Source organism: Symsagittifera roscoffensis, chromosome 6 (assembly GCF_963678635.1).
Source record: "Symsagittifera roscoffensis chromosome 6, txSymRosc1.1, whole genome shotgun sequence".
In the NCBI taxonomy this organism is placed as follows: domain Eukaryota; kingdom Metazoa; phylum Xenacoelomorpha; order Acoela; family Convolutidae; genus Symsagittifera; species Symsagittifera roscoffensis.
This window is the reverse complement of record NC_087067.1, coordinates 17,978,473-18,050,561: the sequence shown is the minus strand read 5'-3', so window position 1 is coordinate 18,050,561 and position 72,089 is coordinate 17,978,473. Positions and strand designations below refer to the sequence as shown.

Genomic DNA, 72,089 nt, shown 5'->3' with positions numbered 1-72,089 from the left:
TTCAATCGAAGTCCAGATGTGGCAGCCGCTGAGGCGGTGGACTCGAAGTCTAGAGGTCAGTCGGTTGAAACCCGTAGTCGGAATCCATGAAAGAAAACTTTTTTTTTGCTGTTTGTTTGTCCGAAATTTTTCAAAGCTTCCTTTTTGTGTGTTTTGCGCTGGTTTATGCGTAGTTAAACTTGTCTCAGTGAATAAACTTGTTCATAGGTAGATCAAATTTCACAAATGGTAAAAGATCTTTCTTGAAAGTTCAATCCTAATTTGAATGATTGCAATGCATGGTTTCAGTATAAATTGGGTATCTAATCTGTCAGACATTAGTACAAAAACTAGCCAATTGATCTAAAACGGCGAATTTTAAGGTGGTTAGAAGTGTTCATAAATTCTATCATCATCTATTAAGGTCCGACCATTGAAATTTGTAAAAACTTCGTGTTCGGGTGTGTTTCAGTGTTTTTTATAATAATCGAAAGAAGTGATATATCGCGAGAGATAGTAAAGCCTTTTGAGTGATATTGGAGCCATTCTAGTAATATTGAAGCCCTTTCAGTCGTGATTCGAACGACATTAAAAAATTTTGAAAATTTTTGTTCAGTTTCGAGTTAAACTAGTTTGAAGTTTTTGATATTTGGTCGAAGTTCGAGCTAATAAAGCGAGCGAGCAGGCTCATTTATGCTTATTTAAGGCCGTCTACATCAGCTGATGTGTGCCTTTTTTACTGAATAAAAGTTGTTTGTTTTTTCAAGCTTTAAACATACAGCAATGTTTTTTAGTTTTTCTACAAAAAATGTTATGCAATTTGCAAATTTTACTATGAAGGTGGGATATACCGTAGTTGTACTTTCTCGTTCAGATCCAGAAAAAACGAGATTAATTTGAATTTTTTCTGTTATGGTCGGAACATTCTGTGCTACTTGGCACAGTGACCGGCTAGCCCTGTTTCAGTTCGGCTTCTTTTCTATTTACATTAGCAACGTTACGGTTACCCTAAACCTATCATCGAATTTAATTAAGTTTAAAATATTGAAGTGTAAAATCCTCTTACAGCTACACACTTGCATTCATACATATTAATGGATTTATATTTGCCTTTTGTGTTATATGGACTTCTCGTGTTCAATTCAAATTCATCTGCTAAAAATTAGTGTAAATTGCGCTTTTCAATTGCGAAAGCTGCAATGGCGCGAGATAACATAACGACTTCTATTTTCGAGAGTGTATTTCATTTTTTAGATGTCTCGGTGGAATAAAAAAAATCAAGATTTGTTAGTTTTCTCAGAAAAAAACTGTCCTTGGAAGTTCCAAAAGCTTAAACCTGATGTATTTTCTCAAAATTTGAAAGTTTAAAATCGTACAATAGTTTTTTCGGTTTCCTTGTTCTCTTATACGATTTTCAAGCCTTTTCTGTGTTTTCACTTGCGAGAAGTATAGATAAAAGCCCCTCAAAAGCCCTGATTGGTTCAAAAACATCACCACCATATTAGGGAGCTAACAAATATTTATCCTGTACTGTAGAACAGGATTGTAATTCAAATAGCAGAAAACAGAACGTTTTGGACGAACTGAAAAAACACTGGGATTACTAAAATTTTTTCCTTAACTACAAGATACAACCTTTGCAATACCACCGAGATAATAGTAACATTATAAGAGCCTTTGCTAGACCTGCATCGGTTTTTGAAAGCAGTACCTAACATGAGCACTGCCGTTTACGAAATTTCATGTCCTTGAACTGTTTTAGACTACTTCAGTGCATAATTCGGTTGCCTTGAAAACCGCTTCTTCTGCATCACCAGTAGGGAAGACCACAATCATGCAACAACTGCAGTCCATGCAACTGTCGGACTCCTCCGATGAAGATGGTTTGACTAGTGGGGGTGCTAATATGTCCATGTACTCTACCAGCAATAGTGTATATGGGAATAAATTGAAGCTGGATTGGGAACCGGTGCTGACTGATCCTCAGAATGCATGGAGATGGAAGATAGTAGTTGCGGTGATGAAGGCAAGTTTATTTGTTTCATGAAGTTAAATTAAACTCACCTTTTGTATGATCCACATCAATTTGAGAGTTTTCAGCGAGGAAAGAAGAACAAATATCTAAGGTCTCTTTACTTAGGACCAAAATCGGCTTTACTTTGCTATTATTTGTTTTCAACCAACAAAGTGCAAACTTTTCCATTTTTGTTCTCTTGATTCTTTGAGAATGAATAATTGGGACCTTGTAAGAAAAACGAAACTTATATCTATAATTTCTGAATTCTACAAACTAAATCTAGAAACTAAATTTGTTGCATGTTTAGTGTTTAACTTTAATTTTGGCTTGCAGGGTTGGATGGTGCGTCGTCTGATGCGTACTGAGAAGATCCAGGCACTAGTCACCACAATCCGAGACGCTAGAGACTTCCTGGCCGATCTGCGCTACACTCAGGAGGAATATCCAGGCATGACAGACGAAAAAGATAACGAGTTGCAGCATCGGATCATATCTCAACTAAGAGCGGCCATTTTTGAACTGCATCGAGTTTTCTTTGATACACCTTTAAGAGCTAAATTGGATCTCATCTCGCATTCCAGAAGACATTACTTGAACAAAAGGTTGCAAGGGAATCCATCGGCCTTTCACGCATCCCGAGACTCGCATTCCAGCCTGTCAGCGGCGACTCTGAAGGCACGCGAAAGGAGGCTTCATCCCTCGGGTTCTGTGGACAACGACACTTCGCGATCATCAACGAGAGAGAAAAGAGCCCCTAAGAGGGTAGACTGTGGACTGAGGGGAGGCTTTTTGCCCAAAAAGGAGCCCCAGCCTCCTGTGAAACTTGACCCGAGAAAGTTCTACAGTAAACATGGTATGTAACTGTTTTTGATTCATGTGCAATTCTGACAATTCATTGCAATCAATTGTACAATTGATGTCTTCAAAGTATTCAATAATATATCAAGTCGTATAATTTGAAGGGATGCTAACTGCTACAATGACTTAAAATTTATTTTTCAAGCTGATTTTTTGTTTCAGGTAGGAGTAGAACTAGAAGCACAGAGCGGAGCTAAGCAACCCGAGCATCCGGAAGCCTCGTGATGCAAGTTGTTTGTAAAAATCAGGATTTTGTATTGAAAATTACGTTGTTCACTGTTCGATTTGTCAAATGAGCTCCGAAAAACAGAAGACGATCTGGAATTAGGTGCAATGAACTGAATTTCTATTCAATTCGGCCGTGTGATTTTTTTCCGACTAACCACACTGAAAAGAATTGCAGTAAGTATGTTAAAAAATGATCGTTTTTTCGCCCGGCTTTAGTCAAAGAAAGAGATCTAAGAAAGATAGGTGGTCAATTTTGATATGATGTTAATTCGAAAGTAAAATGGTGAAATAACGAGATTCACTTAATTGACCGAGCTACCGAGCTAAGTTCTGTCTAAGTCGGAATAAAAGAAAGTAGCTCTGAATCGAAGGCTCCTTATCATATTCTTATTATTGCTGCAATTAGCCAGGGTTTTGAACTCGGCCACTAGACTTTTTGCCTCTTGATACTTGTTCATATAATTAATGAGTAAAAATAATACACGTGTTTTAAGTGGCTGTACAATAAATTCCATCTCTACGATTAGTTCGGGTACTATGGGTCGCTGTCTTGCTGCTAATTTTTCATTGAATTAATTTTTACAGATTTGTCTTAAGGTTAGCGATTTGAACAGTATGGGTCCCATTTCCAAAGTGTCTAATGGTCTGGGTAATTGAGTTTTTTTTATACATCTTGAATTTTTTTCCTCCCAAGGAAAACAGCTTTGTTTATAAGAGGAGCTTTTACAGAAGCTCAGTTATTGCCAGCAAAGTTCGCTATCTATCTGTTTCACAACTGTTTGCGAAAGCTCACAAACGAACGCGTAGGATCGAGTTGAAAGTATTGTTTCAAATAGGTTTTTATTTGAAAGTTTTGTTGATTCTATAAGCTGGTTTGAAATCTGATTTAAAATTGTGCCTGCGGACAAATACCAAGTTATCAGTCTGGTTTTCACCTGAAATTGAAAAACTTAGATTTTGTGTTTTAATTGCTCAATTCATATCAATTTTATGGAGGCTCCGGGAGTTTTTGTCTTGCGATTGACACTTTTCGAAATATTTGTCAAAAACAAATTGCTTTGCGAGTATCGGCAATTTGTTGTGAGTATGGTTTAAATTGCAACGGTACGCCTTACTGGGTAATTACAATAGTTGTTAACTAATTTTGATGTGAATTTTTCCCAAACAATTTTGCCTAAACATTTAGGAAAATAATGAAATGTCTTGGATTTTCTTGCGTATGCTCATGCTGCCAGGCGTTTTTTTTTCGATTTTTACTTTAAAAATATTATATGCAGGGTTTGGGCATCTCCCAAATGTATGTTTCATCTAGTTACATTAATTAAAAATAAATATTTCTGTTCTGATTTTCAATTCAAGTTTTTTTTGTTGCCGATTTGTGATTGATTTTGCAAAACTTTCTGACAAGGGGTGGAGGCTTATCTTGAATTGTAATTTTCTGTTTAACTTTGGTCGGTAGCGCCTGGAACAAAAGGACCCGCAGGGGCGAATCTAGGATTTTCACCAGAGGGGGGTCGAATTTTTTTCTTGAAAAGTACATGATTTTTATAAAACATCAACTAATTGAATTGTTTTGCCTAGCTATCCTTTTATAATTCTCCTAGTATATTGTGTTTGAATACGTTGATGGACTACCGTGTTTTTAAGCAGATTTTTGAAGGCTTTTGAGAATCATATTTTTTTCCATTGTTTTCCTATGGTTTTACAAAAGTATTCAATAATTAACGAAGAAAAGAAAAAAATTGAATGTTTTTGCTAGATTTTGAGTAATTGCAGATTATTACGTATATCTTTCTGAACTGAAATTCACTTCTAAAATATAAGGGAAAACAGAAGAATATACAGTTATCTGGTTCAGAAGGTTCCTAGCGCTTAGTGAACGTTCGTTGAACTGATACTGTTTTCCATCTAAAATTCATTTGAGTAAAATCTCATTCAAATTAGATTAGAAAACCCTCAAATTGGGAAATGGTAAACCTAAAAGAAACCAAAAAAGAATAATTTTGAAGTTTACAGGAAAAAAATGTTGAGGTTTTTTTGAATTGTGTGAATTTTGAGAAAATTGTGCTCGAATTTAGGTGTTGAATAGCAGCCTAAAAAACTTCAGAACCAAAGTTTGGTAACCAAAAGTTTTTAGGCGGGTCTTTTAATTCTATCTTTCGGTGATTTAAAATACTGATTTCTTTTAAACGTACTTTAGAGAAAAAAATTATTGTTTAATTGATAGTTTTACCACCAAATTTTATTTTCAGTGTTAAGTTTCATGCAAAAACAGTACTGTTGGTGGAATGTCGATGTATCAGTAATCAAGAATCTGCATTCAAATCTATTATATATTTAAATGCGAGCTTCACTATCTCGCCATGTTTAAGCTTTTTCAACGTATTATTTTTGCATGTTTAAGCTATATCGTATATTGAAATGAAGATTTTTTTTTGATTTTCCAATTTGATTTTAGTGGTTATTTTACCGAGTTTAAATTAAGCAGCTCAATGTCGGATTAGGTGTTGCGAATTCGGTCTCCAATTCTGAATGCCCTAATCATTTTAGCTGACGAAATAAGACGATTTTTGAGATTTTTTTCAGAAATTTCAAATAACAAAATAATTTTAAAAACCTTAAGTTGCCAACCCTGTAGTTGGGTACTGTCAGAACACTGTCAAAGATTGCGAATCTTGCCTCCAAATATGACTACTCAAATCCTTGTAGTTTTCGAGATATGACGTTTTTTTGTGATTTTTTCGAAATCTTTTTGTGATTTTTTCGAAATCTTTCAGAAAACCTAACTCATGATTATTTTTTATAAAAATCTGAAATTCCCAAACCTGTAGTTGGGTACTGTGAGAGTATTATCAACGATTGCAAATCTTGCCTCCAAAAATATGACTGCTCAAAACCTTCTAGTTTTCGAGATACGACGTTTTTTAATTTTTTCAAAATTTTCAGAAAGTTCAAATTAATTATTTAAATTTGAAATTCTCAACGCTATAGTTCGGTGTTGTCAGGGTACTCTGGAGAGTTGCACATTTTGTCATATGCGACTGGTCAATTGCTTTTAGTTTCCGAGATGTGACGTTTTTTAATTTTTCAAAATTTCTCAAAGAACTTATCTACATACTTAGATACAACCTTACTTTCAGCGTACACCTAGGCGTCTCTTATCTTGCCTCTTAATATGAATGCTCAAATCTTTTTAGTTTAAGAGATAAGACGTTTTTTCCATTTTTTTTCAGGAAACAGATTTGAAAAATTCATTAAATTTTGAATTCCTAACCCTATAGCAGGATGCTTTCAGGGACTCTCAGTGGTTGCAAATCTGGCCTCCAAATTTCTCCAGAAGCCCATTAAGTTTTCGAGATGACGTTTTTTAAATGGGAATTTGAAAAAATCAAAGAAGTTCGAAATTACCAAACCTGTAATTGGGTGCAATCAGTACACTAAAAGTTTGCAGATGTTGTTTCAAATATATTTGATTTTTCATGAGTTGTCGAAAAATTTCGAAGCATCGAAGGTGCGTTAAACGCTAGTTATATTTGCTTGAATTGTCAAAGAAAAACTTCTATTAAGCTCTGCTGCAGAAATAACAAAGCTCATTGAGGACTAGAACAGATGAATATGAAGAACAACTTCAGATTAGTAGAAGTGCGAAAAAACTGATACAGTTTTTGCAATTTGATATTGAAATTTCTTCCAAATCTGTTTCATATACGAACCTAAGATGATAATTGTGGTAAGAACTTGGTTTGAATGTGTTTATGGTAAATAAGCAGAAAATTGAACATTTCTCAGAAATCTGCTTAATTAATATGGAATTATATATAAGGATTTTATTTTTGACTCTTTCAATTGAAGTTTGGTTAACCGTTATTGAAAATCCAATTTAGAACCGAATTTTGAAAATTTTCACAGAAATTTCAAAATCAATTCTTGAACTGGTGATCACAACATAGATATCACGTGGAATCATCTGGTACTGTTTTAAAAAAAGTGTGGCCTTCTAATGGAATAGTTAATAGGTCAAATTAAATCAAATCTTATCATGTTTTAGAAATTTCAGGGCGTGTTACCTAATTGAAAAACATCAGTGATAGTTACGTGTAGATTTTGCAATGAAGGTCTTGTGATTAATTTTTTGGTTCATGCAAAGTCAATGGTAAGAGTTTTTGCGCAAAAATTTAGGTTTTTCTCAAAAAAATTGGACATTACCACACAAAATCCAAAAAACAGTTTTTCTTACCATTCTCTGAAACCTTACGAATTCAACTACCTATCTTAATACATTGTGAAACCTATTCCCTATCCTAATACATAGCCTGCTGACCGGATGTTCTTTACCTTATCTTAAAACACAGGGGTCAGCAGCCCCCTCCCCCTCCCCCACTTCATCTCCAACATCTACTACTCTTGCGTCAAATATCACTGGGAAGTATGTGCTGGGGGCACCTGATTTGTACCAGGATTGTGTACATGTATTGTGTTGTCGTCATTGACTGAAGTGAAGTTTACCTATTGACTTAAGCGTAGCTGTTGGTCAGGATTGTTGGATGTCATTCGTTGAAGAGCGCTGGGAAGAGGGTGCTGGTCTTCCCAACAGAGCTGATCGAGGAACTTTTCGAGGGCGCCTGTCCCACAAGCCGGCATTGCTACGACGAATCTGATCGGCTGGAGGTACTTCACTAACGACTACACCAGAGGCCCTTAGTAGAGGGTTTTTGTTCACAACAGCTTTCCGTTCTGTAACGACTACGCCAGAGGGCCTTAGTAAAATCACTTTGTTCACAGCATTTTTCCGTTCTGCGGAACGTTTCTTTAAATCTTGTATTACTTTAGAGGGTACATAGGTCTAATCAGGAACAAACTGGCAGGAGGCTGGGTTTTTGTCGCTAATGAAACGCAGATAACCTGTATTTGTGTCAGAAGCCGTTTTAACTAACGAAAGTGTTGATCTTCAGCATTGTCCATTCGTATGCGCTGTGAAAATGATAGTTTGACTTGTGTAAGCATCCTGGGAGATTCAATTTCCTGTCGAAAGGGTAGCTGCTGTTTTGTTGTGTTGCAATATTGCGTCGATGCTTGCAAGAATTTTGCAGAAATGAGCTGAATCTCGTCGAATTTGAGTCCAATCATATGAAGGCTCTAGAGAAAGGCAACTTTGTGTAGTCTTCTGTACAATTTATCAAGACTCATTGCTACCAAGGTTCCGTATGGTTTGGAATCAACAGGTAGAGCAAAAGAATCATCGATATATGCACCTCCTAAAAATTCGCCCAATAACCAGATAGGTGACAAGCATTTTAAAATCACGACAAGCTGTATACAAGGTGGCGTGGGAAGCCTACTGTTGTTTTTCCAGAATCAGGAAACAGCTCTTAAAAAACTATTCTATTCCTTGAAGGGACTGGTGCTCGTGTATCTGTCTTCAATAAAAACAGTTTTTTCATTTTAGGGACTGGTGATTGTGTATATGTCAATAATAAAAACAGTACCCCTTTGCTGTTTTCTGCTCCTCTGTATAGTCCTCAATGTGATTAAAAGGCGTCTAGGAAACCAGTTCATCTATTGACGCTTTAGCGATTTCGGCAACTATATTCCGAGCTGTGGCTCAACGTTCTCCAAGGAGTCTCGGCAGCATAATAATCGGCTGGCTCTTTGTGTCCTTTCACCCTGATTTGTGTATAAACAGTGAGGATGGGAGATAGCTTGTATGTCTGCTTGCAACATCTGAAAGTTTTCGAAGCTGGCGTTGAGGTTTCTGTAATGGGAGAGGTGGGATCCAGAAACAAGCATCCCAAGTGCTGTAATATAGCGTTTCGGTCAACGCAAGATATCCAGTAAGTGAATCCAGAAGAGCTGCAGCACGTTATGCTTAGAGGGAAAGACAACTGAACCAATTGAGCTTAGTAATGTTAGATCCCCTAATGAGAAGAAAGTTGAAGGAAGCTGGTTGCATGTGCCGGCGGAACGTCGGGGAAAACCAACCGCGGCTTCCGATTTGTTCTTCACTACATATCGCTAGCGACGAAATTTGACTTGCCGGAGGCACAAACTTGCTGTCAGATTATTTTTTACTTTTTGCTACGACAGCCGAGACTGTGCTACTCTGGTAATTGTTGCTACACAATTGGTCACTTCTTTCAATGACGTAACATTTCGGTTTCGAAATTGGTTGGAGAAAAGATTTGTTCTGTTTAGAATTTGGTGGTAGAAAATTACGTTGATTGGTTCTTGTCATAGATAGACGAGATCGGAGTTGCTTTTTAACATTGAGCCTCATGAGTCGTTAAAGGGACAGCGTGTATTCAAAAAAGAAAAAAAAATTGATTAACCTTTGAATTTCTCTACAATCCAGTCCCTTGACTGAAACACACTGAAACACAATATTTTATTGTTTTCAGCAAGACAACCTGTTTTTGTTACGGACAACAGTCCCTTACTGGAAGGATAAGATTACTGTGTCGGCGGACGTGTAATCTTGATATGGAGAAAGAAGGTGAAATAAATTTTGATAGAGAAAGTCCGTCATTTTGGTCGATTGATAGGTCCTTGTTTCATCTTGAATTGAATGCATCTACATTGGCCTAGATGTTTCACAAGCCACTCGCCTCATTCTTGATGGTTTCTTCACGGTGCACTAGGAGAAGTCAAAAGAAGTATGGACGTATGGCAGCTCGAGGATGTTCCAAAGGGATTTACTGGCAGCCGCAAGTCGAAGATCACAGCGTCTTTCCCGGCAGCGAGACGAGCTCCCGAAATCTTGACATTCGCACTTTTTTTAACGACAACACGATCTTATATTTGCTTACCCGAGAAGCAGTAGCACGCTCCTATACTCCTGCGGCATATTCAGCCAGGTATGCCGCTGACATAAATGTGTCACAAAGCAGGCAAGTCATGTTTCCTCTGACCATTGCAAAAATTTTGACATTATTAGGAAAAAGAATTGGCCGTAGTCAGCATCGTAATTGATTGAGCCAGCAGAGGCTTCATTTATTGATCGAAACACATTCTGATGAACTGTGCAAATTTCGGCTGAGTCAAGTTTCTTCACCAAATGCCAAGCTTCCTCTGATTGCGGGCGGGCATTCTTAGGAACGAATTTCCTCGGCGCGTCGCTGCACTTTAATACGACACAGACTCACCTGAGGCTGCAAGCTTCTTGTAACATCGGAAATTAATTGATGCACAATTGTGTGTTAAGTAATTGGCAAGCTTCAGTTAAGAGAACCATAAATATTTGTGATTGGCGATAACTGAGTGGCAACTGTTGGGGTCATGAGGAAGTCCTGTCGAGGAACCGCATATCTTTCTTTTGATGTCAATTGAATGGTCGCGCTCCTCTCTGCAATGGTTTTATTGGTTCTTGTTGCTACACAATTTGTAACTCCTTCCATTAACTTAAGATTTTTTCTGTTTCGAAATTGGTCGGAGAAAAGATTTGTTCGGAATTGGTTGGAGAAAAGATTTCTTCTGTTTCGGAATTGGTTAGAGAAAAGGAAGTTTGATTGGTTCTTGTCGTGGATAGACGAGATCGTAGTTGCTTTTTAACATTTAGCCTCATGAGTCGTGAAAAGGACAGGGTGTATTCAAGAAAGTAATTGTAAAAACAGTGAGGATGGGAGATAGTTTGTATGTCTGCTTGCAACATCTGACAGTTTTCGAAGCTAGCGTTAACGTTTCTGTAATGGGAGAGTTGGGATCGAGAAACAACCATCCCAAGTTTTGTAATATAGCAATTCGGTCAACTCAAGATATCCAGTTAGTGACCCAGAAGAGCTGCAGCACGTTATGCTGAAAGGGAAAAACAACTGAACAAATTGAGCTTAGTAATGTAAGATCCCCTAACGAGAAGAAAGATGAAGGAAGCGTGTTGCATGTGCCGGCGGAACTTCGGGGAAAATCAACCACAGCTTCCGATTTGTTCTTGACTACATATCGCTTGCGACGAAATTTGACTTGCCGAAGGCACAGACTTGCTGTCAGACTATTTTCAACTTTGTGCTACGACAGCCGAGATTGTGCTACTTTGGTAATTGTTGCTAGACAATCGGTCACTCCTTTCATTAACATAAGATCTGTTCTTCTGTTTCGAAATTGGTTGGAGAAAAGATTTGTTTCGGAATTGGTTGGAGAAAAGATTTCTGTTTCGGAATTGGTTGGGGAAATGAAGTTTGATTGGTTCTTGTCATGGTTAGACGAGTTCGGAGTTGCTTTTTAAAATTTAGCCTCATGAGTAGTTAAAGGGACAGGGTGTATTCAAAAAAGTAATTTTTCGAATTTTCCAGTCCCTTGATTGAAACACACTGAAACAATATTTCCTGTTTTTGTTACGGACAACAATCTATTACTGTAAGGAAAGGATTGCTGTGTCGGAGGACGTGTTGTTTTGATATGCAGGAAGAAGCTGAAGTAAGTTTCGATAGAGAAAGTCCACGTTCTTTCGGGCAGCTGCTCACCAAAAAGATTTTCCGTAAACTTCTAATCGAATGATAGGTCGTTGTTTTATCTTGATGAATTGAATGCATCTACTTTGGCCTAGATGTTTCAGAAGCCACTCGCCTCATTCTTCATGGTTCCACAGCGGTGCTCATAGAGAAGTCAAAAGAAGTGTGGATGTGTGGCAGCTCGAGGATATTCCAAAGGCATTCACTGGCAGCCGCAAGTCGAAGACCACAGCGTCTTTCCCGGCAGCGAGACGAGCTCCCGAAATCTTGACATTCTCACTTTTTTAACGAAAACAGGACCGTGTACTTGCTTGCACCCTTTACAGAAACAGTAGCACGCTCCCACACTCCTGCGGCATATTCAGCCAGGTATGCCGTGTAACATTCGCCCGGAAGATACATATCGACGGAGAACAAAACTAAGTCCTAAGACGACTGGCTAACGTCTAAACAGAGCTTTGCATGCTTTTCACCGTCTCTACCAAGCCAGTACTTTCGGTGGTCTTTCTAACATCGGGTCGACAAAAACGTTACTGCTTTCGGCTTCGGTCAAAACACTCAAATTAACTTAATTACATGCAGAAATAGTGAGCTCATGGCTGGGTCTCAGTATCCCCAGACCACGAGGTTACTCCTAAAAACAGGGCTACTACTACTTATTAAACTATTATTGTTTTTGTTCAGTAGATAAAAATCATCATCTCCATCGAAGATGGATCAACCCTTTCCCCCCACTCCTAGCTTCTCATTTTAGCAAAATGAATTCAGATGTTAGTTAAATTCAAATCAGGACATGACAGGGAAGCTAAAAGTTCATATAAGATGATAAAAGTTTCAGTCCCGAAACCCCTCTTGATTCTTGAATCCACTGAATCAAGCACGTTAAGCTTGATTTCTCTGTAACCCGGAAGGCTGGTTTCCACCCCTCACGGTTGTTAGCAACTGCCTTGCAACTTCTGCTTTTCTCTGATTCTGATTCTCAATTTTCTCGTTGTTGTCGTCGTCGCAACTATCGTTGTTGTCCTTCTTCGACTTTTCTGCCAAAATGGCCGTTTCTGACGTTTCTCAGAAATATGACGTCATAATTCGAATTTTTAAAATTCTAAAATACCAGAATATTCTAGCCCTCACCGTTTGGCCAATCGTTCCAATAACGCTCTTATTCCCTCAAAATCGCCAATTCGGAAGGTTCACTGCTAAAATTTCGAATATGCTGAATCTGCGTTTTGATCCATTCTGGTCGAATGTCACATACTCCCGGACAGTCCGGTCAATGTCCTCATTGAATCTCGCAATGTTGGTAAAATAGGTACAGTGTCATCGAACAGAATTTACAAAATGCACGAAATTACTATTATCCACGTCACATCGACTCACTGCAGAATATAAATGGCATCATACTACATCACTATAGCCTTCAAATTCTTTCATTAATCTGCACGTTGAGGATATGACCTAAGATAAAAACATATTTTCCGACTTCCAATGTCAACGTTATGATTAAAACTTTTTCTCCTAGATTAAAAAGATGTTGGTTTGCAGGACAGTCCTGCCAACCAACAAGCTAAAATTATCCTACTATGCTTCTTCCCTTCGGAAATCTCGCTTGTTATTGTCCTGAATATCAAAACTAAGAAACTCTGTGGTTAGAAAGAACAATGAAACAATCTCCCTCTTCGAGAGATTACCCAAGCCTTTCATGTCACCACAAAGTGATCAGTTCTCCTAGCTGGTTAAAAACAATCATGCAGGCTGGAGTATTTAAATATACTCTTTCACTCAAGCCTTTCTAAATAAATAGTAAGTACGTGTCTCTAAAGCCACTTAACTAAAATCAAAATGCAAATTTATAAATGCAACAACTTCAAAACTCAACTAAATGTTTCAGTTTTCAATTACAACTTGGTTGCTTAGTTTCTCACTTGAGTTTTTTCACACACATAAAACAATTCTGAATTTTAACTTTTTCTTCATCACTCCTTGGTTTTCTTCTTTTTTCGTCGTTTAGAAGTTCTAAAACTTCTAAATTCTTCTAATTTCGTCTCTTTTTGCATCTCGTTTTTCGGCCATTCGTCAATGTTCCATTTCCTCCTCCTGTGACACTGACTCTGCACTCTCAGTTTCTGTATCCTGCAACACGTCATTAGCTATCCTGACGCTGTTGGAAGCCGTCCTCCAACACTTCTGCTCTTCTACCCTCTGTTTGCAACTAGGTAGGGGATGCACCTTAGATTCTCTGTTCCTGCAGAAGCTGTTGTGGAGACACAACGTCACATTTCTCTCCAAATCTTCCTTCAACATCTCCGTCTTCTCCTTCCCACTACGTTCACTTGTCCTGGAAATTCTTTTCACAGCGGTGGTCACTGCATTCCGATGAGTCACGAGAGCTCGCTTGAAAGCTCCTGCTCCAATGTCCAGCTGATATTCACTGTACACTCTGCCGTGCTTCGACATATGCTTTTTAGCATATTCGTACAACCATGCAGTCATGTTAGCTCTGAACCATGGCATCAATCGTTTTCTTGCCCATATCTTCTTCACTTCCATCGGAATGTTTAGAATTTTGCACATTGTCTCAAAAAGATCTAAATCTTTTAGACAATCTAATTTCCGCAACTGTCTCTCGTCGGCGCTTCCTGTCTATTGTTCTCTCTTACGTGAGCTTCCAGCCATCGTATCACCATCATAACTCCCACTATCACTATTGTTATGGGCTGTGATGAGTCTGGTAAACCCATGGAGAGCAGCTCTCCAGAGTCCCAGAGCAACACCAGATTACTACGCTTGGGATACCACCAGGTCTGCAGCAAGCAGTGGCAGGGAAACTCGTCATGTGTCAACATGATGCTCCTCCAATTACGTTTTCCCGAAGCTTCCAGTAATGGTTCCACTTCCATCATCACTCGGTGGACTTCATCACTCTCGTCTACTGTATTGTAATCTGTGACATTGATCCTCTCTGTTTCTGTCTCTCACTGAAGTTCCCGCTCACGTATCCCATGAACTTCTTTCCTAGTATTGATTCCAACTCTTCCTTGGGTCTCTCTGGAACTGCTGAGAACATCTTACATAGCAACTCGTAAGATTTCTCGGACATTCTCGCCAGTCTCACACACTTCGGCACTGAGAAGGCTTGATCCACGATCGTTCTCGTACTCTTTACATCCACGGCTACGAAGTGTACCGGGTATCTGCTCTTGCACATTGGAGCCAATGTCGAATCCACCAAATATCGTGCTCCTGACGGTCTACAATAAGTCTCACTGTATCTGATGTTCATTTCCGTCTCGATCGCTTCCCTCCATTTTCCTATGTACTTCTGTTCAGTCTGCAGAACTCCTGGGAATACTTCTACACTGATGGCTGTGACCATCTCATGTCTCTGTTCTAGATTCAATAGTGACTCTAGAGAACCAAACATGCTGTAGAATCCTAGTGCAGTCACTAGATTCACCTCGGTTCCTCCATGGCAATCTGCTATCAGTTCCGTTTCTGTGCTTGTTTTCATCACGACGTTCCCAAACAATACCGTCAATTGCTTGTGTTGTTTCTCTAGGGTCTTCACACAGTCCAGACCTCCACAAACGTGACCATCCAGTCCACAGACTTCCGCCAGACAGCTACCAGGTTTGACCCAGTCTTCTGGTCCCCAGCCAGGCAACTCCACTTTATCTTCTCCGTTGCTCCTAGAGGCCGTTATCATCACATTATATATGATGTTAAGGTCACGCAGGTTACAGTCTGCATTCAGTTCCCTCTGCACGTCTTGTGTCGCCCGTAATATCGAGTCAGCGTTGGGACTAGGACACCATGATGGCCTCATCAATTCCCACACTGCCATCAAGCTCGTTCTCGGTAATTCATCTGAGAATCCCAACCCAAACTCCACTCTTTTGTCGGATTTTGGTACGGAAGGTGCAGTCACCTCTTCTTCCAAGACCAATCCCAATTTGGCCTGTGGATTGTTAACGCTCTTAATCGTTACAATTCGACGTCCAGAATCTTAGTAACACTGCCTGCTCGTAATCGAAGAAGCAATCGCGTATGTCTTCACTCAGGAAAGGGTTGTACGCTATCCCTATGATTCCGGATACGTAGCTATACGATTTCTTCTTGATCGGTCCACAGTATTCACTGGATTTCGGCAGTGCCCCCATAGATTCTTTAGTGAGTCTCAGCTCCTTGTTTGAGAATCTCCTGATTTCGTCTATCTTTCTCATGGGTTCTAACTCCTCGGGTTCTTTCATGTTCACCCTCATCGGTTTGCTTTGCTGCATATCTAGCAGTGCTAGCAAAAGTAAGGCTTTCGCTCGCTCATCGCCTTCCCTCAGCATCTTAACACAAGTGTTCAATGTAGGTACTGAAATCTGCTCTATCATGAATCGAATGAAACAGAGAGCGTCTCTCCGCTTCGCACACGCTACTGCTGCTCCCTCTTGGACTATCAGATCCCTCAGGTTCGTCATAAGGAAAACCTTCTCTTCTTTTGACCTCTTCCTTTCTTCTGAATCATACTCTTCGCGAGTTAGTCGCATCATGCACCAGGCAAACCTCAGTTGTAACTCTGTTCTTATGTAAGGTACTGCCACGAGAGCGTGTATTCTTGGCGTAGTCCTCATCTCTTCTTACCTTAATACCACTGCTTTCCATGGAAGGCTCACCAACTGCTCCATCGTTTCTACCTGTATCTCAGACGATGCTAAAGTCCCGTACGCCTTCTGCTTGAGGGTCCTTGCTTATCATTGTCGGTTCCTTCCGGAAACTTCGGTATTATCAATATACCGGCCGATCCATCTTCCTTCTCCATGGACCACTTTGATTTCCTCGCAGCCGAAGGGTGCTAGGAAGGTTCTCGCCTGCAGTGTTTCTCCCACTTTCAACTCCGGTTTCACACTAGTCAGGATCAAGGAGGCTTCAGGCAGTTCGTTCCTGCCTCTCATCTTCATCGGAGGTAAGCCTAATCCCGTCCATTCCTCGTCGAATCTTCCAGGCTTGGGAGTCGCGGCGTTGCTTATTCGCCTTCTCGTCGCTTGATCCGTATATGCAAATCGTGTGTATTGTAACACGGCGGCATTTCTCCCTACAAAGTATGGATCCATCGTTCCCACGAAATTCCCTACTCTCCTTTCATTGGTTTCGAATGCTCTCAACCTAGGAGTTTGTACCACGGAGAGTGATCCGAGCAACATCCTTCTTATCAGAGGGAATTCAGGGATTGCCTCCGGCAGCTTCTCGTAATCACCCCAGTCCTTCGTCTCTTCTCTCACTTTATGATATGCTGCAGTGAGACGAGGCACTCTGGTTATTTCACCATTCGTTTTATCATAGGGTCTCAGATTCCAAAGCTTCGGAAACACTTCGATGTGTCCTCTTTCTACTTCTCCCATGCGATCACGGAAGTGATCGTCAAAATTGATGACTGTCATCTCTGGCTCCGATATTTTCGTAAATAACAGATCTTCACTCATGATCTCCCGCAATGTGTGCTGTTCACACCAGTTTAGTGTATTACCGTCCACTGTTGATATGAGGTTCAGGTGCAGCACCGGCCTCCTATATGCCTCCACCTTAACGTCAGGGAACGCAAACGTAACTGCTGGTCCATAGATCACTGTCACAAACTCCGTGACTCCTCTGATCAGCGCTAAGGGATCGGTTCTCATAGCCAAGCTCAGATCGGTTAACAGGGGCATGCCTCCAACATGTCGTCTAACATCTTCCTCTCTTTCAATAGTCTCGTCTTCTCCCGTTCCAAAGCGATTTTGTTGTAAGAGATATTGAATAAGAGTGTCTCAGGTCTCTTATCTTATTCCACGAGTCCGTGGATTTCTTCATGTCTAAGTTCCTCATTCTCTCTCTCATCTGCTCTGGACAACGTGTCAATTTCATTAGTCCTCCCAAGTTTCCGTGGGTAATCGCAATCAATGTCAAGAAGTCCATCTAACCGCATGTTCTGGATTCCTTCGGTGAGCAGCATCGCCGGTCCTTTCACGAAACTCTCTGCTCCAAATGTCACGAACAAGGCTATTAGTTCCACTATTGACACTTCCACTACTGCTTGGAGGAATTCTTTTATCAAGTAATGCGAGACTTTCGGGTAGACTTTTGCCAAGAAGGACGCGGTCCATCCGGCTCCCAACCCTTCCAGCATGCTGTCTGTCCGTTCAAAGCCCTCATGTCCCTTCACTTCCTGGGTCCAGAAGGTTTCCAGAGTAATCAGACCCATTCTGTTCATAAATTCAGCGGTCTTTTCTCCGGCATTTTCCGACAGGTTCACCTCCTTCAACAAGTAGGCATGGATCTTTGTGATCATCACAGGGCCTTGCTCAAAAGCATCTGCACCCAATGCCGCTACTCTAGGATTCAAGTGTAGCCACTGGTTGAGCTCTCGTCTCTAGTGAATTTTTCTTCGTGTTTTCACCTGTCACTTCCATTGCTCGGAACCATAAGTCGTTGGACATCGCCGCGATCACTCGATGGTCGTCGTCTATTCCCGGTTTCAGTTTGAGCTGTCGACTGAAATTGGACAGTTCCAACCCCAGCACCTCGTCCAACACTAACATGTGTAGCGCATGGTCCTTGAATCCTCTCATCGCGTTTGAGATATCTGACCACACAGCAGGTAGTTCAGCCTTGAGTGGCCTCAGGTTCTCCATCTCTATCATGCGATTCGGGGCTGATATGATCACATCATATTTCTTTCCGAAAGCAAGGTCACAATCGCATACACAAATTTCAGTCCATCCGGGAGATGTGCATACCCTGGAGACAACGCAAATACTATTCTCGGTGTCACTTTGGTGAACGACCCCTCCTTCGTCGCATCCACCACTTCACCCATCGACTCAAGGATATCTTTTATCGCTGGCCACACAGCGTTCTCTGCCGTTGTAGGATCTCTGAGTCTGCTCAGAAAACCTCTACTGTGTAGATGGTCATTGATGCCAGCAAACACGATCGTAATTGGGTTCATGTCCGTCTGCCTTTGTACCCCTATAGCCAGAGATATCGATTGCAGTAGGTCCAGGTCGACCGCTGCCAACATTATGACGTCCGGCCAAAACAGAGACTTGGAGGTGTACACGAATTCTGAAATGGCTACTATCATAATCTTGGCCTTCCTCATTTCTGCTTTGTCATAGGCGGCGAAGATGGTCTCATCTTTCTTTATCGCTTTCAATCCGCCGTATCTTTGGACATCACCATCTTGATTCACTAGTTTTGGGTATATTCTCTCCTTCACATGACCAGGGGGTGAGCTTACTTGCCTGAACATCTTAACATGTTGTCCGATCGGCGCCCTTGTCACTAGAAATCTTCCAGGTCTCTCTTCTCGATTCCCTTCATCATGATTCAATCTCACGTCTTGCAATGGTCTCGCGTTCACTGGTCCCATTGTGTTGTTAGAGGGCAGTCCCTCTAGGTCAGCGAATCTCAAGGCCGTCGTGGAGCTGAAATTTATGCTAGCGGCGATCAACCAGTCTACGCCGGTTATCGAGTACAATCTGCTGACGGATAGCGTCGCTCCATTCAGCATCCTCCGTGCATCTTCGATGAAGCTTACCCTCTGGAGATCCAGCTTCATTAGCTCGTCTTTGTATACATGCCAGGGAGACGGTATGGGTCTTGACCACATCAACGAGCCTCTGCCCGGGCGTCTCTCCTCTCGACTGGTACTTGTCGTCTCCGATCTTGTGTCCGATCTAGACGTGCCGGCTGTCTCTTCGATTGGGTCGACAGGTCCTATTCTTCTAGGATGGATGGTCCGCCTCATCGGCGCTTCTCCCAATCGATCCTGTACGTCTGTCCTTTGACCTGGTTCGCTGGAGCTTTGTTGTCTGTAGTTCGTGACGGCCGGAACCGTCCCCAAGCGTGTTTCCAGGCTAGGAGGCACAAAGGTAGTAATCACCGCGTCACTCGCTGTTCCTTCTTCCTTCAGCACTCCTGTGTCAAAGAGTTCCGCCTCTAGTTCGTCCAACCGCTCTTGGAAGACTCCATTCAACCAAGCTTGTCCTTCGATACTGTCGAAGTGGATGCCGTCCGTGGTCAGTCTGGCGTGATCCATAGCTCTCAACTCATGTTCGATGTCCATGAGGATCATTCTTCCGGCGTTCCGACTTGCGAGGTTCCTCAAGATGTTATTCCACCTTACGACTCCCTCGTTGTGCCTTCTTCCTGCTGCTGTCAAGCTTCTCGTGCTCATTGGCACAGTGCAAACGGTCAGTACCGCGCAATTGAATTTCTGCCAGAGGGTAGTAAACAAACACCATCATTGACTCCCGTAGTGCTTCCTGCTCATCTGAACCTCTCGAGATGTCATTCCTCCCAACCAGGATCATCACATTGGGGATCCTCCCTGGATTCATCAGTTCCACCATTCGATATAACTGGGCTATCGTCGCGCCTCCAAAGGCCATCACCGTGGTGACCCACGAGGTCCTCAAATTCGATAGTACTCTGACCAAGCTGTCTCCCAGTATCAGATGCGATGTCCCCAGTGGTGGTTGCTGCAGGTTTACTGCAGGGCTCCAAGTCGCTCGATTGAAGCAAGCTCTCGGATCTGTCTCCGGAACTCCCGTGAAATTATATTTCAATTGATTGTTCTCTTGTACGTCTATTATGCGAGACACTTTCTTCGCTGGCATCTTCTGTATTCTTCTCTCTGGGGCCTTCGAGCTCGCCATGAGTGGCGTCACGTCACTTATCCCCTGTCTGATCACGGTCTGGGAGAGTCGTACTCTGCCCGCGTCGTCGATCGTTCCATAGGGTGCAGTCACCCCGGAACCTGGTGCATTCTTGTTGGCGACCAGTCGTCCAGCTGTTTATCAGCTTCCTCACCGTTTGTTCCACGACGGGGTCACCCAAGGTGTCACTAGGGTCCGGGATCGTTACTCGATTTGTCTCTGTCGGGAGCCGTGTCTCCGTTGTCTGACTCATTTCTCGAGGCGTCAAGAGCTCCATCGGGGACTGCCCACGAAGAATATTCCTTGCAGGTATCACTTTCTCCACGGACGTTGTCAACGCCATCTGTTCCGATCTCGCTTTGTAGTCCTGCCTCAAGCACTCAATTTCTTGACCATGCTTTTTGTTGCAGTCTTCGAGCAATTTTCTCCACATGTCTCGATCGTCCTCCATCTTGAGCATGCTTTTGGTCATCTCGTCCAGCTCCTTCGTACTTTCCAGTTCATCCTTCATCTCATCCAGATCTTGCATGGTTTGGTTCGTCTGAACCTTCTGTCCTACTTTCGCCCTCTTTGGTGGCACAGGTGCTCTCAGTGGTGAACCAGACGAGGCAGCCTCACTGTTCCTCTCCTGATGCATTCTCGTCAGCCCGGGTTTGGGCTTGGAGGGCATAGGCATCTCGCCTGGTTGGTAAGTCCTAGAACTTCCCAATCCAGGCTCATTCGCCAAGTCACTCCCTGAGAGAGCCCCGTTTCTCCACCTCATCAGTCTCATGTTCGGTCGGTCTAGTACTCCCCTCTCTCCATATGCTGCCATCAACAGGACTTCCGTGGGGCGGTCCCCACGGTTGTCATGCCCCAAGATGTTGATCAGGGCGGTCAGCAACATGACTACCTCTGGGTCCTCCAGAGCGAAGTCTCGATCGATCAGCCGAAGATAGATCGCATCTATCATCGGTCCTACATATGCCTCTGCCAGGTCCATCAATTCATCCAAGTTGAAATTGTCCATACTGTTCTTCAGATTTGATTTGATTCGATTCGATTCCAAGGTTTTGACTCAAGTGAGTAATTAAATGATCAATCAGGATCTAGAAAAGAGGTCACAAATATCGCACTTGTCAGTCTCACCTTAACATATATTGTTAAAATTTGCTTAAAAAACAGTTCAGATAAAAAGGTATTTATCCTAAAATTTATTAAAATCAATCGGTCTCTAAAATTTTGGAATTCGACCCAAGATTGGACAGTCCAAACTTTGGATCTATTCCTAAGATCGTCATTCAGTTGTTCATGGTCACTAACCCCTTCTTACCGACGATCTTAATAACATAACACAGAACATAACATAGCACACATATCACACATTACACAAAACTTAGTCTTTAGCCTAACACCCTCTCGCTCGTCACTCAGCCTATACTTAAGTAATATTTCTTATGTAAATATACTTGTATACTAGTATCAGAGAAAATCACGTGTACAAGCGCGTACAATTCCCGAGGATGCAGTCGTCCTCTGTTTCGATCGTACACTGGAAGCGAGAGTTCCTTCACGTCCATTTCCACGAGGAAGTCCCTCAGCCTCGTCAAGGACAAGTCTAGGTTCTCTGGGTCCACGTGCTGCTTCTCCGTCGCCCTCGTTACCAAGAAGCATAGGTATTTTCCCGTTATCTGCGACGCCGCCGGAGGTAAGGCCGATACGCCCCCTATCCCTGGTCTTTGCTTCCAAAGGAATTCCACGTTTTTGTATTCTCTCTTAAAATCTGCCGCTAACGCTGTCCTAAAACTCATGTCTGCTGTGATTGCTATTGCACATGATCTATTTGTGAGTATGAAATCCCCGTCTGTTAGTATCCCCGTCTGTTATGTTACTTGAATATTCATTTGGTAAGTTAAAATATGACTCAACTACCCTACCTATGTCAGGTTTCTTAGGTTCTTCGGAAGGATCATCTCGTTCGGTCTTGATGTATTTCATGCTTTCACGACCTACGTCTTGAATCGTGACGCTGGTCCGCTCTGGGTCCGAGGTCATTTCGTTCAGCCACTCTAGGACACGCAGGTTCGTCAAGTCTTGTTCATATGACTGCTGTTGCTCGTCGTCGAATTCCACCTCGGATTTCGACCGCTCGTCGACCCACTCATTGTGATCATCGACTATGTCAATGTCTTGTGACACAGTTATTTCTTCTAGACCCACTACTTCCTCCACTATCTTCTTCAGATCTATCCTATCCACTACAAAGTCGTCACCGTAAGGATTGTGTTTCTTTCTGGGTCTTGTCCCGTCCTTCTGACGAGTCTGTATCGTGAACGGAAGATCCGGTTCCAAGTTCTTGGGCACCTCTATCTGTTCGGGATCCTGCCAATCCTCCTCAAGGTAGGGTAAGGTTTCATCGTCCGCTTCGATCACCTCGTTTGGATCCAGGTCCAGCGGTGTGTCCGTTCCTTCCTCCACGACTTCGTTTCCATCGTTCTTCTCCCTGGTGGCCTTCTCGTTGACCTCACAAGCAGGATCCATCATTAGATAATCCCCTTCTTCCATATCTGCAGGTATACACCAGTCTTCTGTCGATGGATTGTGTGGCTTGATGTTCTTGTAGTGGGCGGCTCGGCCAGTACTCAGTCTATAAAAGCATCCCTCCTGGTGCACCTCTGTAATCATGAAGGGTCCCCTCCACTTTTTTAGGAGCTTTTTCGTCCCTTTCGGTGGTATAACGTTCTGAAATACCCATACGTAGTCTCCCACCGAGTAAGCTTTTGCACCAGCTGCTTTCTTGTCGAATCTTTTCCTCTGCCTTGCCTGTGCTTGCTGAGTATTTCGTTTACACAAATCGTTCAACTCCTGTTGGCGTCTGATCACATCCCTCACGTAGACCTGTGGAGACGTTTTCTTTCCCTCATACTCTGGGTAGAAGAAGGTTAAGGGTAAAGACTTCTCGTGTCCAGTTAGCATCATGTGTGGATTGACTCCGGTGGTGGAGTGTTGCGTGCTGTTATATGCTCCCATCACCTGTGGAAGGTATCTGTCCCAATCGGTCATGTACCTGGAACAATATACTCTCAGCATCGACACTAACGTCCTATTCTGTCTTTCCACTAAGCCATTCGTCTGAGGGTGGTATGTCGTGGAGTGAGCCTGAGCGACCTGTGAGCGTCTCATAAGCTCTTTCGTAAGCTCTCCTACAAAAGCTGTTCCATTATCCGATTGAAACGTCATCGGACAGCCATGTCTCGCTATCCACGTATTGATCAGGTGGTCGCATGTCTCTTCCGCCGAGGCAGTTATGCAGGGCACGGCCTCAGCATACTTCGTAAAATGATCTATCATGACCAACACCTGATTATAACCACTGTCTGTCATGCATATCTTCTGGTGATCTATCTGCACCACCTCATTGAATTCAGACGACTCCATCGCAATTTCCTTGGATCCTTGACCTGTTGGCATGACAGACATGCTGTTACCCACTTCTCACATGCCTTTTTCATTCCAGGCCACTCAAAGCGCTTCAGGATCCTCTGATATACTTTTTCGATCCCCTGATGGCCCATCTGATCATGCGACCTGAATAATAGTTCTGTCTGATAGAGTTGCGGTAACACTATCGCGTTATACTTGTATAGGACTCTGTCTTCCTATCTTCTTTTGCAAGCCACAATCCCGTCTTTGTTCAAATATAACCTCCCTTGCTTCTGCACGAAGTACTGTCTCAGGATGCGATAACTATCTTGCTCGAGGTCCCCTTTATCGGGAGAACCATTCTCGATCCACCTTTTCAGGTTGCTTGTCATGCGATCATTTCTCTGCGCCCTGAGAAGATCCGATAGTCTGTATCTCGCCTTCAAGTACGTCTTCATGACCCTCATCTGACTATTCAGCTCATTGGGCTGATGTGTGTCTTCCATCTTAACGCAACAAATCTTCGCCAGCGGCTGTGTTTCTTGCTGGAACGGCTGAAGATCAGTCCTGACTACCTCTTTCTGCGGCAACAGAGTTATCGAACGTTTCGATACCGCTATTGTCTCCAAATCATCCGCTGCGTTGTCAAAGACTCCTTCGCTTGGTATAAGGTAGCGATCGCTGTCAGGATCCTGGTACACCTCTTTGTCCAGATCCCTTGCCCGAGTTTCCACTAGTAGTGTGTGGATCGCTAGTTCGGACAGTTCTGATCCCGAGCTCGAGTTCCTGTCTGAATAGCTGTCCATTCCTGAGTTTCGGGAATTGTCATCCGTTGAAGAGGTTGTGCTGGAGACTGCACGCTCCTCCAGATCATGTCTGTGCCTTCTTCGCATCCATCTGAACTCCCCGGACAAAACCCTGTTCTCTAGGTCCTTTTTCTCATCAGGAATTTTCTCGTATATCTCAGACTCCCCGGACAAACTTTTTTGTCCCGGGTGTTGATCTTGTGATCGCTGGTTCTTCTCATCATTCGTCTCCCCGGACAAATAGTCTTGCAGCAGATTTTGTTCTGCCTTTTCACCTTCCTTATCCTGGTCCACAAAGGTGACGGTTTTCTTTCGCTTGCTGCTCCCCTGTTCTTCCCAGGTACTTAATCGAATCCCCAAGGATTTCACATTTCGATGGTTTGCACTTCAATCCTGCTCTTTTCATGCATCCAAAGACCTCATCGAGCCTATCAATGTGGTCTTCCAGGGTCGGTGTCGCTATGACTACGTCATCCACGTAACACATCACGAGATTCCCGTACTTCTTGGTCACTCTAGTCCAAGCCTGAGCCATCAGTCTTTGAAAAGTGGCCGTTGCATTGCACAAGCCGAAGGGCATCCTCTTCCACTGGTACAATCCCAATTCGCACGCGAATCCGGTTTTCTCTCTATCCTTCTTCCGCAGAGGGACCTGCCAGAAGGCAGAACCCAAGTCCAATGTGGCGAAGAACTTGGCATCACCAAGCTTAGAGAGGCTCTCGTCTATCCGCGGTATCGGCTACGCATCTTTAATTGTTACCGCGTTCAAGTAACGAAAGTCGCAACAAAATCTAAGCTGCCCCCTTTCTTTTTCGCCATTACTACCCCGCAGGCCCATGGCGATTTCGAGGGTTCTATCATGTCGTATTCAAGCAACATTTCTATTTCCGCTCGGCACGCTTCCGATTTGTGTGGCGTCTTTCGTCTTGCGCCTTCCCTGTGGGGAACGGCGCCCTCTTCAAGTTCGATTTCGTGTTCGACGAAATTACAGCAACCGATATCCGCCTTATGTTTTGAAAATACATCTGCGTTCCGATTTAGGAGGCCCCGCAATTTTCCGAAATCTCCCTCGCCTATTTTCCCTTTTACATGTTCTATCTCTGGCAAAACCGGTTTGTCAGATTCTAGTTCATATGACGAGGGGCGTTCCGGAAAATTCGAGCAGCTTGATAAGCCGTCGTCCGTTTCGGATTTCATTGAAAACAATTTATGAATAGATTTTAATTCATTAATCCTCTTTAAAATTTTATCTTTACTAGCATGATAGGGACAGTCTTTCACACTATGTTTCTTCAAGTTTTGTGTCTCCTCATAGTCGGTCCTCATCGGCAAAGCGTAGCCAAGCTTCTTTCCACGCTGGATTGAAACCGTGGTGTCCAGTGTGTTCAATAACACACTGACACACAGTCCGTTTCGCGTTACCGAGAAGCTCCGGCCCAAAATCACCGAACTCTGACTATTTGGATTCGGTACTAAGCAAACCTGTTTACTATCACTTAACGAATTCAAATTCCTCATTCTAAAAATTGCCACCACAGCTTGTCCTGGCTGTAGTTTTACTTTTCTATCTAAAAAAATTGGTACCTTGTTTTCGTCTGTTATTATCCTATTAATTGGTTTCTTAACATACTTCCGGTCCGGGTTTCTAATCCGTATCAGACCGTTGTTCAAGTCAATCATCACGTCAAAATTCCTGACAAAATCTCTGCCCAAGATGAATTGGTCGGCGTCGTCCAAATTCACTACCACCAGGAAGCTCATCCAAGGATCACGTCCTCCCATGTGGAGGACCGTTATTGGTGTTTTTCCGGCTACGTAAATAGCTCCTCGATTGGCGGCGGCCAGTCGGAGATTCGTTGGAATTAGATCTTCCCTCGTGAAGCCCATTCTTTCCCAAGTTTTTATCGGCATCACACTCACTACCGCTCCTGTGTCCAGAAGCCCTGTGACTCCCATTTTCGTTCCGTTGGTGTCGAGCAGATGTGCGTTCACATCTGCTTCATTCCCAATGTGTACTGCATCTTGTTCCATCATGGCGTCATGGCCTATCCTGCGGGCTTTGAGTTCCTCCTCACCCAAATAGATCTGCCCCATTTGGTCATCATCTGTTGTTACATAAGTCCTAGTGTAGATACTGATTCCATCCACGTTCAGCATTGTTCAGACGTGGCTAACTTCAATGTATGCTAAAGAGTTTTATTATAAATTGCTTTTATGTACATGTAATATGTTTCACGTTTTCTTGCATCTTAATTCCCGCCACTTTCACGTGATTCTTTCCTGCTAAAATCAATCATAATTCTTTCTACATTATCCAATTCAAGACGTATTCTAAACTCTCGGTTTTGAATATAAATCATAAGTTCAACACAGAACATTTGGTGACCCCGACGTGATATCATTCACATAATCCTTCAAGATGTCAACTCCCAGCACGGAAGACAATCAAGCTACCCTAGCAAGGGAAAGAAGTACTCGTGGAGCACATCGTGGTGTTGTCACTAAGTACATCAACGACGCCAATGCAATCATGGCAAATCCTACTGACCAAGTATCGAAGCAAGATTTTGAGGCACTCAAAGTTGTTCTGATGCACTTGGACAGGAAGCTCATCACACTCAATTCCATCAACAAGACGATTGAAGCTATCACTCCAGATTCTTCACAAGTAAATGAAATAGAAGAAACTGAAGAGAAAACAGCAAACTGGCAAACAGCAATCTATCAAATATCAAGTTTCATCGGTGAAGTCGAAAGGCATATAGCACCAGCTCCACTTTCGCAACCTCAGCCATCGCAGAGCGTTCAATCTAAGCAGGTACAACTACCTAAACTCGAATTGCCTACATTTTCTGGTAAATATGTGGAATGCTCTTCGTTCTACGATCTCTTCACAGCGTCTATTGACAAGAATAATTCTCGGTGATGCGCAGAAACTAAACTACCTCAAAGCAGCCCTCAAAGATGAACCTGCCAGAATCATAGCTTCTTTGTCAATCACCGACGCAAACTACGCCATTGCTAAACAACAGCTCATAAAACGATACGACAACAGACGCTCAGTAATCAATGCTCATATTCAGGAGTTTCTTGCATTTTCGGCATTGAAAAGCGAAAATGTCAGTGCCCTGAGGAAACTACAGTCGAAGATTGTGGAGCACCTGTCAGCCCTTCAATCTCATAAAGTGGATACTAGTGCGTACATCTACGTATCTCATTCTAGAGAAATTGGACCCGGAAACAAGAAGACAATGGGAGCTTCAGAATCCTGGTCCACAACTACATGATTTGGATGATGTACTCCAGTTCATTGATCAACGAGCACGATCCTTAGAAGCTTCACCTCATGCTTCTATACAGCCTAGCAGCCAAGCAAAGCAATCACAGTCCAATCGGAACAAAAACAACCATTCCAATGTCTACCATTTAACTAAAGACAATTGTCTTTGCTGTAAATCCAAGAATCATAAACTATTCTCCTGTAATTCATTCCGAGAAAAGACGATAGATGAGCGTTTTCAAGTTGTCAAGACGAACAAACTATGTGATAACTGTCTACGTTCTAGTCATTTTGCGAATCAATGCAACTCAACAAGCACATGCAAGACATGTCAAGGCAAGCACAACACGCTGCTACACAGGTCCGCCCAAGCGATCAATCATATTGGCACCAGGAGACCCGAGGAGACGGATACCATCCTACCCACTGCGCAGGTTGCATTCAAGGATCGTCATGGTAATGTACAATATTTTCGCGCATTACTAGATCAAGGTTCAACTGCTTCGGTCATGACACGCCATTGTGCCCAGCAGCTAGGATTGCGTTGTCAGAAAGTAACTACTAATCTTCAATCCGTGGGGGAGACAGTCTCCGCACAATCAAATTCAGTTGTTACTGCTGAAATGCTTCCCAGATTCTCCAAATCTTTGACAGGAGTATTCATTGTCCTGCCTCGTGTGACCTGCAACCTCCCACTGGCTAACGTGAACTTCGGCGGGTGGAAGCATATCAACAATCTTGATATGGCTGACAGCAGTTTTCACAAGCCTGGCAGAATTGATGTTCTTCTTGGAGTGGACGTCTACTCAGCACTTCTCAAACCTGGATTGATCAAGTTGAGCGATACAATTTGTCTTCAAGAAACAGACTTGGGCTGGATTGTATCTGGTGCAACCTCTTCAAATTCATCGCAATCGAAGCATGTCTCTATGACGACCCACAATACGGAAGAAATCGTGAATCACTTACTTATGCAAGAAGATACGGATCAAGTTCTCAAGAAGTTTTGGGAATTGGAAGAAGTCCCTAAGAGTTCTCGTCTAACTCAAGAAGAAAGGGAATGTGAAGATTACTTCACTAAAACAACAATGCGGGATGATGAAGGGAGGTACGTTGTCAAACTTCCAGTAAAGGACGGCGCCCCTTCTCTCGCTGAAAGCTACCAACAAGCTGAACGACGCTTTTTATTACTTGAACAACGTCTCTTAAAAGACAAGCAACTGAAGGATAAGTACGAAGCATTTGTAAACGAATTCATTGATCTAGGACATCTAGAACTCGTTCCCGCAGCAGAAATCAATAAACATTGCGCAGACGTGTTTTACCTTCCGCATCACTGTGTGACTAAGGACTCTAGTACGACAACTAAGCTTCGTGTTGTCTTTGATGCTTCAGCCAAAACGAGTGGTGGAGGTCCATCTCTTAATGACACACTCATGACTGGTCCCGTGATCCAAGATAGTTTGTTCAATATACTCAGTCGCTTCCGAGTTCATCAAATTGCCTTATCTGCTGATGTGGCCAAAATGTATAGAAAAATCTGTTTAGCACGACCAGACAAGGACTTTCATCGGATACTCTGGCGAAACGATCCAAAGAAACCCATTAAGACCTACAGGATGACTCGCGTGACCTATGGGATACGTTCATCTGCATACCATTCAACTAGATCCCTCACGGAAACAGCTTTAGATGTTGACGACGAAATCACCGCTCAAGTCATAAGAAACGATTTTTATGTCGACGATGCTCTTACAGGTGCAGACACTGTGGAAGAGGCAGTCGTATTACAAGATAATCTTATATCAACACTCAAGAAAGGTGGTTTCGATCTTCGAAAGTGGTCAAGCAATTGCCCACAAGTAATCACAAGATTACCGACTTCGTTGCAAGAGGCACCCGAAGCCTACACAATCTGTGACAAACAGTACTCAATCAAGACCCTTGGTGTGAATTGGCACCCAATCACTGATCAATTTTCGTTCACTATAACAAGAATGCCTGAAATATCAAAGTTGACAAAGAGGAAACTGCTGTCTGATGTTTCCACATTCTACGATCCCATGGGGTGGCTTTCTCCTACAATCTTACAGTTCAAGATTCTCTTGAAAGAATGCTGGCTGGCTGGATCTGATTGGGATGAACGACTTCCGGAATCTATTGAGATGTCATGGAGAAATTCTAGAGGAGAACTTTCTTTGCTTCAAAATTTAACAATCAACCGACCTTTAACACATCAATCGCCTATTGTTGAAATGCAACTTCATGTTTTTTGTGATGCCTCAGAGCGCGCATTTGCTGCAGCAGTTTACTCCCGTTGTACGGATGCCACTGGAAATGTTGTTGTAAACCTCCTCTCCGCTAAGACAAAGCTCTCTCCCATTAAGCAAATAAGTATACCAAGATTGGAACTTAGCGCTGCTGCCTTAGGCTGCAAATTATTGAAAGCATGCCTGGATGCATTCTCTTCTCAGAAGAAGCCAATGCTCAAACCCATCGGATGGACTGATTCGACTGTAGTTCTGTCGTGGATCAACGACCACCCAGCAAAATGGTCATGTTTTGTTGGCAATCGATACACAGCAATACAAGAAATTATTCCACCTGCCTCTTGGAAGCATGTTCCCTCAGCCGAAAATCCAGCGGATTGCGCCTCCAGAGGATTGGCCCCTAGTCTTCTCCTTTCTCATAAACTTTGGTGGAATGGCCCTTCCTGGCTCGCCGAAAATCCTATCACATGGCCCCAACAACCGTCAATCATCAGTAACGAGGATTCAGAGAGACGCAAGCGAACGATTCTTCATGCGTATAAGGTACCTCTATGTCAACCATTCGAGACCAGGTTCTCTGTTATGTCTAGACTTGTACGAGTGACTGCATGGCTACTCCGAGCTTCAAAGTTGTTAAGGAAAATTACAACTCCTAAAGGCAATCTTATGGCAGATGAACTCGTCACGGCACTACACGCACTTCTAGCAAGCCATCAAAAGGACTTTTTCAATGATGAGATCTCGCAACTATCTGAGGAGACATCGTACAGAGGAGCACTCCTGTCGCTGACGCCCTTTGTTGAAAAAGATAGCGGTCTTTTACGAGTGGGGGGAAGGTTAGCGCAAAGTGATCACAGCAACGATTTGAAGTTTCCAATACTAATAGACGGCAAATCACATCTAGCAACTCTGTTAATCCGTCAAGCACATACCGAAACCATGCATGGAGGCCCACAAGCAACGCTGTCACATTTACGTCAAAGATACTGGATAACCGGTGGCAAAAAGGTAATAACTAAAGTGACACAATCATGTATTACTTGCCGACGCTTCGCAAGACGGCTAGCAAGTGCAAACCCAATTATGGGAGACCTTCCCCAGGAACGTATAACCCAATCACGACCTTTCACGCATGTTGGCATTGATTTTGGTGGACCGATTTTTCTCAAAACCTCTTCCAAGTCCGTGGGAAAAGCGTACATTGCGTTACTTGTGTGTTTCACCACCAAAGCGGTCCACATTGAACTTGTCTCTTCCCTATCAACACCATCTTGTGTATCAGCCTTGAAACGGTTCATTGCTCGACGGGGAAAGCCTGCATGTATATATAGTGACAATGCTACCAACTTCATTGGTGCACGAAATGAGATGATAGCATTACGTGAAATTCTGGGCAACGACAAGAAGAACTCTGCCGCAAGCTTCATCATACAACAGGGCGTTGACTGGGTAACAATACCACCACGCGCGCCACACTTTGGCGGACTTTGGGAGGCCGGAATCACGAGCTGCATCTTCTGACTTCGGCTTCTTGGATTCAATACCGGATGAGCTACACCTGTTGGAGCTGTGTACTGCACTTGTCTTTTCTGCATTACCTCAGTAGAATCACTGGTTTTTATGGACCATGTTAGCAGCACACTACTCATACGTCAAAACCATGTGGCCAGTACAATACGGTAGATATATAGCTTCCCCTGCAAATGAAAATATTTCAAGTAGTGTCTTAACATTTATTCAGTAATATCATTACCTGGTTTTTGCACATGAACCCACAGGTCTTTACGATCCATTCTCAAGGACTCGGTTAGCCAACTGGACGGCGACCATCGACTTTCTGGTTTTCGTAGCAGAAAATTGGTTACTCTTCTATTCGTTGTGAAAAACCAAAGTTTCTCCCCACGCTGAAGTTGCGACCATGCAGTCAAGGGCGGATCTCCATCGATATGCCAGGGTGTAAATGATATGCCTCTAGAAATCAATAAAAACGGATCGTACACTTCTTCATCTTCCCTACAATGATTTTCCCATACTGATATTTTTGACTGCTCTTTGGCACAACGGGCTGATAAACATCATTTCCAAATCCACAATCCAAGCCTGGTTCGCCTACGTTAAACTCTCTTTGCAAGTCGTCAAATCTTTCACTCTTGGAAGCTGTGTTAACAGCATCATTTTGGAATCTGATTACTTCATTCTTTATAACCCCGGGCTGTTTGGGATTCTTTAAAAACCCAAAGACAGATTTGACAGGCAGAAATTCGTATCTTCCTTTCACGGCCATCTCCATTAACTCATCAGCTGCTTTACACTCTTTCACAAAATCGGCAATTCTCATCGTCTCATCAGTGGGTACATCATATGTCGCAAACATATCTGAAAGAAAAACCATTTGTCAAAAAACGGTCTCCTTAGAGCTCTCATTATTAGTTATGTGACTATTATCTTTTGAGAGGATCTCTCAAGGTGGGCTGGATGTTCAGACGTGGCTAACTTCAATGTATGCCAAAGAGTTTTATTATAAATTGCTTTTATGTACATGTAATATGTTTCTTGTTTTCTTGCATCTTAATTCCCGCCACTTTTCACGTGATTCTTTCCTGCTAAAATCAATCATAATTCTTTCTACATTATCCAATTCAAGACGTATTCTAAACTCTCGGTTTTGAATATAAATCATAAGTTCAACACAGAACAAGCATCACTTGATACGGCCCATAGACCTCTAGGTAGCGTCCATGAAGTTTCTTCATGCGAGGGCCACCCGTTGTTAGTAGTCCTCGCACAGCTCTCGACTCGGTGCGTGGCTCCACCTGCCTCAGATAATCTGCATATGTGTCCATATGCATCAAAGTGAACTCGGATGGTTCACTTAAATTTCTGATTACCTGATGTCCAGCCACTAAGATTATCGACTGTATCTTGCTTCCTTGCGGCACCATACCGAACCTCTGACCGGAGATCACATTAAGTTTCATGCTCAAACTGCTTGGTGCTTTAGTTTCCTCGAACTCCGTTGCTTCGAAGGTATTCAGTTGCTCCTGAAGTTTCTCATTCTCCAGTTCAAGTTTCACTTTTTGTTCGATCTCTTTCGTCACCAGTTCCTGCTGTACTCTATTTAGAGCATCCCTAGCGGCTGCCCTATAATCAATCTTGAAGTCATCGGCCGCAGTTGCTGGTTCCGGTTCACGTGTCTCTTCTGTTACCGCTTGCATTTTCTTTGCCGCCAGCTCTTGAGGTTTATCTTTTCTGCGTGCCTCCGCTTCACTCAACAGGCGAGCCTTGCTGGCTTTCACTCCTGACAAAGCTTCTTCATGCCTTGGATGCTTGATGTCTGCCACTGCATCCCAGAATTGCGGACAATCTGATTTAAAATGACCTTCCAAGTTGCAAAAGAAACACTTCGGGCCGAATTTTGCAATTACCCCTCTCATGAAATCCTCATGGTCCAATTCTGACGCATCTTCGTCCTCCAGGCTAAAGCTTATTGCTTTCATGCCTTGTTTGTAAGTTAGGCATGCTGACACATGATGGTCCGTTGAACTGCATTTGGCACAAGAGCGTCTCTTGTCCATATCATCCCTTGGTTTGTACCAATTGTTCCCTTGGTTTGCTGGCCCATTGTTAAAATTGCCATAATTGTTCTTGTAGTATCCAGATCTCGAAGGAGGTTTCAACAAAAGATACTCTTTTGACTTGAGCCTCAACTCCTCTGGTGTTGGCGCATTGGTTGATAGTGGTGTGTAATGCGTTGCTAGCATTGTTCGAAGTTCATCATTCTTCACACCATCGATGAATTTTGAGGCTACGGCCAGGTTCATCCTTCGATTTGACTCATCCGGTTGGCTGCGTCTTCTCAGCATTTCCAAGTCATCGAGAAACTTGTCTATCGTTTCATCTTCTCGTTGCCTCCGTTTCTCGAAGCGCATCATCGGTTGGTGCCCCTGCACCCCTGATCCGAAACGGTTTAACAAGATTTCGAAGATTTTCAGCTGTGTCACGCTGACATTGCTTCTTGCCATGACACAGTTCAGGGCTGTCCCTTCCAAATTGCTGGTGAGCGCACTGCATTCCTGTCTCTCCGACAAGTCCTCTTCCTCGAAATGCAGCTTCGTTACCTCTATCCAGGTATCAATACAGCCATCAGATTCATCTTTATAGCATCTTGGTTTCTTAAAGACTCTTCTGAACTTCTCACTGCGTTCATTGGTTCTGGATAACCTTGTAAGGAATGTCTCCAAAGACCTGTTTAGGGGTTCAAAGGCTGTGGACATTGCCGTAGCATCCCTTGAGTGTCCCGCCTGAGTGTCCTCACACCTTGTCAAAGGCTCTGTATGCGGTGCATCCCTGCAATCCGTATCGCCGTGAGTGTTTCCCGCTTGGCCCACATGACTCCTCCCCGGGCTTGCATGCCCTCTGTTACCGGAATCACTTCTCCCAGTCGCATGTGTGCCTTGCGTTGGTCGTTCATTAGAGGTATGTCTGTTCCCCGTTGAACTTGCCCTACTGTTCGGGCCCCATGTTCTATTATCCCTTGTGGCATTGCCTGTTGAACTGCCCCTGCCTCTAGTGGATCCATATGTCTTCCTCTTTTGATGTTCATTGAAGTTCACCTTCGGCTCCCTGCTGGGACCTCCCGAGTTCGGTTCCCCTTCTTTTGGTCCACTGTTGCTGCTTAGTAGCCCGTCCAACCTGTCCATGATAGCCTGAGTTCGCCTCTCCATCATCGCGTCTATCTTTGTGTCAAGAGTCCCAAGAGACTGCTCTTGCTGAATTCTCAACTTAGCGTCTCTTAAGCGTAACTCTCTCTGTTCCGCTTCTCTTGTCATTCGCGACAAGTTCTTCGCCATATGCTCGTACGTTCTTTATTTCAAGCGTTTTTCGCTCCTTCCAACTTCTTGTCTATTGCGGTTTATTTCTTCCCGCAGACTTTCTCTTTCAATGTGAACTGCCCTTTCTAGTTCACTCATTCTTATGGAAATCTATTCATTTTGTTCTCCTAAACTGTCCACTATGTTGTTTAAGGCTTCTTCTAGTGCTGCCCCGTTATCCACGAGTGGCGTCACTAGTGGCGGTGTAACCCTGTCGGTCCCAGGTAGCTTCGTGCTGGTCGAGATCCGGGCCTTGACTCTCTGCCTCGACGTCTTTTCATTATCCACCTCAGGATTCGCCAATGCGTTGCCTAGCCCTCTGTTTCTACTCTCCCCAGTTTGCAGCTCTGAATTTGTCATAATCGCGAAGTCTCTTGACTGGCCCGGTGTGTTTACCTCTTTGCTTATCGTTCTCACTACACCAAATTTATCCATGGTTCCAGTCTCTCTTCCGACGTATGCCTCATTCTCCTGGGTCGAACTATTGAGGCTGACTTGAGACCCAAAGTCCACTTGCTCTTCTTCGTCCACCTCCTCCTGGGATTCACCTTCATTTCCTGCGCCTCCTCCCATGGTGAATGGAAAGATGTTTCCTAAGGTGTTCCTCATTCTTTCTGAGAACGATGATGACGTTGTTTGTTTCTCAGTTCCGCCTGCCATCATAGTGTTGTCTGTTGGAGATCTTCTAGTTGCCGCTATTTCAGTTGAGATGTCGGACAGTTCCGACATCTCCTCTCGATCCAATGTCCCGGTGGAAGTGGCAAATTCATGGCCTTGTTCCACCGGAGTAGATTCACTCGCCAGCCTTCTGCCTCTCCCTTCCAGTCCATGTACTTCCTGGCTGTCGTTCATGGCATGGTCCGTATTGACCTCCACTTCTAACAGTTCTTTTCGCTCTTCTGAGGTCTTCTGACTCCTTGTTTCAACCATTCTGCCTGAAACCGTCTCCCCTTTGTCGGTCCGGGCTCGTTTGATCCAATCCACAAAAGGATCGGTCATTGTTCTTCTTTGCTTTAGGTATGAATTTCCTAGAGCTATTACCCCGTTTAGGTATCCTTGACTTGTCTAGACTCATTCTCAATTTGTCACTTGTTAATGCCTATACACTCAATTCGATTGCTAGTGACCTTATAGTTTGACTACCAATAATAATGACACAATACAATAAATTTCACAAGATTCTATTAAATAGTGACCACGAATCCCTGTATAACCACGAAGATAAAACTTTGAAGGCAGTTATTTTCTCAAGTGAACGTCTCTTGCACCCACCGAGTACTGTGTTACCTATCTGCCTTCGGACTGCCCGAGCTAGACCTACTACAATCCTCAGGGCAGTCACTTTTCACAAAAACGTTTTGGGTTTCAATCCACGCCAATGAATTACGCTCTTTTTAGTTTAGACTTAGTGTCGCGAATATCCGAGTTCGGACCTGTTTTGTTTTGGTCTGGTCTTTATTGAAAGGCAAGTTACCAGTGCAGTCACTGATTCCTAGCCTGTCTGCTAATAACCTTATACCTCTCACTTTAGTCTTTCTTCCGTTTACCTAAGTCCTTTAATAAAATAATACCCCTCCGGATTGGCAAAATAAGACCCTTCCGGACTAGCAAAATTTAGACCCCTCCGGATTGGGACCCCTCTGAGTTTGTAAATATAAGACCCCTCCGGATTTGGACCCCTCCGAATTAGCAAATATTAGACCCCTCCGGATTCGGACCCCTCCTAATTTGAAGAGAAAAAGAATTTTTTTGATTTTTTTGACCCCTCCGGATTGGGAGCCCTCTGGTCTGTAATAGTAGCTTTTCGGAGATTTCCTTCTTTCAACCTATACCCTTTCGGATACGTTCTCCGATGCGATTTTGCTTTTTCAATTAACTAGGAAGGGTATGTACTGCTTTCCTAGACCCTTCCGGTTTGAAGTTAAGCCTCTTATTTGACAATTCACGCTAACGGTGAAGGGTCTTATCGCTCGCCTAACTTCGGCTCGATTAAGGTATTAGCCTTCCCTTTTCGTCTAGAACGGCCTAAAGTTACTTTATTCAACCGCTTTTACCTTTTGGTAGGGGTGCAAGGGCTTTTCTAAAAAAATTTGTAAAACGTGAAGGGTCTACCCTCCCAAATTGGTGAATTTGCTAAAAACAATCTCAAAAAATTTTCACGCTTACTTTTTCGAAAATTTTTTAACCCTATCAGTAAGCTCAGCTAATTTCTGATCTATTGATACCAAGATCAACTCGATATGCCCAGTAGTTCCAAAGTTATTAACCAAAACGTCTTTTGTTTTGAAGTCAAAAAGTTTGTCTCTTATAGGTTCCGCCTAACTTTTTCCGCAATTCTGTTCCTTTCGACCTAAAAATTATTGATCCGAGCTCAGAAGGTCTATACTCTTCTAGTTCAATGCAAAAGACCCGATCTAAAACGCTTTAGTTGAAAAAATTTGCGAAAAACTATGCTACCTGTACCCCTCCGGATTGATGAATCCACCAAATCAAACACGTTCGATTTCTCTGCAACCCGGAAGGCTTTCGGGAAGCGGGTTTTGAAACTTGTAGATTCACTAGTGGACGTTGTCCAAACAACTATTTTTACTGTTCTAACTCAAAAATTTCAAAAAATTTTCTGATTTTATAGTGTTACGTAGTATCAAAAATCGCGAAAATTCGGTTTTTGGTACCAAAATAGTTCCAACCACTTTCGAACTAAACTTAACCGGTTCTATCTATTATGGTAGTGCAGCTACGATGTAACAAACTACTTTAGCGCTTTTTTTCTCAAAAATCGCGACTTGTGGGGGATCAAAATATCGCTATTTTGACACTAACAACCGGTCTGCTTTCTGTGTTTTTCACTGAAAAACGATATAGGAGTATTAATATAGGCTATATAAGTAATAATATTAGTAATACTATACCCCTCCGGGTTTGTTTAATATCCGAATTAAGGTGCTTAACTCGGATATTCGCAGTTCGGTGAAGGGTCACTACAGTGCAGCACTGTCGAGCCCCCCCCCCCCCCCCCCAGATTACTATCTTACTTTTTGTACCAAAAGGGATACAAAACTTGTTAACGATACCCAACAGTCGATTGTTGTTGTCCATGAGCCCCTTCTTGTTGCTCCTTGTACTGCTTGCCGGATCAGTCTTCTCCCAAGACGCTTCCGAATTGAGCGCAAATCAGCTGACCCTTCGGGATTGAGCGCAATTTATCATTAACGTGCTTAAATGCTCAAATAACCCTACAGTACAAGCCTCACAAACGGGCAACAAAATTGATCGTAACGATCCTGACTGATATAAATGCCTGTAACAATAATATATCTATCAACAACAAACGGGAGGGTCGGATCACATCTTGTCTGGGGGGATGATTTCTACTGATTTCTTACTTTTTACTGTTTTTGGTTTTTTCGGTTATTTTCTATGTTTTTTGTTTTTCTTGGGTACTATGCTACTTTTTGTTTGGTTTTATATATATATCTTTAAGTGTTTTTGGTCACAAACCTCTCAGGGAACGACGGGACCGCGAATCCCGCCACCCTTCCTGGTTCGTGAATTTTCGATCTTAAGTAGGTTAAAAAGCTATTCACGATAATCCGGAAGGCTTCCGCGTTCCGAACTACCCTTCCGCCCCGGCGGCTTAGGCCTATTAAGGGCGTTATTGTGAGCATCCGCTCGGCGCGGAGTGCTCGTTAACGGTTCTGCCGGTCATGATGTTAAAAAAAAGAATAACACCCAGGAGCGCCATAAAAACATGTATGTAACATTCGCCCGGAAGATACATATCGACGGAGAACAAAACTAAGTCCTAAGACGACTGGCTAACGTCTAAACAGAGCTTTGCATGCTTTTCACCGTCTCTACCAAGCCAGTACTTTCGGTGGTCTTTCTGACATCGGGTCGACAAAAACGTTACTGCTTTCGGCTTCGGTCAAAACACTCAAATTAACTTAATTACATGCAGAAATAGTGAGCTCATGGCTGGGTCTCAGTATCCCCAGACCACGAGGTCACTCCTAAAAAGAGGGCTACTACTACGTATTGAATTATTATTGTTTTTGTTCAGTAGATAAGAATCATCATCTCCATCGAAGATGGATCAACCCTTTCCCCAACTCCTAGCTTCTCATTCTAGCAAAATGAATTCAGATGTTAGTTAAATTCAAATCAGGACATGACAGGGAAGCTAAAAGTTCATATAAGATGATAAAAGTTTCAGTCCCGAAACCCCTCCTGATTCTCGAATCCACTGAATCAAGCACGTTAAGCTTGATTTCTCTGTAACCCGGCAGGCTGGTTTCCACCCCTCACTATTGTTAGCAACTGCCTTGCAACTATTGTAGCGACACAATAGTTGCAACTTGGAGCGGTCTCTGCTACTTCTGCTTTTCTCTGATTCTGATTCTCAATTTTCTCGTTGTTGTCGTCGTCGCAACTATCGTTGTTGTGTCCTTCTTCGACTTTTCTGCCAAAATGGCCGTTTCTGACGTTTCTCAGAAATATGACGTCATACTTCGATTTTTTAAAATTTTAAAATACCAGAATATTCTAGCCCTCACCGTTTGGCCAATCGTTCCAATAACCCTCTTATTCCCTCAAAATCGCCAATTCGGAAGGTTCACTGCTAAAATTTCGAATATGCTGAATCTGCATTTTGATCCATTCTGGTCGAATGTCACACCGGCTACTAGGATTTATCTTTGATTGAAACTAAGGCTACTACAAAGCCCACACTCGTTGGCGGCTCACTAAAGTTGGATCGCATATAAGGACTTCAAGCTATTTCCTCAGGGGACTGAGTCAAATGAGCGTCGCACACTCTCTTTGGTAGACTTGCTGCTCGTGAAGATTTGTTGATTTCAGCACAGTCGTTTTTGCTTGAAGAGTTAGGTCTTTGTTGCCGGAATGATGCTCTGAATAAAAAAGATTTGCGAAGGAAGCCACTACGTATACTTGGACTCGGTGACGGAAACTGCTGTTGCTACTCCGGTAAACTTCTCGCCGAGTAATCGTTGACAATTAGCAGCTACATAATTTGATAGTGGAAGTTGAACATGTCTAACAGTGTTGCCTTTACAAGAGTGGTTACAACCGGTTTCTTTTATAGTTGGCAGCTGATGACATGTGCGGAACTCTGCATTGTCTATAGCTGAAGTTGTTACATCAGATGGCGAAGGAGCTAAGGAAACAACTATACTTAATTCTGTCGACGCTTCATAATCCACTACAGCTAAAGATCGCTGATGTGCTTCTTTCATATTGCAGCAGAATTGCACAACCGCTGGCGGGTACAGTAACAGCCGAGCGGGCAGGGGAACATTTCTATTTAGAAACTTAGAGACATCCGAGAGAGCTTCTCTCTACTGATGAGACTACAGCCTATAAAATGAAAGAACTTTCCAGAAGCTGCTATCGAAGTGAAGTGCATTGACACTGCCTCTTGTTTGGCGGACTTTTTACCGAAGATTCGCATTATGTGGTGATCAGCTTCCTCCATTGAATCCACAAATACACTGTGGGAAGCAAACAAATATATAATCTCAGCAATATCTTCATCGGGTATTGGTCGTTGTTCCATCAGGTTCAGTATTTGCTGGCCGTTGGGAGCGATCAATATCACTAAGTGCGTCAAAATTTGAACAGAAACCGTGCAACATACAATTTGACATGAAAACGTCTCGTCCTGATTTATTGGGTAACTGCATGCAGTCTCCATTAGCCAGTACGAAAACATTGAGCACACTTATCTCCTCTAACACAAGAAACTGTAACTATCTTCGAAGATGCTGCCTTTTCGGATCATTGGTATGTTTGATCACCGCTTCATCTGCTGTTTCGGAAGCGGAATTCCGAATAACCGATGGATGTGTTCACCGCCTAAATGGTTTGCGCTTCTTGCAGCTGAACTCGTGACCATTGACGTTAATTTATGAAAGCATAAGAAAGGAAAATTTTGCAGACATTAGTTTTACCAGATACACCAGAATTGTTTCATTTCTGGAAAGCAAGTTCAGGCTATAGTTGCAAACGCGGCGTTGAAGATTTGTTAACACTGTCCTTATAATCGTCTGTTCTTGCTTGGAATCTTCACTTTGAGTATATGGATATACAATGAGGAGCAGCCATTCATCAGTAGTTGCAAGTTGTCGTGAAAGCGGTTCAGTGATACTAGTATTTAGTTTTTTGATTTGCTCAACCAATGCACATTATGGCCCGAACGAACAAGAGGGCTTTCGAGACAGCTATCGTTTTCGGCAACATTCAGCAACTGTAAGAATGCAGCATCGGCGCTACCGAATTTAGCTGAGAATGTTAACGAACCACCGGCAAGAAACATGAGCTCCTGCTTTGTATGAATCGATAGCAGGCGTAGTATGTCAGCTCTTCAGAATTGAGTTTTATCTTCTTATAACTTGGCGTAAATAAAACAGTCTTTCAACCCACAGCTTGAGAAAAGATTTAATCTGTTTCATACTTGCCAAAACGCAGAATGAATGAAACAAGAAAGCTTAGTAGTTTTATTGGCGGAACTCTTTTGACGACAATTCCGGGCAACAGTTTCTCATGGGATAGGCGACAACCACCAGTCGGAAAAAACTGTCCCCTGAATTATCATTCGAGGCGAGACATTTATCTGCAAAAGCAGTGTGTAATCCACAGAGTATGATTGTGGCTGTATCAACCAGACCTGAAGAAAAGGAATGGCGAGCATTAGACAGTCAGTCCATGGTCCTTTTATATCAGTCTTAAACGCTGCCTGAACCTGAATTAGCGGGAATGATTTTTTTCATGCATAAAACAAGGAAAATATATCTCAATAGAAGAGACACAGCAGGTCTGGAGGTTGCAAACTGAATAATGCGATTTTGTCTAGTTTTTCGAGGCCACCACAACTATCTGAGAGAATGACACTTTGGGAATCAGACATTTTTTTCCATGGCTCAATCACTGGTTAGGCACACTCGAACAAATTGACTTGTGGTAATCTTAAAATGAATGTATCCAAACAGACATATCTCTAACATTCAGGCACATTAGATATGTGAATGAAGTGTATGTTAGTTTTAATAAGTGGTCGTCGAAGAAGCCAATGACCACCACCGGTTACGGACAACATACAACAGTCAATCTTCTCTACTTTCAGTTCGCGCTTCTTATCAACTTCTAAGTAGTGTCGCACCGTGCTGAGGTGTCGATTTGCGATTACATCTTAACAAAATTGGAAGCTCTTTCCATGCCGTCCTGCCGATATTTAAGCTTCCGCGTGCTCTTCTACGTCGCTAGAATAGTATGTTAAATCTATGCAGCTCATATGAGGATCTGTGGCTAAGCGATTCGTGCTGGCTGTGATCGAAAGAAAATATGAGCTGAAGTAGCCACCAGTTTTTCGCCTTTTGTTGCAGCGTACGTATGTATTTCGCTAGTCAATTCAGCACAAGGTTCCAACTGGTCTGGATCACCAACCACGTAAGCAGCTAGACCTATTTCATGCAGTATAAGAAGAGCACTTTCCGGATAATATCGAGTCAGTTGCATTTTCCAATTGCTTTGGCTTTGGGGAAACGGCAGTGTCTTGCAAATTGTCCTGCTCTCTGCATCTTTTCATGAATGGATAATTGCTCTTCGCGCACTCAGATCTTCGCGCACTCATGCGTGTGCAGCAAAACGCAGATCTCATAAGCTAAGGACAGATCTTCGTAATTTGAAATCAACTTTAGACTGCTTGAAAAGATCTGGTCGAGCTTATTGTGAAACGTTTTTTGGCGCATTGAATTGAGTGGTCAACACTGAATGATCCTTTTTTATTAAAATGTGATAATGTGACAAATTTCCTTCAGTTGTCTTGAAATTCAGCCTAGCCCAAATTTTTTTCACTACTCCAGCGATGTTTTCTTATGCGTTTTTTCATAGTTCTATCAGTAACATGACACGGTTGCTCCATACTCGTTCGTACAATTGTAGTCATTATGGTGTTTGTTGCTGCAATTTTAATTTCATCACTGTATTTGATACAACTGACTGCATAATGACACGTGTTCCCTGTTGTCAAGTTGGTTACAAGCTACTGTAAAAAAAAACACTTTCTCCAACTCAGGTACTCTCGGCTCTGCATTGTTTCGTTGTTGATTAAATCCATATCTGGTGCAACGAAAACCTCCACTAATTGATCTGTAAGAGTTGTATAACCCACGACACAAGTTTGACCCTGATGCATTCCACAAATATTTCGCGTACATCTCATAATGCACTCAGGGTAAAATAAAATCCATTCATAGTCCGTCACAATTTTGTTTAAATGAGATGTACCCTGTTAATAGAAAAGAATTTTTTTAATTTCGAAAAACACGCTCAGCGTTTCAAAAATAAACATGCTAGTATCTATAGGTTTCCCACAGCAATGGTTTTTAACGGGCTCTTCCAACAAGAAGCTTCAACAAGATCATAAGTTAATTTATCGTTTCAAATTTTTCTTCTTTGATTAGCTAAATACTCGGTGGTTCTTACTTGATGCCATGCCCGTTTTCATAGATGAGAATTTTTTGGGGAAATTTCGTCAACACAAACAATCTTTTTGTATGGCACCCCTGAATTGTAAATGTTCTGACAATGACTTTCAAATGACTCTTTTTCCGCAATACGTTTTCCGAAAACGTTCATTATCTTTGGCTCCTCAATGTCGTTCCAAGTTGATACGAAGCAACAGTTTTCTTCAATTATTTCTACACATCGTTCTATTTCCGATTCTTGCAATGGTCGTCGCAATTAAACGCAAAAGCTCCTGGCCAGCGGGATCTACCATTCTAACAAAGTTGTGGAAATTTGATGTGAACAAAAACGAACAAGCCTCGAATATGTTGTACCCAGTTATGTTGGGTAATTGACAGCAATCACTATTGGCATTTACAGCAACAGCACCGAACATCTCATCGCGGCCTTTCAATCTTCGAAGAATAATGTCCATTGTGTTCCACGTTTCTGCGCTTATCAGACTTATTTCTTCGATAAACAAAACCTGCAGGCGCTCTAACAAAGTCTTTCTCTCATTGTCTCTGTTCAGTTTCAGTAATGCTTGATTTGCTGATGACGTGAATCAAGACTGTTTAAGCCTAATTTGAACAACTTATGCAAATGTTCTCCATTCAGTTTGTCTGCACGTCGTGACGGGAGAGATGTTAAAAAAGAAACGAATCCGTTGCAAAGGGTGTACGCTAGGATCAAACCACTCACGAAAATTTTACCTGTTCCAGGTCGTCCTAAAGAAAAAAAAATGGATGCTAAAATCTAAGCTTTTATAACTTTGTATCTTTAAAAACTATTTACAAATTGCTTGTGTTCTTTCCCAACTTCGAGATATAGTATCAATATTAACACGCTTGTGTTCTTTCGCAACTTTGAGATATAGTATCAATATTAACCATTTTCAACAGAAGTATGAACAGAAAGCACAAACAAATAACAGAGTTAACATAAAGTTGTACCCAAAATAATTTGATGTTTGTTGTATGTAGCTGTCTGTTGACTGAACTTCTGTCGCAAGAACTTGATGACACGTCGCAGAACAATGTGTTGCCCACGGAAAGAACACATCATTTGGCCAGGACCAGATTGGAAATCAGGGAACGAGTAGTTAGAAACTGAATTTAAACCTAGAGTCAAATTTGGGATATTCAATTGACGGACTCTTTCGAACAATCTCAGTTGGCTTTGCGCACAAAAATCCTCAACAGATAGCATAATTCTACTATGCATGGACTGAATAAGAACTAGAGGTGGTTCAACAGAATCATTAGACTCTATGTTTAGCAGCGGACAGCAGGCTTCTTTTGCCGAAAGTATTTTACTCGAAAAAGTCAAAACGCCTTCTGGTTGGAAACGGAGGTCTTTCATTATAGAAATTTTCAAAAGTTTAAGCTTGCCATCTTCATGGTAAGTATCTTTTTCGTCGAGCAAATCAGAATAAACAAAGCTATCGATGAGACGAGAGGAAGAAACAAGATCTAGCTCAGTATGAAAACATCCAAATCGAAGTAGGAATGAAACAAGAAAATTAATTATGTCCTTTGAAGAAACGGTTCGAAAAACGATTTCTGGTAACAAACTGTTAAAATCACTTTTAGCTTTGTAAAAATTAATTTCTGCCGACGACAAGGAACTTAACAATTCCATTTTTCGAACCTATTAAGATGAAAATGTTACTTCGAGGTACGTGTAAAAATACTCGAACGATGTTGACTCCTAGAGGCCGAATATAAACAAAATGACCCGAGCAATCTACCCACGGGTATAGTTCTTTGTTCTCCGCCATTGTAAACAATATTTTTCCTGATTTTGATTTTTTGTCCCGTTGAAAACATTTAAAATAAATTACAACATTACTTATTACAAGTAATTCAGGCGGACGCAAACAGAAACTTGTCATACAATCGATGCTCTCATTTGTATTGAGAAAGTCAGTCTGGAGTTGTTTTTGATTATAAGTGATTTGTTTATGAACCGGATAGTTCAGAATATGACTGCGGAAATTGAAGGAGTTAATTTGGAACGAAGTCTAAAGTTGTTCGGAAACGATCTATCAATTTTACTTTTCTCAGCTCTGCCGGAACATTCTATATGTGGATAAAAATCATATTTGTGAAAACATGGCAACCCTAGCAACCAAAAAACTGATTCAGTTATTGAGAGCATTTGACATCTTATATTTTCTGTTTGACGTTGTGTTTTTCTCATGTTCAATGAGAAACTTAACTGACGCTAAATGTTTATTTTGAATGCCATCATGCAATCTAAAATGCTTTCCATCTTTTCCACTTGATTTTCTAGCATCTGAGTGTTCTTCAGGTTTTGCACTATAATGAGGCAAGTAAAAACTAGAAAATTGGCTAGTTGTTTTTAGTAAAGTTAAACTCGATTGAGTAATAGCAAAAATCTTAGCATTTGTAGGAAGCATGTGTTCGCCTCTGGAGGCTGCATACATGTATTTCTCACAGTTTAATGGCTCTTTTATTTGGAAACCATTCACGTCATTTATTTCTCCTAATCCTAACTTAACAAGTATATTTTGTGCACATTCCGGATATTGCTGTTTAATTTCCATCATCCAATGACAGTGGGAAGCAGGATATGGTGGAGTAGGACAAACTTTATTTCCTTCAAGATCTTTTCGTTTCATACATCTGAAACCCCCTTTTGACAACAATGTGAGTGTGTTTTCATGCAGTTCTCAACTAGATGGTCAAAATTAAAATTGTTGACTAGGTCTGAAGAAGATTGCAACAGCTCAAAAAAAGCATTAAAAATATTTTCTCAGGGCATTGACTGTTTTCGAAACAATGTGTTTGGTCCAACCCAAATCAAAATGTGATAATGTAGTAGGTTTCCAGCTGTTTGAAACTCTGCCTACCCCAAATTTTTCTAACTTTTCTCACTAAATTTTCTCTAGAGTTCAACAGCAAGTCTATGAAGTATTTGACACTTCTGCTCCAACATCTTAAAATCGTGGACGTATACGTTTTTTTAGCTTCATCTTTTATTTTTTGATCACAGTCTGAGAAAAATTGCTCGATAGCCTCGATTTTTGGAGCAACACCGGGATGTGTTTTTTGATTACATGTGATTGTTAAAAACACAGAAACCATTTCTGTTGAAATTGTCGATGCAAGTTCTTTTACGCGACAGTTTGTATCATTTAATTCAAATGAAAGTTTTTTGAATAGTTTTGATGTGTTATTGATTTTCAAAGAAGAAAGTCCTCTCTCAAAAAAATCGTTAGTGTTTGCCCATCAAATTAAGGTTTATTATGCAATCAGCCATGTATTGAATATATCTTTGATGCGACGACGTTGACAGAGAAATATCAGTTAAACGAACTCTGAAATTCTCAAGAAGACCTGCGAAACTTTATTTATACAAAATTTATCACTGTCATAAAGAAAATAAGGATCTTTTCGACTTGATATTCTAGCATCTGAGTGTTCTTCAGGTTTTGCACTATAATGAGTCAAGTAAAAACTAGAAAATTGGCTTGTCGTTTTTAGTAAAGTTAACTCGATTGAGTAATAGCAAAAAGTTTAGCATTTGTAGGAAGCATGTGTTCGCCTGTGGAGGCTGCATACATGTATTTCTCACAGTTTAATGGCTCTTTTATTTGGAAACCATTCACTTCATTTATTTCTCCTAATCCTAACTCAACAAGTATATTTTGTGCACATTCCGGATATTGCTGTTTAATTTCCATCATCCAATGACAGTGGGAAGCAGGATATGGTGGAGTAGGACAAACTTTATTTCCTTCAAGATCTTTTCGTTTCATACATCTGAAACCCCCTTTTGACAACAATGTGAGTGTGTTTTCATGCAGTTCTCAACTAGATGGTCAAAATTAAAATTGTTGACTAGGTCTGAAGAAGATTGCAACAGCTCAAAAAAAGCATTAAAAATATTTTCTCAGGGCATTGACTGTTTTCGAAACAATGTGTTTGGTCCAACCCAAATCAAAATGTGATAATGTAGTAGGTTTCCAGCTGTTTGAAACTCTGCCTACCCCAAATTTTTCTAACTTTTCTCACTAAATTTTCTCTAGAGTTCAACAGCAAGTCTATGAAGTATTTGACACTTCTGCTCCAACATCTTAAAATCGTGGACGTATACGTTTTTTTAGCTTCATCTTTTATTTTTTGATCACAGTCTGAGAAAAATTGCTCGATAGCCTCGATTTTTGGAGCAACACCGGGATGTGTTTTTTGATTACATGTGATTGTTAAAAACACAGAAACCATTTCTGTTGAAATTGTCGATGCAAGTTCTTTTACGCGACAGTTTGTATCATTTAATTCAAATGAAAGTTTTTTGAATAGTTTTGATGTGTTATTGATTTTCAAAGAAGAAAGTCCTCTCTCAAAAAAATCGTTAGTGTTTGCCCATCAAATTAAGGTTTATTATGCAATCAGCCATGTATTGAATATATCTTTGATGCGACGACGTTGACAGAGAAATATCAGTTAAACGAACTCTGAAATTCTCAAGAAGACCTGCGAAACTTTATTTATACAAAATTTATCACTGTCATAAAGAAAATAAGGATCTTTTCGACTTGATATTCTAGCATCTGAGTGTTCTTCAGGTTTTGCACTATAATGAGTCAAGTAAAAACTAGAAAATTGGCTTGTCGTTTTTAGTAAAGTTAACTCGATTGAGTAATAGCAAAAAGTTTAGCATTTGTAGGAAGCATGTGTTCGCCTGTGGAGGCTGCATACATGTATTTCTCACAGTTTAATGGCTCTTTTATTTGGAAACCATTCACTTCATTTATTTCTCCTAATCCTAACTCAACAAGTATATTTTGTGCACATTCCGGATATTGCTGTTTAATTTCCATCATCCAATGACAGTGGGAAGCAGGATATGGTGGAGTAGGACAAACTTTATTTCCTTCAAGATCTTTTCGTTTCATACATCTGAAACCCCCTTTTGACAACAATGTGAGTGTGTTTTCATGCAGTTCTCAACTAGATGGTCAAAATTAAAATTGTTGACTAGGTCTGAAGAAGATTGCAACAGCTCAAAAAAAGCATTAAAAATATTTTCTCAGGGCATTGACTGTTTTCGAAACAATGTGTTTGGTCCAACCCAAATCAAAATGTGATAATGTAGTAGGTTTCCAGCTGTTTGAAACTCTGCCTACCCCAAATTTTTCTAACTTTTCTCACTAAATTTTCTCTAGAGTTCAACAGCAAGTCTATGAAGTATTTGACACTTCTGCTCCAACATCTTAAAATCGTGGACGTATACGTTTTTTTAGCTTCATCTTTTATTTTTTGATCACAGTCTGAGAAAAATTGCTCGATAGCCTCGATTTTTGGAGCAACACCGGGATGTGTTTTTTGATTACATGTGATTGTTAAAAACACAGAAACCATTTCTGTTGAAATTGTCGATGCAAGTTCTTTTACGCGACAGTTTGTATCATTTAATTCAAATGAAAGTTTTTTGAATAGTTTTGATGTGTTATTGATTTTCAAAGAAGAAAGTCCTCTCTCAAAAAAATCGTTAGTGTTTGCCCATCAAATTAAGGTTTATTATGCAATCAGCCATGTATTGAATATATCTTTGATGCGACGACGTTGACAGAGAAATATCAGTTAAACGAACTCTGAAATTCTCAAGAAGACCTGCGAAACTTTATTTATACAAAATTTATCACTGTCATAAAGAAAATAAGGATCTTTTCGACTTGATATTCTAGCATCTGAGTGTTCTTCAGGTTTTGCACTATAATGAGTCAAGTAAAAACTAGAAAATTGGCTTGTCGTTTTTAGTAAAGTTAACTCGATTGAGTAATAGCAAAAAGTTTAGCATTTGTAGGAAGCATGTGTTCGCCTGTGGAGGCTGCATACATGTATTTCTCACAGTTTAATGGCTCTTTTATTTGGAAACCATTCACTTCATTTATTTCTCCTAATCCTAACTCAACAAGTATATTTTGTGCACATTCCGGATATTGCTGTTTAATTTCCTTCATCCAATGACAGTGAGAAGCAGGATATGGTGGAGTAGGACAAATTTTATTTCCTTCAAGATCTTTTCGTTTCATACATCTGAAAACCCCTTTTGACAACAATGTGTGTGTATTTTCATGCAGTTCTCAACTAGATGGTCAAAATTAAAATTGTTGACTAGGTCTGAAGGAGGTTGCAACAGCTCAAAAAAAGCATTAAAAATATTTTTCTCAGAGCATTGAATGTTTTCGAAACAGAATGTGTTTGGTTCAAACCAAATCAAAATGTGATAATGTGGTAAGTTTCCAGCTGTTGTTTGAAACTCTGCCCTCCCCAAATTTTTCTAACTTTTCCCACTAAATTTTCTCTAGAGTTCAGCAGCAAGTCTATGAAGTATTTGATACTTCTGCTCTAACATCTTAAAATCGTGGATGTATACGTTATTTTAGCTTCATCTTTTATATTTTGATCACAGTCTGAGTAAAATTGCTCGATAGCCTCGATTATTGGAGCAACACCGGGATGTGTTTTTTGATTACATGTGATTGTTAAAAACACAGAAACCATTTCTGTTGAAATTGTCGATGCAAGTTCTTTTACGCGACAGTTTGTATCATTTAATTCAAATGAAAGTTTTTTGAATAGTTTTGTTGATGTGTTATTGATTTTCAAAGAAGAAAGTACTCTCTCAGAAAAATCGTTAGTGTGTTTGCCCATCAAATTGAACTTTATTATGCAATCAGCCATGTATTGAATATATCTTTGATGCGACGACGTTGACAGAGAAATATCAGTTAAACGAACTCTGAAGTTCTCAAGAAGACCTGTGAAACCGTATTTTTTTACAAAATTTATCACTGTCATAAAGAAAATAAGGATATTTTCCACTTGATATTCTAGCATCTGAGTGTTCTTCAGGTTTTGCACTATAATGAGTCAAGTAAAAATTAGAAAATTGGCTTGTCGTTTTTAGTAAATTTAAACTCGATTGAGTAATAGCAAAAAGTTTAGCATTTGTAGGAAGCATGTGTTCGCCTGTGGAGGCTGCATACATGTATTTCTCAGTTTAATGGCTCTTTTATTTGGAAACCATTCACTTCATTTATTTCTCCTAATCCTAACTTAACAAGTATATTTTGTGCACATTCCGGATATTGTTATTTAATTTCCATCATCCAATGACAGTGAGAAGCAGGATATGGTGGAGTACGACAAACTTTATTTCCTTCAAGATCTTTTCGTTTCATACATCTGAAACCCCCTTTTGACAACAATGTGTGTATTTTCATGCAGTTCTCAACTAGATGGTCAAAATTAAAATTGTTGACTAGGTCTGAAGAAGATTGCAACAGCTCAAAAAAAAGCATTAAAAGTTTTTTCTCAGAGCATTGAATGTTTTCGAAACAGAATGTGTTTGGTATAACCCAAATCAAAATGTGATATTGTGGTAAGTTTCCAGCTGTTGTTTGAAACTCTGTCCTACCCCAAATTTTTCTAACTTTTCCCACTAAATTTTCTCTAGAGTTCAACAGCAAGTCTATGAAGTATTTGACACTTCTGCTCCAACATCTTACAATTGTGGTTATATACGTTTTTTTTTAGCTTCATCTTTTATTTCTTGATCACAGTCTGAGTAAAAATGCTCGATAGCCTCGATAATTGATGCAACACCTGGATGTGTTTTTTGATAACATGTGATTGATAAAAACAATGAAACCATTTCTGTTGAAATTGCCGATGCAAGTTCTTTTACGCGACAGTTTGTATCATTTAATTCAAATGAAAGTTTTTTGAATAGTTTTGTTGATGTGTTATTGATTTTTAAAGAAGAAAGTCCTCTCTCAAAAAAAATCGTTAGTGTGTTTGCCCATCAAGATAAGATTTATTATGCAATCAGCCATGTATTGAATATATCTTTGATGCGACGACGTTGACAGAAATATCAGTTAAACGAACTCTGAAATTCTCAAGAAGACCTGCGAAACCGTATTTTTTTTTACAAAATTTATCACTGTTATAAAGAAAATAAAGAAATGCACCGGGACATGTGCCGTCTGGTAACTGATGGTAAAAAATTGATGGGAAAAGGAGTGCTTCTGGTTGTAATCATGAAATTGATGAACAACTAATTGTCGCGACTAAACACTGGAAAAAACGTTTTTGTTTGAGATTACTGGTCAATTGAGTGTGTGGTCTATGTAGAACGGTTAAATAAGTGTTAAAGAGCAGTTCTACTGGCGCATTTTTGAGATCGTCACTTTTTTCTCATTTTCTACACCAAGAAACGGCGCACCTGCATCGACATCAATATGAGAAACATCTGAAATAGTTTCGGATGAGGTGGAACCAAAAAAAAAAAACGACTTCTCGATGTCGTGATCAGAAAAATTGGCGGGTACAACGGTTTCATCTTCATCAGGACAGTTTTCTGAAAGTGGAACTTTTTCAATTACTTCATTTTTCAGCGAATCATCGATATCTATATGTCCAAAATGGTTTTTACAAAATGAAAAATAACACTGCAAAATAGGACATCTCCATCTCGATTTTTTTTGCAGCTCCTAATACAGCAAGTGTATTTGGTAGATGGAAAATCTGAGCACAACGGGACAGTATGCAGCAAACATTTTATTTGTCTTTGACCACTGAAAAAATTTATATTTCCCACAGACGGGCATGCAATCCTGGTATACACTTGCAAACGTGTTTTTGTCTTTTGTGCCAACACTAGCGGATTAAAAGTGTCAAGCAAACTAGTAGTATTGTTAGAAATGTCTACTATGGTTGCAATTTTTAATGGAAGATATTTAAAGAACACAATTGATGTCAAAGTTTTTTCTATTACTGTGAATTGAAAATCATCTTTAAATTGCGATGGACATTTTTTTGAAACAACCAAAATGATAATTGCATTTAATTTATACTGATCTTGTTTCTTGTGACCCGTTAATAGCATCCAATCGTCAAAAAACTTGGAAATTTTTTGCCAGAAAAGATTAAAGCTATCGTTTGACGAAATTTCAAACGCGCTAAGAAAGTTTTCCTTTTTTGATTGAATTAATCAAAAAAAGAACGGATACTTTTTGATCTGTAATATTTTGAATGGCTGACTCAAATACTTCTGTTACGTTCGATATCACATATAAAAACGAACATAAAAGTTTGTAAACTGGAAATTTTTTGTTATTTCCTATATTCACTATTTGAAGATTTGAATGTGAAAAAAAATCTGAAAAATCCGATGAAGTAGAATCCAGTGAATCTTTAATCAGTTTACTGAGGCGTAGAGAAATGTATGTTGAACTCTTCACACACTCATCAAACTGCTCTTCCGATGGCAGAAATTGTGGAGAGAAGTGTGATTGTAACAGGTCGTCCTTCATATGAAATTCACTAGCAATTGCCCCCATTGTTTCAGTTGAATCCAATCGATTTTTGAGAAACAAAGACTCCAAGCATGGTAAAATTGTGTCACTTTTGACATTCAGATTTCTGTTGTTATGGAGATTGATGGAACCGACACCGTTCATGCCGCCTTTTGACAGAGACATCGTCCAAGTTGTAGAAAATGGGCCAACTTGGTGGGAGTTGCTCCTCTGAGAGACATATTAACGGGAGCCAGTCTATCAGCATAGGTTTGGGAAATGTTGCCGGCTGTTGGGTGCCTAGCTACATGATTCAAAAACAAGTCAGAACCAGCTTTATGCAATTCACATGAACAGATCCATAAACCTTGCCCATCAATTGCAATAGCTGGTTGTACATTGAACGGCAAATATTTCGGTGCTAAATCAAAAAAGTCCGGACGGATACATTTCAAATTTTTTTTCCAACTTGCAGAAAATGAAACAAATGAATTATCTAAATAATTCAAAAAATGATAGACCAACACGACCGGTATTTTCAATAAACTTTGCACAACCACAAAAACATCTAACCGTCGGGAAAGCAAACTTATTCATTGCTTCAATGTATTCCAATGAACCATATGAGGAAACTAACATCTCGAACTTTTTCAATTGATGTGTTATGTCAGTGAACAAGGTTTCGGCAAGTAAATCCTTGCTGGCTTCGAAAAAATCGGGCCATGATGCTTTAAACGACAGTGGCATTTTTTCAAAAAAATTCTTTGAATTGGTCGACAAAGTGGTGAGAAAAGTAGTCAACATAACAGCAGGCCAAGCGTTTTTCCAAAGAACAGTCTTGCTGGTAAGATAGCTTTTACATTGAGAACAAACATGAAAACTTGAGCCAGTTAATTTGATGCCAAATTTCCTTTTATAAACATGTTCATTTTCCAAGGTAGAAAAAAGTAAGGGATACCAATCTGTGGCAACTCGCGAGCATTTCATGCACTTCTGGAGGTCATTTTTACTATGAAAACCGAAATTGTCTACGTCAACACCTGAACACCCTGACTTTTTTGCCGGACTGCAAAACTCGTTTTCAGACGGTAAGTTTGTGGCTGTTGGAAGAGGATATTTGAGAACATGGCAATCTGATGAATCTAATTGCTGGGAACTACTCTGCAAAAATCTAAGCGTTGAACGCAGAGTTTTTGCAGTTTGCAGTTTAGCACTAGATTCCACATCAAAGTTGGTTTCATTCTCAGCACATGTATATGATAAAACATGATTTCTGTCTTCGGAAACGTTTTCCCCGGTTAAAATGAGCTCTTCGTCGTTTTAAAGATGTGTTTCTGAACTACCGTGGAAAAATCTAAGCGTTGGACGCAGAGTTTTTTTTCACAGCGCAGTTCAAGAAAAGGTTCCCAGTGAGTTCCATCACATTGCAAAAAAAACCGGAGCATCAGAACCTACAAAGTTATCGTAAATCACCCAATGCTTATACTGCATTGCGTAAACAGCTATTTTAGCATCAACTAAAGATCTAAACGCTGCAACTTCAAAATCACCTCCCCATGAACCATTTCCCCTCATTTTTGAATTTCTTAGATATTGAATCCTATCCGTGCTTATTGCTTCACAGTATGCGCTATAGTGACTTGATGTCAATGGACTATGTTCAAAATAATCACAAATTTGAGATCTAAATACTTAGCAAACTTTTGAGACCCTGTTACAAGAAAACTCAAAGACCCGAACGGACAATTGCCATCACGGAAAATGGAAACAGTTTTCGCAGGTACAGAATTACCAATGGAACAGGAGAGCGACTGAATGTTACAGTTAGCGAACCAGGGTATCTCTAACGAAGCGGCAACTGACTAGAGATACAAAATAGACGGGAAAATTTGAATGAGTCGGTTGCTTTCCAGTATCCTCTTGAGCCAGAAATCATCAGCATTCTCCTAGAAACAGATAAAAAAACTGTTAATGCCATTGAGTCGCAAAATACAAGTGATAATTTTTGAAAGCTCAAAAACAGTTTTAATTAACAAATAAAAAGACCTTGTATAAACTTCATTTTGCAAAACTTTTACCGCTAATGTGCGTGGATTGGTATATTCCATCTCAGCTTGAATCGTGTTTCCTAGATCTGAACAGTCTCCATTAGAAATGTTTCCGCAGCTCTAAGAAAAAAATATACTTAATTACTGTTTCAAGAATTTCTGTTTATTTTAGCAAAGATTTTATTTTAATATTCAAATATTACATTATTTTTTCAATTTATTTACCTGTAAACACCTAAAATGATTCTTCCCACCTCATTTTTTCCTACATTTGTCAAGTTTGTACATTTTCCACTAGGATTAAGTTCGCTGTTCTAAACATGAATTATCAAAAAATATTAAAATGGTGTGATTTTTTATGGATATATAATGACTAATATTTAACAAAAAAGTCTTTAACAAAACAAAAATTTGTTCAATCATTTCCCATCAAAGTCTCTGAAATGTTCGGCCCAACTCACTCTTGTGTACGTATAAAAAAAAATAAACCATAAACTCTTGGTATTGCTGTAAACAAAAACTAATTTTTTTAATGATTTTACTGAAAAAGTGTTTAATATGGTTCGCTTCTATAGAACATATCATTTTCCACACTTACCTCTACTACGCTACTACGCGAAAACTCTGAAAATAATCAAAGATTGTTGCGCAGCTCGGCAAAGTTGCTATTTCATCTATCGAAATCTAAGCGTTGAACGCAGAGTTTCGTAAAAGTTTGAGCAGAAATGCATTACTTTCAACATATTTAAATACTTTTGATGTTAAGTTTGGATTGCTGATTGACGACAAATTACTTTCAACTTTAACACAAGTATAATTAACGAGCATTTTAGAACCGCGTATCTTCAATATTTACACTGAGCTATGACTGTTTACAGTTAATTCGGCATTTTTTTTATAATAACCCGAAAATATTTGGAATACACTTCCTCAGAGTAATGCACATTATCACCTGCCCTCAGAGAGGAAGCAATAAATTTAACATCCCTTGGGAATGCGATGAAGCGCTGCCCATATTGTTTAAAAATTAGTTCATTGAAACAAGCTATGTTTGATTTTGACATTTCTCTAGGAAAAACTTTAATAAATCCAACTTAGATTTGTTTTCCTTCCAAAACATTCAGCAAATTCTTCAAACAACTCATGGCCTCGCTGACCGATATTGGTGAACGATTATACTTTAGGTGATAACTCAGATCGGTTCCACCAACATAAAGTAGTACTTTGAATAACAATGATGGGCTTTTTCAACAATTGGAGTAGAAATTTTTACGCTTTTCCACTTTGATGTTCTGTTTAAAAATCCACATACAAAAAAATTATTATATTGCCATTGTGATAGGAGTCAATTGTTTTCCTATTTTAGATATAAATTTTATCTGATTTGAAAATCTTCAAATACAGCAACGTTTCACAGAAAGTAGTATCAACATTTTTTTTCTTCACGGGGTCGGAAGAAACTGCTGCCACTAATTCTAGAAGCTGTATCTGTCCATCCATGTTTTCATGCCGCGCTCCCAAAGTTTGCAAACCTTTTGTAAGTAATTGGACGAATGCTTCCTGCCCAAAGACACATTTATCAAAATATCAACTGGAAACTGAGTATGTTCGATCGATGAACTTGTTGGTAGCGTTAAGTCAGTTATGCGTTTCATGAAGTGCTGCAAAAGATCGTGGAATCCAAATTGTTTTGCCTTGCTTTACCTTTTTCATACTGCAACCAAAGCAAGGCGAAACAATTTGGATTCCACGATCTTCTGCAGCATTTTATGAAACGCATAACTGACTTAACGCTACCAACAAGTTAAAAAGGTAAAGCTCCTGGAAATAGCAATGCCTAATTGCAACAAGGAAATGACACATGACGTGTTAGCCAATGCAAAAAAAATTGTAGAGCTTCACAGAATGTGGGTGAACACTGAGGTGGTTCTTGAGGGAGATCCAGCACTGTCACGTAGTTATTTAGCAAAGCGTGCACTAGTATCACCATATCATCATGACAAATTATCTGCTTCTATGGGCATCTCTTTCTACTTTGTTTCACTTCCTTTTGTCATCTCATGAAATGCACGTGAATACCACTCTTACTTTATCTGAAAAAGGCAAAACTTAAAAGGTAAAAGTGAGTAATTAGAAAGGACATGAAAAACTAAGTAAGAAAGCTAAATGTATGATCAAAGTACTTTTCAATCAGATGGAACACATCGAAGAAAAACCTTAAATTAAGGCAGACTTCCTAAAAATAAATACCTTATTATCACTGTCTAAAAGATAAAAGAAAACCGACCTCTCTGAAAACAAAAAATATGGAAGACAGCACTCGCAGCAAAAAATTGACGTGGACAAGTTCCGCTTGTAACATAAGTTGAACAATTTGTACTGGTTGTTTTGCTTATGTTTTTCACAAATTTCAATTTAAAATTAAACTTTTCCCAGCACAATATTAACTGTTAAAGAAGTCCTATTGCTCAATGTAAAACAATAAAAGTCAAAGTATAGTTTCTTCTAGTCCTTAATGACTGTTGGGAGGGGGAACCTTCAGAAAATGTGTACCATTTCGTTATATTAAAGGTAAATAGTGAGTGAAATCAATACTAGCACCAAAAATTAAAATACAGTTAAGCAGGCTGCTTATGAAAGGACGATGAGAGCGTATGAAAGAAATCTCGGTGTCAAGTTTTTTTCTGTATTGTGAGCCTCTGCTGATAGCATGTGTGCTGCCAACTGAAAAACATTTAATTACAACCTTAACGATTTTTCTCTACGAAATAAAAGCTGTACATATGAGCATCTCCTTAAGTGAGTTGTATGTTTCGTCAATGTGGTCACTGAAAAAATAACGTTGAGGTTCAGATGTCATTCATGTTCCTAAAGTATAAAGTTAACTGAAGTCAACTGTCTTCCTGAAGTCTGCTGTAATTTTTCAAACAAAAAAAAATCTACATTGATGTTCCACCAGAAGGTGGTGCTGAATAAGAGTTTTTGAACAAGATAAAACTGAATTCAGCTTGGAACTTTTCACCTTCAAAAAAGGTTTTTTTTCGACGGTCCATGATACCGATGATAACCTAAAAAAGAAATCAGTATTATGGAGCGTTGAAAAAGAACTATTTTTGAAGGTGAAAATTTGCAAACTGTTCCTTGACGAGGATTTGCCTGGGAGACTGCTGGGACGGTACTTTCTTCCAGAGGTCTCTTGCTGTGCGTTTCCATCAGCGTTAACCGAAACATGTGCCGTTCACCTTCAATTAAACGACCTGGATGGAGTGTGCCTCTGTTCACATGTCTCCCTCGTTCTTTGATTACTTGTACCATCCCAGCAGTCAGAAGCCTGTGGCTTCGTTATACTCTGTGATTTTGACATTGACACAAGCTTTGAAATTAAAGGCATTGTACACAGCCAAATTTGTCTATTTTACTGACTCAATGGCGAACATTCAAGAGCACGAATGATCTGCATTTAAATTATTTCTTTGATGTCCGCTGGGCACCTGGTTCTTGCCAAGAGACTCTAGCTCGCAAGGCATTGGAGCCTACACCGCTTTTTTCTAGGCAAAAGCAGGTTTTCTCCCGACGGTAAAGTTCCATCACACAAGTTACCACAGCAAGCACTCAGTGCAATGGCAACTCGTGTAAGTTCCACGTCATTTGTTGTAACGGTAAACCATTTCATTGCAGTTCTGCGCTCCACGTCAAATTTGAGTGGAGTTTCAATAAAGGGGCTTTCAGCAGTTGGTACAAGCGGCTCCTAGGTATCCAGTAGCAAGTTTTCACTCTGCAGTGTCCCATTCAGGTCGACATTCAACATGTGCAGAGTGGTTCCAGGCCTGATATAGTTGAAATAGCGAAGAAGAGTTCTCGACTGCTGAGGCGTAGCAGTGAATAGGGCGCAGACTGGAGGATCCAAGGACCCCACGAAGAAGAAACAGACCATATTTATCCTGCTGCTGCAGGGACGATTTGCCAGAAGGGCCAGCTCCTCTCCATTGCTTGAATCGAACTGGCTCGCTGCTACGGCGTCCGTGCAGAAAAGGGAGCAATAGTTTCTTCTCGTCCGCGTCATCGCCTTGAGCAATATCCGTGAGCGTCACCAACTCGAAATGATCTAGAACGGCTTGCTGAGCGTCAATTAGTTTTAGGCGAGGTGTGAGTACAGACATGTTTTTAACTGAAATAAATCAGGCAACTTTTGAAAACAATAAAAAAAATGAGCTAATTGAGCTGAGGCAAGAGTTGAAAGAAATTTGGAACAAAAAATTGGGCGACTTAAAAGAACGTGTGCACTTAACAGTTGATCTCAAGGAGAAAAGAAACAGGTTTTATCTAGTCTAGGATCAGTTTAAACAAGACAGCAACAATATTTTAAATTAAAGATTGTTGAGTAAATGAGCCACATTGAATGGCGCGGGCGCCAGAAAACAAAATAACAATATAATAATTTGAGTTTGTTCAATTAATGAACCGCATTAAATGGTGCGGATACCAGTGACGACTGAAGCAAACGTCTGTACTTCGCGGTTGAAAATAAGAAAAATTCGATGGACTAGGTCGATGTCGATCATATCTGTTCTCTGTTGATATTGAGTTTTGCACCGCCTCGAGAAGAACATCGTTCGGATTTGTTGATTTCTGTATTATCAGAAAAACCAGTGACGAATTGAAGGACACCCGGTGTTTGAAGCTGAGGGAGGGCTGTTGCGGTGAAACCTTGACCAGTGTTGTGGTCGTACAAGCTTTGCTGAAGATTTTCAGACTGCTCAGCCAATATGAGCGGTGGCTGCCTCGTGCCGATCAACAGAAACACGTAACCATTGGCTGTTGAAGGAAACTGGATTCGTCTGAAGGCAACTGGATCCGTCTTGGTCGAAATGGCGACAACTGAAATGCAGGCAGCTCATGGTCCCTGTTCGCGGACGTTTCGGTCGAGTCGTTGTATGTAATCGTCCCAGGGACTCTTCTGTTTCAAGAGGACCTCCATTGCATTAACAGTGGTGTCAGTATCGCCGATGAAAGTGATATTGCGATGTTTCCTTACTCTGCTGAACAACACATATTTATGGTCGCTCCCATAAAGCATACTCGTTTTCGATAAAGGAAATTTTGGTTAAAAGTTGAAGTAGCTCACCGCCACTAGACTTTTGAATAGTCATATCCCTACAGTTTCTCACAAGATATTGGTTTCTGTGACATGGCGTGCCATAAAAAGAGTGGTTAAAGCTATCATTTTGACTGAGTCGTATGCATCTCCAACTTTGCGTGAAATATTCACTGTGCGAAGTATCAATTGGTGGCAGCTGATTTGAACGGTGAGGAGCCAAGAGCACATTGATTGTATTGTCGTCATTTGTGGAAGAAAAAACAGCCAATTGCCCTTGGCTAAACTGTTCATCAGTATTGTTGGACGTCATTCGTAGGAGAGCGCCGGGAAATAATAAGAGGGTGCTGGGTTCCCAACAGTGCTGGTCCAGGAACTCAGACACTTTTGCACTGGCCGTGTCCCACAAACCGGCATTGCTACGGCGAACTTGATCTACTGCAGATACTTGATTAACGTGTGCCAGAGCCCCTTAGCAGAGACAATTAGTTTAGAACAGCTTAACGTTCTGCGGAACATTTCCCGTAAAGTCGTAAAACAGTAGATTGTACATTCGTCTCATCACAAACAAAAGGGCAGGAGCTTCGGATTTTGTCCTTTATGTAGCGCATGTCTTCTGTGTTTATGTCAGTAGCCGTTATTAACTTGAGAAAGGGGCGATATTCAGCGTTGTGCATTCGTATGTACTGGCAAAAATGATGCAGTTTGTCTTCTGTTAGCAACCTGGGAGAGATCCAAACCGAAGATCCTGGAGGTGGTGCACACTGATTTGGATCTCCGCTGGCCACGACAACTACTCCGCCAAAAGGGTAGCTGTCTTTTTTACATGTTGCAAGATTGCATCGATGATTGCAATGTTTTCCGCTGAGATGAGTCCAATCATGTCGAAGTTCAAAAAATCGAGGCTCTCCAGAGAGGAGACTTTGTGTGGACTTTTATACGGCTTTTCCAGGCTCATAGCTATTAAAGCCCCCAATGGTTTCGAATCAACAGGGAGAGCAAAAACATCATGGATATGCGAACCTCCCAAAATATGGGCTCTCTCATTAGCTAGACATGTCACAAGGATGTTTAAACCACGGCAAGCAGCATATAAGGTAGCGTGGGAAGCTATGGTCTTTTTTCCGGAACCAGGAAAGCCGACCTAGAAACGATTCTTCTCATTATAGGGACTGTTACTTGCGTGTCTGTCGACAACAGAAACAATATCCCTCACTGTTGTCTTCTGTTCTTGTATGTAGTAACCAAGGTGACTCTAAGGCGTACACGAAACAAGGTCATATATGGAGGCATTAGCTATTTCGGCAATTGTAGGTTTTTCAAGATTGCGTCCTGTGGAACATAGTTCTTCATTGAGTCTTGACCGTGCATTATATTGACCCAGCTTCCTTTCTCGTGTCCTTTCATTCTGCAGATTCGTGTTGAAACAGTGAGAAACGGAGATGGGTTGTACGTCTGTTTGCAATATCTGAAAGGCTTCTAAGCCGGCGAGAAAATTTCGGTCATGCGAGAGGTGGGATCCAGGCACAAACAACCCAAGTTCCACAATGTACTGCTTCGTCAAACGCAAGATATCCTAATCAGTGGGAGTAGGTCAACTGAGAAGAGCTGCCGCACGGTATGCTTGCACAAGGGAATTGCAACTGAATAAATCGAGCTCAGTGATGTAAGATCCCTTAATCAGAAGAAAATTGACCAGGAAGCGTGTGGCATGCGCGGGCGGAACATTCGGGAAAACAACCATAGCTTCTGGTTTGATGTTATCTTCTACGTGTCGCTAGAGACAAGCTGTGACTTACCGAAGGCACATGCTTTTCTTATCTCGCACATACGGCAGAACTTTTACATCTCGGCAATCGTAGCACAAAGTAATAAAGAATTTTCAACAACACAGGAACGTAGAACGACCTTGTCACAGTCGCCTACTTAAGTCACTTATGAGGATAAAGAAAAATAGGCCCTGTAACGATTGGCTCAAGAGTCAGGGACACTGTCTCTTGTGTTTTTCTACCTCAAGCGGTCGGAGCCAATTCGGTTCACTTGCGACATGAGACTAAAACCCTTGTTACAGCTTAAAGGCCACTACCAAAATACCTCCCCCCACTCTAGAAAATAAAAACGCCCCAATACTTAGGTCTCAAAATACCTAAAATACACGAACGCCGTTAAAAAGAGGGTCGGAACCTTATGTATAGGTACTTTTTATTAGACAGTGGATATTCGATCCATTTCAAATTGAAACACTTAAGAAAATTAAATTTGGTACTCACATACCGACACAACCTCTAGAATCGAGTAACTAAACTATAAAGCAACTCTAGAATTGATGAGGGCTGAGGGCACCAAGAGGGTCTCAGCAACTTCCAAACAGCCCTCAAATTCGTGAACATGTCGTTTTCATTTCCCATCTTTAGTTTCACCCTCTTGTTCGAGCGCGGCACGCTGATCACCTCTGGCATCTCAAGTAACAGACTCAGGCTTGGCCTTTTCCTTTCCGTCGGATCGATCTCCATGATTTTCTCCGTCCAGAACGTGTTTCCCGATCGTGTTTTGTCTCTCGAAATCACTCGTGTTTTCGCTTTCTAAGCTCAAGAGTTCTTCCCGCCAGACCTCACTCAAGTTCTCTTTCGTCCTCTGGCACAGATCCCAGGATTTTCCTCAATAGTCTCTGTGAGTGCTGCGACATTCGAGCCAGGCGTACACACTTGGGTATCGAGAAGGCTTTGTCAATCAACACCCTCTGACTGGATGCCTCCACCATCGCCACATGTAAGCGGAAGTGGTTTCCACACAGATTGGCCGTTTCGCATTCGTTGGCAAACTGTAGGCTTCACTCACGGGAAATCCCATCTCCGCCTCAAGACTAATCTTCCATCCTCTGATGTGCTTTATGGGCTTATATGCGATTTATCAATTGTCATCGCCAACGATGAACAAAAAAGGGAACATAAATGAATAACAATAAAGAAACAAATTCAAACATTAGTTACGCCAATGACCATGTATCAGTTGATAATTTGTATCAAATGACCAAGTTTCAAGCACCATATGGTGTATTTTTTTTTTGCTGAATTCATTAAGCCTGTTTTTTTTGGTCCAGATTTGAATCCCACAGATGTCGCGGATCATCTTGATGCACTTTTGAGTCCTGGTAATGGAATGATTTGAATATACTAGTCAATGAAATATGACAAAAGGAAACCCCCGAATCAATCTGAATTGTTAGATATATTGAAAACTTTTCCATACCTTTCATTGAGGCCTTTAGGTTGAGGAAACTGGTGGAGGCGCAGTTGAGGCTGATGAAGACGAGGCATCTGCTTGAACATACTTCGGGACATCAGAGTGCTGTAAGGGTAACAGTCTGATTACATGAAGACTGTGGGCTTCTGCACAAACGTCTCCATCTTGCTTGGAGGGTTTGTACCACCCACAGACTTTGAATCCCTCTAGCTCATTCACAGCCGTCACAATTTCGTTCACCGTTTGGTTAAACAGAAAGGCATCAAAAGTAGGCATGTTCTCTTCTAAGCTTGCGGGGTTCGCAGCAAATATGGCAAGAGCAGAGACACTTCGAAGTTCTGCTACCTATGACGGGCAGTGCATATTTTGTGCATTCTCCCATGACACTCGTGCACACAAGGCATTGCGTTTCGTGCCCGATTTCTTTAGGTAGACGCAAGTGTTGCTCTTGCCCTGCATGCACTGCCCATCATCGCACATAATGCCATCGCAAGCATCGGCTTTTACATTACTTCTCGTCAGCCGAACGTTCTTGGATGAAAACGAGAACCACCGCATTTCAGTTTCACCTTGACGTCGAAACTTATAGGTACCTCCATACCCATAAGCGATATGTCAAGTAGTGGAATTATTGGCTCCTCTGTCGCCAGCGACAAATTTCCGACGTCTATTACTCCTTTTACGTCAGCATTTAATAAGAACAGGCGTCGCCGGGGGCAAACGAGCGCAATATCTGAACAGGACCTTTTTACATCTTAAGAAAACTCTCTTGTTTCGATTGTTTCTGAGAATATTCAATTCGGGTAGACAAAAAGCAGAAACGTTCGAGGTTTTTCTTTGAAAAAGAAATTAATTGAACGATTTGAGTCGGGATATGAATGTTTGATGAAGTAATGATTTCAATTCGATAGTTTCAACTGAACATACTCATTAACTTTGACAGCTATGAACGGGAATGTGTTCGAAAAAAATTTATTCGACTCGTCAGAGTTTCGAACCGGTGTGTTTGGTTTGATAGACCAGTTATGACCCACTAAACTATCGTCTTGTGTTAATTGATCTAAGCTGCGTTTGGCCTTGAAGGAAACTGAAGAAACAATTGCTGTGGTTTAGCGAGATGCTATTTGAAATAATTGCTTCTAATAGGATACCTTTGTGGAACCGGAGTCAACCCGGCCTCTCTTCTGTCGTCCCACTATGGGCGCCAGAAAACAAAATAACAATATAATAATTTGAGTTTGTTCAATTAATGAACCGCATTAAATGGTGCGGATACCAGTGACGACTGAAGCAAACGTCTGTACTTCGCGGTTGAAAATAAGGCAAATTCGATGGACTAGGTCGATGTCGTTCATATCTGTTCTCTATTGATATTGAGTTTTGCACCGCCTCGAGAAGAACATCGTTCGGATTTGTTGATTTCTGTAATATCAGAAAAACCAGTGACGAATTGAAGGACACCCGATGTTTGAAGCTGAGGGAGGGCTGTTCCGATGGAACCTTGACCAGTGTTGTGGTCATACAAGCTTTGCTGAATATTTTCAGACTGCTCAGCCAATATGAGCGGTGGTTGCCTCGTGCTGATCAACAGAAACACGTAACCATTGGCTGTTGAAGGCAACTGGATTCGTCTGAAGGCAACTGGATCCGTCTTGGTCGAAATGACGACAACTGAAATGCAGGCAGCTCTACATGGTCCGTTCGCGGACGTTTCGGTCGAGTCGTTGTATGAAATCGTCCCAGGGACTCTTCTGTTTCAAGAGGACCTCCATTGCATTAACAGTGGTGTCAGTATCGCCGATGAAAGTGATATTGCGAAGTTTCTTTACTCTGCTGAACAACAGATATTTATGGTCGCTCCCATAAAGCATACTCGTGTTCGATCAAGGAAATTTTGGTTAAAAGTTGAAGTAGCTCACCGCCACTAGACTTTTGAATAGTCATATCCACACAGTTTCTCACAAAATATTGGTTTGTGACATGGCGTGCCATAAAAAGAGTGGTTAAAGCTATCAATTGGTGGCAGCTGATTTGAACGGTGAGGAGCCAAGAGCACATTGATTGTATTGTCGTCATTTGTGGAAGAAAAAACAGCCAATTGCCCTTGGCTAAACTGTTCATCAGTATTGTTGGACGTCATTCGTAGGAGAGCGCCGGGAAATAATAAGAGGGTGCTGGGTTCCCAACAGTGCTGGTCCAGGAACTCAGACACTTTTGCACTGGCCGTGTCCCACAAACCGGCATTGCTACGGCGAACTTGATCTACTGCAGATACTTGATTAACGTGTGCCAGAGCCCCTTAGCAGAGACAATTAGTTTAGAACAGCTTAACGTTCTGCGGAACATTTCCCGTAAAGTCGTAAAACAGTAGATTGTACATTCGTCTCATCACAAACAAAAGGGCAGGAGCTTCGGATTTTGTCCTTTATGTAGCGCATGTCTTCTGTGTTTATGTCAGTAGCCGTTATTAACTTGAGAAAGGGGCGATATTCAGCGTTGTGCATTCGTATGTACTGGCAAAAATGATGCAGTTTGTCTTCTGTTAGCAACCTGGGAGAGATCCAAACCGAAGATCCTGGAGGTGGTGCACACTGATTTGGATCTCCGCTGGCCACGACAACTACTCCGCCAAAAGGGTAGCTGTCTTTTTTACATGTTGCAAGATTGCATCGATGATTGCAATGTTTTCCGCTGAGATGAGTCCAATCATGTCGAAGTTCAAAAAATCGAGGCTCTCCAGAGAGGCGACTTTGTGTGGACTTTTATACGGCTTTTCCAGGCTCATAGCTATTAAAGCCCCCAATGGTTTCGAATCAACAGGGAGAGCAAAAACATCATGGATATGCGAACCTCCCAAAATATGGGCTCTCTCATTAGCTAGACATGTCACAAGGATGTTTAAACCACGGCAAGCAGCATATAAGGTAGCGTGGGAAGCTATGGTCTTTTTTCCGGAACCAGGAAAGCCGACCTAGAAACGATTCTTCTCATTATAGGGACTGTTACTTGCGTATCTGTCGACAACAGAAACAATATCCCTCACTGTTGTCTTCTGTTCTTGTATGTAGTAACCAAGGTGACTCTAAGGCGTACACGAAACAAGGTAATATATGGAGGCATAAGCTATTTCGGCAATTGTAGGTTTTTCAAGATTGCGTGCTGTGGAACATAGTTCTTCATTGAGTCTTGACCGTGCATTATATTGACCCAGCTTCCTTTCTCGTGTCCTTTCATTCTGCAGATTTGTGTTGAAACAGTGAGAAACGGAGATGGGTTGTACGTCTGTTTGCAATATCTGAAAGGCTTCTAAGCCGGCGAGAAAATTTCGGTCATGCGAGAGGTGGGATCCAGGCTCAAACAACCCAAGTTCCACAATGTACTGCTTCGGTCAAACGCAAGATATCCTAATCAGTGGGAGTAGGTCAACTGAGAAGAGCTGCCGCACGGTATGCTTGGACAAGGGAATTGCAACTGAATAAATCGAGCTCAGTGATGTAAGATCCCTTAATCAGAAGAAAATTGACCAGGAAGCGTGTGGCATGCGCGGGCGGAACATTCGGGAAAACAACCATAGCTTCTGGTTTGATGTTATCTTCTACGTGTCGCTAGAGACAAGCTGTGACTTACCGAAGGCACATGCTTTTCTTATCTCGCACATACGGCAGAACTTTTACATCTCGGCAATCGTAGCACAAAGTAATAAAGAATTTTCAACAACACAGGAACGTAGCACGACCTTGTCACAGTCGCCTACTTAAGTCACTTATGAGGTTAAAGAAAAATAGGCCCTGTAACGATTGGCTCAAGAGTCAGGGACACTGTCTCTTGTGTTTTTCTACCTCAAGCGGTCGGAGCCAATTCGGTTCACTTGCGACATGAGACTAAAACCCTTGTTACAGCTTAAAGGCCACTACCAAAATACCTCCCCCCACTCTAGAAAATAAAAACGCCCCCATACTTAGGTCTCAAAATACCTAAAATACACGAACGCCGTTAAAAAGAGGGTCGGAACCTTATGTATAGGTACTTTTTATTAGACAGTGGACATTCGATCCATTTCAAATTGATCAACCTAAAAACTCTCCCTAACTCAACATAATGTGAAACACTCAAGAAAATTAAATTTGGTACTCACATACCGACATGACCTCTAGAATCGAGTAACTAAACTATAAAGCAACTCTAGAATTGATGAGGGCTGAGGGCACCAAGAGGGTCTCAGCAACTTCCAAACAGCCCTCAAATTCGTGAACAACATGTCGTTTTCATTTCCCATCTTTAGTTCCACCCTCTTGTTCGAGCGCGGCACGCTGATCACCTCTGGCATCTCAAGTAACAGACTCAGGCTTGGCCTTTTCCTTTCCGTCGGATCGATCTCCATGATTTTCTCCGTCCAGAACGTGTTTCCCGATCGTGTTTTGTCTCTCGAAATCACTCGTGTTTTCGCTTTCTAAGCTCAAGAGTTCTTCCCGCCAGACCTCACTCAAGTTCTCTTTCGTCCTCTGGCACAGATCCCAGGATTTTCCTCAATAGTCTCTGTGAGTGCTGCGACATTCGAGCCAGGCGTACACACTTGGGTATCGAGAAGGCTTTGTCAATCAACACCCTCTGACTGGATGCCTCCACCATCGCCACATGTAAGCGGTAGTGGTTTCCACATAGATTGGCCGTTTCGCATTCGTTGGCAAACTGTAGGCTTCACTCACGGGAAACCCCATCTCCGCCTCAAGACTAATCTTCCATCCTCTGATGTGCTTTATGGGCTTATATGCGATTTATCAATTGTCATCGCCAACGATGAACAAAAAAGGGAACATAAATGAATAACAATAAAGAAACAAATTCAAACATTAGTTACGCCAATGACCATGTATCAGTTGATAATTTGTATCAAATGACCAAGTTTCAAGCACCATATGGTGTATTTTTTTTTTTGCTGAATTCAGTAAGCCTGTTTTTTTTTTGGTCCAGATTTGAATCCCACAGATGTCGCGGATCATCTTGATGCACTTTTGAGTCCTGGTAATGGAATGATTTGAATATACTAGTCAATGAAATATGACAAAAGGAAACCCCCGAATCAATCTGAATTGTTAGATATATTGAAAACTTTTCCATACCTTTCATTGAGGCCTTTAGGTTGAGGAAACTGGTGGAGGCGCAGTTGAGGCTGATGAAGACGAGGCATCTGCTTGAACATACTTCGGGACATCAGAGTGCTGTAAGGGTAACAGCCTGATTACATGAAGACGGTGGGCTTCTGCACAAACGTCTCCATCTTGCTTGGAGGGTTTGTACCACCCACAGACTTTGAATCCCTCTAGCTCGTTCACAGCCGTCACAATTTCGTTCACCGTTTGGTTAAACAGAAAGGCATCAAAAGTAGGCATGTTCTCTTCTAAGCTTGCAGGGTTCGCAGCAAATATGGCAAGAGCAGAGACACTTCGAAGTTCTGCTACCTATGACGGGCAGTGCATATTTTGTGCATTCTCCCATGACACTCGTGCACACAAGGCATTGCGTTTCGTGCCCGATTTCTTTAGGCAAACGCGCGCAATGTCTGAACAGGACCGCCGATGCTTGAGGCGACTTCGTGAACAGAGCACAGGCCTTACTGCTCATACTGCATATTGTATGAATCTGTGTACGTATGTGAAATGTATGTCTTGATTGATGTATCTATGGACGTATATAAAATATAGCTAACAATGAAGATTTTTTTTCTGTTTCTTCAAAAAACTATAACGATTTATGTTGATATATGACAATGACGAATGTTTAATAGTGAATTTTTTACCATGGCCTCATCAGCTTCCATTTTATGTAACCTTTTTACATCTTAAGAAAACTCTCTTGTTCCGATTGTTTCTGAGAATATTCAATTCGGGCAGACAAAAAGCAGAAACGTTCGAGGTTTTTCTTTGAAAAAGAAATCAATCGAACGATTTGAGTCGGGATATGAATGTTTGATGAAGTAATGATTTCAATTCGATAGTTTCAACTGAACATACTCATTAACTTTGACAGCTATGAACGGGAATGTGTTCGAAAAAAAAAATATTCGACCTGTCAGAGTTTCGAACCGGTGTGTTTGGTTTGATAGACCAGTTATGACCCACTAAACTATCGTCTTGTGTTAATTGATCTAAGCTGCAATTGGCCTTGAAGGAAACTGAAGAAACAATTGCTGTGGTTTAGCGAGATGCTATTTGAAATAATTGCTTCTAATAGGATACCTTTGTGGAACCGGAGTCAACCCGGCCTCTCTTCTGTCGTCCCACTATGGGATATTAAACTTTTTATCAAGGTTTATTGGAAGGATAGGAAAAACGGTCTGGGAATCGAACTAGGGCTACCTGCTTCCAAGTCCTGTGCAGATTCGCTTCTGGTAACATAGATATCTATTAGATACTACTTTTTGCGGACAAATCTGGACCAATTGAAATCTGAGTGTTTTCTGTAATGTTCATAGATTTTGTGCGATGAGTTAAAGTATTTTTTCATGAGGGAATTGAAACAAAGAGAAACAAAAAATTTTGATCTATTGGAGTCACTGCCTTGGCGGTGGCCAACGGGTCATTCTACTGTCTCTCAGTGTATATGACGGATTTCGTCAGATCCGTATGAACCTCCTCCGCTAGTCGGTCAGGGGGACGTGTCTGGCAAGCCAGATTGGGAACCCCAAACCCAAGTCACTTCTCGCCATGTCTTTACATGATCTCAGAGTGTCGGACTTTTCATTTTTGATCAACTAGCTTCAGAGACCAGCTTCAGATGCCCCGCCAAAGACCTCGACTAGTATCGTATTTGGTTTCGGTGATGTTGAGAATGCGTTGGAAGGTAGCGAAACAATGACAGAAAAAACTGCTAATAGTAAAAACGTCCGAAATTTCATGCATTGGATTAAATGCATACGTTAGATGAAAAAATTGGCAACTCAATGAGGGATAAACATGAAATTTATTAAGTTAATTGTACTGATTTAACTATCGCTATGAGTAAATGAAATGCTTATTCTATTCTGTAAACTCAACAGCTGTTTAGTGCAGTGGTAGCGCTGGCAATCCTGGGGTTAGAGGATCAATCCTCGACCTGAGCCAAAAAATTAAAGTTTTAATCTCCTTTCAAATCTATAGGCCCTTAAAAACCTAAGCCACAACCGCTTACGTTCGAACACTTGTTTTCATCTGAACTATTTTCGTCAAGTTTGAATGTGCCTGTGCTGTTTCTTTTTTACTTTGTTCTTCATTTTTTGCCTTTTTTCATCTTTATGCATGTGTTTGCAATAATTTTGAAAATTAGCGTTTCGAAAATTATCGAAAAAAAAGTCCGATTAAGAAGCAGTTAGTGTAATGGTAACACAAAACTTCCAACCTGAAGAAGTGAAAAACAATCCTTGGGAGGCTTTAGAATAGATTGATTAATTGTTCATACAATTCTCTTCAGAAGCACAAAATTCAAGAATAAACACAAGAGAAAAACAATTACCAAAAATGTTGTAAAAATTTTTCCTTGCCCATTGATTTGGTAGCAATATCGCTCTTTAACGAGATCAAATAATTCGTTATTGGTATTTCAAAACATAATATGTCTGTTCAATGCAGCCTTGCCTTCAAAGGGTGTGGGGCTGATTTGATGAAAATGATTTGATTTCCAACTTTTAAATGCGTATTAAATAGTTATGAATTCGGATGGTAGGGTTAGGGTTTTTTTGAGACAGGTGGTGTGGCTGTTTTGCTCGAGCTCCTGCGGGGACGGAAAACAGCCATGATGAATTTTCGCAAAAAGCAGTGAGCTTGTCATTGATTGTTCCTTTAGGGTGGACAGCGGATATGTATTGTAAAAACAAGTTCACCGAACACTTTAAATTAGCAAAAAAATTCGTTGTTGACGACTTTGACAGCCGACACAGAAATTAGTGAGTAGGATAACATGAAGCGTAATCAGTACACTTGATAAATTTGAAATCAGTTTTCAACACAATACACTACTAACACAAAGGTCGATGGCTTCAAGTTTTTAAAGAGATTGAAACATAAACGAGCGTTAATACAAATGTCGACGGGTAGAAGTTCCATGACAAGTAACCATATACGGAAGAGGAGTGAAGAGGGGTTTTGACAATGAGAAGAGAAGCACAGGAACCTGACAACAGAAACATTTCAAAATTTTCTGTTTTACTTCCAGCAACTGTCTTTTACCAAAGTGGCACATATTTGTCAATTTCAAATAGACTACCTTCTAAAATTCAAGGGGTCCGCGAGTGCCAGTTGGGTCTGCTGATCCTTGAGGAGGATTTGGCTGGGAGACTGCTGGGACAGTACTTTCTTCCTGAGGTCTCTGTTGTTGGGCGTGTCCATCAGAGTTAAGGGCAACATGTGCTGCGTATTTTCTCACATCCGTTTCGTCGCCGTTCATCTTCAATTGAACGACGTGGATGGAGTGTGCCTCTGTGCACATGTCTCCTTCGTTCTTTGATGGCTTGTACCATCCCAGCAGTCTGAAGCCTGGGGCTTCGTTATATTCAGTAATTTTGAAGCTTTGAAATGAAAGGCATTGAACACAGCCAAATTTGTTTCTATTTTTTGAGGCTCAATGGCGAATATGGCAAGAGCACGAACGCTCTGCATTTCAACAATTTTCTTGGATGTCCGCTGGCCACCTGCTTCTTGCCAAGAGACTCCAGCTCGCAAGGCATTGGAGCCTACACCGCTTTTCTCTAGGCAAAAGCAGGTTTTCTCCCGACGGTAAAGTTCCATCACACAAGTTACCACAGCAAGCACTCGGTGCAATGTCAACTCGTGTGAGTTTGAGGTCATTTGTGGTAACCGCAAACCACTTCATTGCAGTTTCGTGCTCCATGTCAAAACTGAGTGGGGTTTCAATGAAGTGGCTTTCCGCAGTTGGCACAAGCGGCTCCTCAGTATCCAGTAGCAAGTTCTCACTCTGCAGTGTCCCTTTGAGGTCGACATTCAACATGTGCAGAGTGGTTCCAGGCCTGATATAATTG

General features: G+C 41.2%; 2 protein-coding genes across 2 annotated transcripts in view; both read left to right on the top strand.

The window, feature by feature from the left end:
• LOC134848041 (uncharacterized) overlaps positions 1 to 3,254 on the top strand; it is a 5,547-nt gene extending 2,293 nt beyond the window's left edge. Inside the window, exons 5-7 of the mRNA XM_063865376.1 lie at positions 1,742 to 2,005; positions 2,330 to 2,849; positions 3,017 to 3,254. Of these exons, the coding sequence (XP_063721446.1) occupies positions 1,742 to 2,005; positions 2,330 to 2,849; positions 3,017 to 3,051 (819 nt within the window). The 3' untranslated portion in view covers positions 3,052 to 3,254. The remainder of the gene's footprint in view (positions 1 to 1,741; positions 2,006 to 2,329; positions 2,850 to 3,016) is intronic.
• A 23,580-nt stretch (positions 3,255 to 26,834) lies between these two features.
• Positions 26,835 to 44,472, top strand: LOC134848625 (uncharacterized). Its single transcript, XM_063866144.1, has 4 exons — positions 26,835 to 27,083; positions 27,349 to 27,686; positions 27,982 to 30,801; positions 44,343 to 44,472. The coding sequence occupies exons 1-4, from the start codon at positions 26,835 to 26,837 to the stop codon at positions 44,470 to 44,472; spliced, it is 3,537 nt and encodes a 1,178-aa protein (XP_063722214.1).
• Positions 44,473 to 72,089: the final 27,617 nt, after the last annotated feature.

Coding starts and splice junctions, on each gene's coding strand:
- LOC134848625 (XM_063866144.1), top strand. CDS start 26,835: ATGTCAACTCCCAGCACGGAAGACAATCAAGCTACCCTAGCAAGGGAA. Junction 27,084..27,348: donor TCACTCCAGATTCTTCACAA/GTAAATGAAATA, acceptor GGTGATGCGCAG/AAACTAAACTACCTCAAAGC. Junction 30,802..44,342: donor CTTTTACGAGTGGGGGGAAG/GTTAGCGCAAAG, acceptor TGTTGTATGTAG/CTGTCTGTTGACTGAACTTC.